At 40.2% G+C, this 60,948-nt stretch overlaps 1 non-coding gene across 1 annotated transcript; it reads left to right on the forward strand.

Annotated features, from left to right (window-relative positions):
* The first annotated feature begins 46,791 nt into the window (after positions 1 to 46,791).
* On the forward strand, positions 46,792 to 46,955 carry LOC142457439 (U1 spliceosomal RNA). Its single transcript, XR_012786185.1, has one exon. It is a non-coding gene; the product is annotated as a U1 spliceosomal RNA (small nuclear RNA).
* Positions 46,956 to 60,948: the final 13,993 nt, after the last annotated feature.

Here is a 60,948-nt window from a genome sequence, read left to right on the forward strand (position 1 = left end):
AATAGATGATAAAGCCAAAAAGGACCAGAAAGTATGTAAAAAAACTTTGCTCAGAAGGGTTATAATGACTAGACTCCTAATCCAGTAAATATATATCTACTAAAATTAAAAACACAGTCTTGTTTCGGTCGTGCTAATAGGACAGGTCTTTTTATGGTCAGTTCACCTTGCCAAATAAGATTCACTTTCCTTTCTAAGGTTAAGTTTCATCCTTAATACACTAATGTCATGGATATGTATACTACACATGTATACATGTGTACTAATGCCACATATGTACACATAGACATGTATGCATATAAATGGATTCTGCAATAAACTTTTTAAAGCCCTCATATATAAATAGATTGGCTTAGTCACATCTTCTTAAGTAATTAGTTTGACGAATAATATGACTTCGCTGTTGATTAACAAGAATGGTTTGGCCATTCATGATTAAACAATTAGCCCAAACCAAACCCCAAACTCACTGCTGTTGAGTCATTTCCAACTCACAGAAAGACTACTAACCTGAGCAAAACTACCTACAAGGTTTCTAAAACTGTAAGTTGTTCTGGAAGCACACTGTCATGTGGCTTTCCTGTTGAGAAGAGCAAGAAATAAGTACAAACTAGAGCCTTTGTTAGCAGGTGAATGCTCTAACCATGGCGCTACCAAGCTGCCTTAACTAGCCATCCTGATTGCTTCCCAGGAACTGTGATCACTCACTGGGGAATCTTTTATTCTTCATTCTAGTGAGCTGGTACAGAGAACTTCAGATGTGGCTATGAGTCGGCAGTTAAGAGTATCCTAAGAACTCATAACAATGTCTTTCACATGGCATCCGATGATCACTTTGACTTAATTTTACTCTTTCTTCTGACATCCTATTTCCAAAAAGGGAGGATACTCGGAGTTTCCTTTGCTTGCTCTGTAAGTCATCACAAGTACAGAAGGTTGGGAATGTTTGCAACCTGGGAGGCCAGGTCAGAAGGAGACAAATGGACACATGAAGAGTTAAGCCAACAAAGAACACGTCTAAAGAGGATGCGTGAGAAAGGTAAGGCAACTTTGGCTGTGAAATATGGCCAGGATATAAGTTTAATACCAATATCATTTAGTTGCATTGTTTTGTTCTACACATTAGAATCCATTTTAACTACCGAGATGAATTTGCTCCCCCTTAACTGTGGGCCTCCTCGTATTTGTGTGGAGTGGCCATCACGGGAAAGGGCGTGCCCAAACAGAGAGAGGTGTTGCAGACACTGAACACAAAAGTTTCTACCCAGTGTTTCAAACGCTGAAAAACGCCCAGAAATTGTTCTTATGGGGTCAATTCTCGTGCTTCTCCAAGGGACTGCAAATCCCCCACACTATTTCAAATGCTTCCATCTCTGGAGATTATGTGACAAACGAGGTTGGCGTGGATGAGAAGCAATTTAGCCACCTCTTCAGATTATTTTCTCTGGTGCATCCAAATTGTCTAAAATAATTTTTCTTAGGAAATAGATTTGGATTTATTTTATACAGAGAAGGAAATTCTGAGGGAAGAACAAAAAGCACTTGTCAAAAGATAAAATAGTGCAGCAGGAGGATTCATTGCCTAGGCAACTTTTTTTCTTCTCTCATTTTATTTTGTGATACGTTCTCAATGGACTGATTCATTTAAACTATGATTTTTATTCATATTTTTAAGCTGTTGGGCCTGATGTTGAAATCTCCCTTGTCACCAGTTAGACTTACTAGTTTTAATGATTTGGGTTTTAAATGAAGGTCATTATATAATATCCTGCATTGCATGCAGATTATAAAGTTCCTGCCGGCTTTGCCTTTTAATTAAATTATTCTTTCAAGTGGAAGACAGGAGTGGAAAACTCCATCTTCCTCTTAGATTGAAGAGACTCTATAGCCAAACTTTTCTGCTTTATTACTAGTGAGTATTTAAAATAATGTCCATGAATATACCTTGATTGGATCTAAAAAGAATTATTTGTTTAATACATCTTTATCCCCATGTAACTTAATAGCTCACATTCCTCAGATCATGCCATCCCAAACATGGCCACACATGTGCACACACACACACACACACACACACACACACGGACTTCAAAAAGTTTACAGCAAAAAATTATATATAAGGAGACCGAAAAGTTTTCCACATATTCTCTCTCTCTCTCTCTCTCTCTCTCTCTCTCTCTCTCTCTCTCTCTCTGAGTTTTATTGATATAAAATTCCTATGTCATACATTTCCATAGTTAAGTCCCTTTTTAAAATGAGTTGAATATACATTATCACAACCACTTGTAGTGCACCCTCACCACCTCCCTCATTCATTATTTGTTCCCCAACCATATACTCATTCACACACACACATATGTTTTTGCAGTTAAGCACCATCAACTTGGGTCTGAATCTTAGTGGACCCCATATTCAACAGTATGAAACAACAGCTGGCCCAGTGTGATAGGCAGGTTTAGTATGCTAACCTGGCCAATTGGAACATGTAGGATTAATAAGGCAGCAGTTTGATTGGAGGGCAAAGAGATAAATGGCTCATCAAGCCCCACCTCACCCTCTCTTGCTCTCTGGTGATTGGACCAGCTTGCAGCCACTAGTTCTCTGCCTCAACTTGTGAACTACACTACCAGTGGGACCGCCAACCCATGGATCATGTCGCTAGAGTTTCAGGTTCCTTCAAGACCTGCTTTGCCACCCTGCTGGTGTATATATTGCTTGGGCTTGGGACTGGTCCTGTCATCTTGCTGACTGTTGGTGGCCCACCCTGCTGTTTGTTGCTTGTGGCCCACTGCCTGCATTGCCCAGGGGAAGACTCAGATGTCTACTTCCTTGACTTTGGACCCAGTGGCCCTCATGAGTTGAAACACTTTCAGTATATTAACTGTTCCGTGGAAGTGAGTTGAAGTGAGCCCTCTGTACTGCTTTGTGGACTAATTCGTTGTTATATTCATGCCTTTGTGCTGTACACACCCCCCCCCACACACACACACGTCCTGGTTTTGTTTCTATAGAGAACCCTGTCTAACAAAATTGGTACTTGGAGTGGTTCTAGAGAAACAAGGTCATATATATCGGCTTCTCAAATTGGCTCCCCAGCACTGAGAGTGCAATCACTAAAGACATGGAGAAGTCCACCAATCTTTCTAGAGCGGGTGGTGGTAATCCATGGTGTGAAGTAGCAAAGTTAATATCCACAGTGTCACCACCAATAGATGAAGTGCTGGTGAGAGGAGAGGCTCTGGGTGATCATGTGTTTGATATTTTCCAGCAGTTTTGTCAGGATGAGAAGTATAGGGAAGCTGGCTGGCTGGTCTCTTTACAATAGAAAATGTGATCAAGGAAAAGGATAATCTCAGAACCTCAGAAGCATGTTTCACGTGCGAATAACAGATCTAAAAGCTTCCGCATGTGCTACAGAGGAGAGTCTCCTCCCCTCTAGGAATAGAGCTGACATTGCCGAAAACCAAATCCAGAGTTGCAGGTCTAGAACAGTGTCTGATATTAAAGTAAGGGCACTTATCAGAAAGAATTTGGACCCTGTAACATGAGATGGGAACATATGGGCTGATGATCCACAAGAGAAGGACATTGAGCCCCTAGAGTCAATTGAGCCCAGTCAATAGATCCACCCTCCCACCTGAGGGGCTTAACCAACTATGAGTAAAACAACCCACACCTGAGCAGATTAACCAAGCTATTCAAGGTGAAATATCAGGTGGGGCTGCATCTGTAGCATTGCCTTGGGGAGATGCCTTACAAGATATTGCTGAGAGCCCCCAGGACTCTCAGCCCCCTACCACTCATTATTTTCTCTAGACCTGTAATTAGAATTAAGTCTCAGAAAGTTCCTAAAGGTGAGGTTCAGATGAAGACTCAGGAAGAAGTGTGCTATACTCATAAAGATCTGCTTGCGTTTTCTAATACATACAAGCAGAAGCCAGGGGGATATCCCTGGGAATGGTTACTAAGGGTGGGGGACACTGGTGCAGGGAATGTAACATTAGGCCAGTCTGAATTTCTTGATAGAGGCTCCTAAGCACAGACTCTTCCTTCAATATCTCAGCAAGGTGCTTGCCAAGGGCAAAGATAATGCCAAATGGGTAGTAGAAGACGGTAGTTCTACCTATCACTTATAACCATGTGATCAATTGCAAAACCAAGGTTTGCGATTGCCAGTTTATCTTCTTTATATGTGCTAATTGAATATCTTCCCTTTGTTCATGTGTGATAGACCAGATACAATTATCAGTGTGTTTTCATTTATATGTATGATAGATGTTTGATGTTAGGTGTAAATGTGATTTCATTAATGTCTGGAAATGACATATGGCTAAAGAATTGTGTATAAGTGCCAACTTGGCGTAGGTAGGTTTATTGTGCCAACCTGGCCAGTGGGAACATGTGAGATTAATAAGGAAGCAGTTTGGTTGGAGGGCAAAGAGATAAATGGCTCAGCAAACCCCGCCTCTCTCTCTTGCTTTCTGGTGATTGGATCAGCTTGCAGTTGTTAGTTCTCTGCCTCATTTGTGATTTACACTACCTGTGGAACTTCCAACCCATGGATCATGTCACTCGAGCCTGAGGTTCCTTAGAGACCTGCTTCATCACGCTACTGGTGTGCACATCGCTTGGGCTTGGGACTGCCTGATCCTGTCACCTTGCTGACTGTTGGTGACCTGTGCTGCTGTTTGCTGCCTGGGGCCCACTGTCTGCATTCCCTAGGGAAGATTAGCAGTCTGCTTCCTTGACCTTGGATCCAGCAGCCCTCATCAGTTGAAGGACTTCCAGTATATAAGTGAGTTGAACTGAGCTCGCTGTACCATTTATTTGTTATATTCCTTCATGCTTTATATATCCATATATATATTCATAAGTGTCCTGGTTTCTTGTTTCTCTAGAGAACCCTAACACACCCAGTGTCAAAGTCATAATTGTTGTTCGCTTTCGGCCTATTGTTGCAGCCACTGACTACTCCATCTCCCCAAGGGTCTTCCTCCTTTTACACTGTACTGCTATTTCACCAAGTATGACGTCCCTTTGCAGGGACTGGTCTCTGCTGTGATGAAGTCTCCCCATCCTTGCCTCTAAGGAGCACTGTGGCTGTACTTTCTCCAAGACAGAGCTGTTGGTTCCTGCACTCCCTGGTGCCTTCCCCATTCTTCACCGCCACCCGAGTTCACGTTCTTCTTCAGTCCTTCTTCCATGCCTGACTTTGGCATGCTTACTAGGTGACTGAAAATAACACGAGTTGAGCCAGGCACACCGTAGTCCACAACGTGAGATCCGTGCTCTTCAACATTTTAAAGAGGTCTTGTGCAGAAGATTTACGCAATGCATTGTTTAAACTATTGCCTGCTGCTTCCAGGAACATTGATAGTGGATCCAAGCAAGTCCAAATCCTTGAAAACTTCCATCTTTTCTCCATTTATCATGCTGCTACTTATTGGTCCAATTGTGAGGATTTTAATTTTATTTATATTGAGTACTAATCCTACTGAAGACTGTAATCCTTGATCTTCATCAACACATACTTTCAGTACTCCTCATTTCCACCAAGCACGTTTTTGTTATGTTGCATATTTCAGGTTGTTATAATCGGCCTCCAATCCTGATGCAGAATTCTTCTTCATGTAGTCCACTTTCTCTGGTTATTTGCTCAGCCCACAGATAGAATAACGGTGATGAGAAAAAATTACCTTTATGCCACCTGATTTTAAACCAGGCGTGGTCCTTTGGTTATGCACAGATTCCACATAAGCACAAGGAGCCTTCTGGAATTCCTAGTCTTCTCGATGTTATTTATAATTTATTATAATACACACAGTCAAGTCAATGGCATAATCAGTAAAACACAAGTAGACATTTTTCTGGTACTCCCTGCGTTGAGCCAACATCAATCTGCTGTCAGCAATGGTATCTCTTGCTCCAAGTCCTCTGAACGCTGCTTGAATTCCTGGCAGTTCCCTATAAATTTATTGCTGCAACCATTGTTGATCAAGCACAACTTTACTTGCATGTAATAGTAATGGTATTGTTCTATAATTTTCACATTTAGAGGGTGTCACTTCTCTTTGGAATTTGAAATCTGATCCTGTTTTTATGTATATATGTTTGTGCATATAAACATATATGCATAAAATAATTTCATTGAATCTATATGAACTCGTGGTAACCCCATACACAAATATTCTCTCTCTCTCTCCCTTTATTTTACCCTGGATTGGTCAACATCTCTGACCCACCACTAAACAAGAAGAGAAATGAGAGAGAGAATTATAAACATTAAGGGGAAATATAAAAGACTCAGCAGTGGATTATTGATGAACCCTCCGGAGGAGGCAGCTAAGTAAAGTCTGAGTAAAACGCAAGGGGAAAGATGTACTGGAGCGAGCAGACTGACATGAGAAGCTCTGTGGGAAGGCATGCTCTTCTGGGCAGTTTGGTGGCTCCTTTCCATTCAGTTGTTCCTTCCTCTAGGTCAAGTATCCACTCTGCGTGGAGGCTGAGAGAAGACAGCGTCAGCATTAGAGCAGAATTGTCCAGTCCAGGCCAGGGGACCACCAAGTGGTGAGAGGCCACGTGACAGGGTGTGGAAAGGTTCTCAGCTGTGGCAGACGTGTTCTCAGCCCAGATGTGTTTCTAAATGTTGGGACCACTTTGGTTGACGGGGACATCAAGAAATCAAGTTTGGCCTCGAGGAGCATCGCAACTCTCGAGTTAGAACATGAGCACCAGGTGGGCCCGAAATAATTCACCAAGGACAGCATGTTTTAGGGCCAAGACAGGCCCTTCGCCTTGACGAAACTGCATTGCACTCGATGGAAAGCTGAAAACTGAACTAGGAAAAGTAAAGATTTGGCAGGAAAGTAGGTACAGCAGGAAAGACCAGCTTTTGTTCTTTTATGTCTATTGCCACCTTGAACTGTGTCATGAATCTTACCAGCAGATGATATGAATCTTCCATTTCTGAAGGTTAGTGTTCTTCCCCTCTCTGGACGGTCTCATCTATCTGGAATAATAAACACTCGTTGGGTGGCACCCATAAGTCCGCCGCCTGATGGTTGATCAAACACTATCAGCTGAACTGTATGCTTGCCCATCTGATCCACAGTCCAGGAGTTAGATAATTCTGCAACTCCTTGATGACTGACGAGGCAGGGCCCCTTGTTTATTTGCTTGCTCTGAAATCTGATGCTGTTTTTCGGCATCCCTCTCTGGGTCTGATAGTGAACTAATTGTTGGCAGATGTGGCCAGTGTTTGGAGCCAAGATATAGTATTTGTTTGAACAGTCTGGTTTTTCAGCCTTAATCAATATCAGGTCATGGCAGCTGGTTTTTATCAGGCTCTGTGCAGCATTGCCCATCCACCTGACAAAACAAGATTTGCTCATGTGATCCTTATTTGGAAACCTTAAATGTGGGAATTTCAGTGAAGTCATGGTGAAATTTTGTGAGGGATCTTTAATCAAATGAATGCATTTTAATTCAATTTTTGTTTATTTACTTGAAAATTGTTGTTTTGTAATAAAGACAAGGTTAAAAAAAATAAAATATGTGCTTCTCAAAATCCACGAAGACTTTCACACGCATCATGAAGTTTAAACTTTGTCTCAAAAATATAGTAAATCCTTATCTTTAAAATGGGGGCTTCTCATAGTACAAAGGCTACAAACTCCTGTTTTATCTTCAGTTAAAAATTAATAAATGAAGTGACCTCAAAGCCCAAATGACACCCCAAGGCATTAGTTAGAATCAGCAATTAACTTTGTATTAATATTCCTTTCTTTACTGACAAGCCCTCCGTTTTCCCCTCACATGCCAGACTCAGGATGGGGAATCATTTTCATGACTTTCCTCATTGTTTTAAATAAATAAAAGATTAGCTTTTCAGCCCCTCTGTTTACATGAAACTACAAATTCCATAAGCCACAGAAGTATTTGTGTTTTCAACTCTCACACATTTTTTTTTCCAAGGGTGCATGAGTTCATTGGACTGGTTTCATCTACCCAAAAAATTTTAAGAGGACCGCACTGTGGAGAAGTATTTATTTGAAATAGCTGTAGATGATTTGCTAAGACGGTGATGACACCCTGGTCTTTGCTAATGAAACAGAAAAGCTTTTATTCTGTAGTCTGCCTGACACTGTGAGAAATAAAATCTCAAAGAGACCGCTGCTATTATTAAAATGATTTTAGTTTGGGAGTATATATCTTCTCAGTTTGTAATGCATCTAACATAATATAATTCAAAAGGTCATTTTACCGGTTTCTGCGCCCTCTCTGCAGTTCCGAGATGCTTCACAGTCATGTAGGAGAAAGTTTATCTGGAAATCTTACTCAAGGAGAACTAAAAATAAAAATGCTATATGGAAAAAAAGCACAATTTTTAAATTCTCAATTTCAATTTTGAAAATATTGGGAAAAATATTTATCCAGTAAAGTTCTAAGTATCTTATATGACCAATTATATTTTTTATTAAATATGAAAAACCTGTTGCTGCCAGTCAGCTAACTCACGGCAATCGCATGGGTGTCACATAAGAACACACTCTGCAGGGCTGGACACGGGTCGGGTCACCAGAACTGTTTCAGAGGTACCTCTGCGGGGCTGGACGTGGGTCACCAGAACTGTTGCAGAGGTACCTCTGCGGGGCTGGACGTGGGTCACCAGAACTATTTCAGAGGTGCCTCTGCGGGGATGCCATTCACATTTACTATTTGTACCACCAACAGATTCAAGTAGCCACACAATAAGGCAAGTCCCTACTTTTTGGAAAGAGAAGACGCAATTACAGTTGTTAATTGTAGTCATTTCACTTAGGAGGCAGGTGAAGTAATCAAATATTTATTTATACCTATTATAATAATTACCACAGTGTCACATCCATAAAACTGCCTATTATATAAGAGAGTCATTTTGAATAGTGTATTTTTATTCTCTAGTTTCATGAAGTTTATCTAATACTTCATATCCATCTTTTTCTCTATTTGAATTTTTCTTACTGACTAACTGAATTCATCTAATAGAATAAAAGATCGTGAAGATATTTTCCATCAGAACCTTATCTATATCCGTTTGTGTAGTTCTTAGAATTCCTAGTGGAAAAGATCATTTATTTGAATTTTCACATGTGTTTTGACTTTTCTCAATCTTTTCGTTTTGAGAAAACAGAACTCCAGAGCAATTGTCAAGTCAATTGACCCCACATGCGCATGTGCAGAGTTGGCCTACTCACTGAGTCTTCAAGAGTTTGACCTGACAGAAGCAGAGGCTGGCCCCTTCCATGAGGCCCGTCTCAGTGGGTTTGAGCCCCAAGATTTTGGTTAGTTCGTGCCGCACAGAGATTCCTCATAATCAGTTGCTTAGTGCACGTAGTGATAGCTGATGTCATGTAATAGACACCTAACAAATATTTTTATTGTTTTGTGTTCTTTCAAAGAAAAACATAAATTGCACTCTCAATTGTCAATTTTCTCCTAATGTGTCCTCATGTGAATATCAGTTGTGCTCTCTTAAGCAATCAAGTCAGTATTTGCTGAATGAATGAATAAATTCAAGGCTATTGACCAGTTAGTTGCCTTTCATCTCATAGATAAGTTATTGATAAGAAGTATTTGCTCTAAGATAATGTTTTCTTAGTTTAAATTGTTTATGCTATGGAGAAAGTAAAAATAAAATGAGTAAGTATATTGTTTGTATATTGAACAAAAAACCAGTGCATTTATTTAATATTCACTCCTTCTCTAGTTAGTATACTATAGTTTAAAAATATGTATCCATTGAAATCACATCTTTTTCTTTAATAGCTGTTTAGTGCGAACATTTTAAGAAACACAGATTTGCACACAGAGAGCATAACTCCCATGCAAGCTCGCCCAGCTCTAGAAATCCAGCGTCTACTTGGTTGAGAGAGCCTCTAACCTTGTTCCTGACCTTTTTTTTTTTTTTACCATTGTATCAGGGGCTCATACAACTCCTATCACAATCCATACACAAATCAAGTGTGTCAAGCATATTTGTACATTCATTGCCCTCATCATTCTCAAAATATTTGCTCTCCACCTAAGCCCCTGGCATCAGCTCCTCATTTCCCCCCTCCATGCCTACTCCCCTCTCCCTCATGAGCCCTTGATAATTTATAGATTATTATTGTGTCATATCTTGCCTTGTCCGACGTCTCCCTTCACCTACCTTTCTGTTGTCTGTCCCCCAAGGAGGAGGTTATATGCAGCTCTTTGTAATCAATTCCCCCTTTCCAACCCACCCTCCCTCCACCCTCCTAGTATTGTCACTCACACCACTGGTCCTGAAGGGATCATCTGCCCTGATTCCCTGTATATCTAGTTCCTATCTGTACCAGTGTACATCCTCTGGTCAGGTTTGTAAGATAGAATTGGGATCATGATAGTGGGGGAGGAGGAAGCATTTAAGAACTAGAGGAAAGTTGTATGTTTCATCGTTGCTACATCTCACCCTGACTGGCTCATCTCCTCCCGGAGACCCTTCTGTAAGGGGATGTCCAGTGGTCTACAAATGGGCTTTGGGTCTCCACTCTGCACCTCCCCCCTTTTGTTCTGATAATGCCTGATACCTGATCCCTTCAACACCTCGTGATCACACAGGTTGGTGTGCTTCTTCCATGTGGGCTTTGTTGCTTCTGAGCTAGATGGTCGCTTGTTTACCTTCAAGCCTTTAAGACCCCAGACACTATATTTTTTGATAGCCTGGCACCATCAGCTTTCTTCACCACGTTTACTTATGCACCCATCTGTCTTCAGCGATGGATGGTATCAGGGAGGTGAGCACACAATTATATGATTTTTTTGGTTGTTTGTTCCTGATCTTTTAAGTAAATCCTAAATCAGAGTCCCTAAAAAGTATAATGGAATTTCCTTCTGGACATCATTTAGTTCTCACTGGCCTTGATTCAGGGGCCCTGGTGGTTTAGTGGTTACCCTTTGGGCTGCCGACCTCAATATCAGCCGTTAGAAACCAGCAGCCTCGCTAAGGGAGAAAGATGGGGCTTTCTTCTCCCATACAGAGTTACAATCTTGGAAATTCACAGGGAGCAGCAGGTCTACCCTGTCGTATGGGGTTACTATGAGTCAGTATGAACTCAATGGCAGTGGTTTGTTTTTAGGTTTTGTTTCTGATTGGGGCCTTGGTTCTGCCTGAGTTGTGGACTTACATTCAGAACTTTAACGTGGACTGTAAACTCTACCTTTTTCCCCATCTGGGGTCAAAAGTGGCTGATCCTCCTGACCTAGTCCTGGTTCTGACTCCATCCCAATTGTACCTAGAACTCTAGTCTATTCAGGGAACCTCGGGCCCTTGCCAGTTCCTTTAAGCTTTGGAATTCTTATCACACCCGTGGGTGTTCTTCCTTGCCACATGCCTTGTTCATTCTTCTAGAAACCACATCGCCATGCCTGGCCAACTGGTCTTAGGTCACTCTTTGATGCTAGCCCATATGGATTTGAATTGTTCTGCCTTAATTTTGACTTGTGGTTTTAACTGCCCCAACCTTTCTGTGTCCTTTGGATTTTCGCAATGTCTGGTTTTAAGAATTTTCTTGAGTGAGAGCATCCAGGAAGTCTAATGCCCATCGAAATATAAATAGCACAGACCCTGTGTAGTTTATTTCTACTCATGGCCCATGCACTCCCATGCTGATCAGATGTGGAATATTATCAACCCCAGAATTACTCACTGCACATTCATTTAAATTAATCTGCTGATTTTCATGATGGGATTAATTACCCCAAGTATTGGCTTGCTGTGAGGGTCCCAAGGAGCTCTTGGTGGATTGGGTTATACAATTGACTGCTAAATTCAGTCAGAAGTTCTAATCTATCAGCCACTCTGGGGAAGAAAGATATTTTTCTGCTCCCTTAAAGATGAACAGCCTCAAAAACCCAAGAGGGCAGTTCTATTCTGTCCTACAGCATTGCTGTGAGTCAGGATTATGTCATTGACAGTGAATTTAGTTTTTTGGGTTTTTTTTCTGGTGGGTTCCAATATGGAGCAAATTACCCACTTTCTGAAGCCCAAAGTTCAGTCCTAGGGAAGTTCCTGGTTTGCAAAGAAAGTAGAATAGTCTCTGGAAAATGGCTAATCACCCAAGTTTGGACCAAATGTTGGATCACTTTACTGGTTGTCCTGAATTCTGAGTAGACAAATTTGAGAGTTCAGTTGATGACTCCCAAAGGAATTCTTCAACCATCTTATTCCAGGTAACATTGGCAGAGAGCCTTTGGAAATGCTAGGCCTTGGAAATGCTTCTAGCCTTTGCTCTGATCCTTTATCTTTATCCTCCGGACTGGACAGTAGATAATAACAGCCAAGCCAGACCAACACCATCAACTCTACTATTCTTTGTTCTCACTCTAATTTTCTCTTTTATCGCTTCTAAAAGGTCTGCTCATTACTTCCTGACTAGCTTATACCTAGGCGTGCTTCCCTGGTGTTACAGTAGTGCAATGCTCACCTTTTAATTGAAAATTTGGTGGTTGAAACCAGTCAGTGGTTCCATGGGAGCTAAATATCATGGGGTAGTTCCATAAATATTAGCTCTTAAAATAGAACAGCCCATGGGACCATTCTACTGCGTGGTATGGGATCACTAGGAGTGAGAACTGACTCGACACACTTGACAAAAGCCCTGATAGAAACAAGTCACACCTAGGTAAATATGCAGTTTCTCCCTCTGGTTGTCTAGCGAAGCCCACTCTTCCCAATCGTGGAACTGCAACACCATCCGTCGGTGTTGCTCAGATCCCCGACATCACTCTCATTTGTCTAAAATGTTCTGGATCTCCAAGCTAGTACAAATGACAGCAGCTGCTGAAAGTGGATCCCAACTCCAAGGAGTCCTTCTTGCTCTTGGGTTCTCCCGACAGATTGCCAGCCCTTTCGTCAGAGGAGCTCCTGGGCGGGGTTGAGCTGCCCATTTCAGTTAGCTTCATTTCCCTTTATTTCTGAGCAATTAGCCATTAGCACTACCCAGGGATTCTGTTTAAAGGAGTAAGAATACTTTAAGAGTCTTGGAGGTCTATATTTTAAGGCAATTCAGCTTACTGAATATAATAAACATATTAGAGGAGAATAAAATTTTCCCTAAGAATGTTCATCTTTCAAAAGAACCAGACTTTTGCTCAGCGGTTTTCTCAGGTTAAGTTATTCCAAATGAAAACCAAAAAAGTTAGTCCAAATGAACAATGTTCAAACCCTTGTTAATATGGCAGAAGCCATAGCAGTTGTTTGGAGGTAGGAAGTGATATGAGACTCTCATTTTTTTCTGGAAATAAAAGTTAGATGATTTTTAAATACTTTCCATAAATATACAAAAAATACCAGGCTTAGATTATAAAAAATAAAATGTACAATTGTTTTCATAGCAATCGGTAAAAATGAAGAATTCCAACCCTTTTACTTTCATGCTTTGATGAAATTCTGCTAAATTTGAAGAGCAACTGAATAAGAAGATATTCTGAGCATCCAGGCTGCTGACCTACTAGATAATTTTTTCTTTTTGCTGTTTGGTCCAAAAGTCCATAAAAAATTGATGTTCTCCTCTCAGGTAACATGCGTATTTTTATCTACATGAAACTCATTGATCTTCTTCCAATTTGGTGTTAGCCTCTTCTTTCCACTATCATTCCCGAGGTAACAAATGATATTTTCATAGGCATGCTTCGTAATCAATATAGACAAGCTCTGCTCATTGATTTGAGAGAGACCTTTGATCTGGAAAATCACCAATTATGGCTATTTAAAGTGGATTCCATTGGATTCGGCAGAACAGAAAAAGAACTGGAATCCAGAGTATTCTCTAACACGTTTTTAAAATCCGGAGAGGCAAAAAGTTAAATATAAGCCCCCTTAAAGGATAAGGGTTAATTTTCTTTCTTTCAATTTTAAATGAAGATTCCCCTGCACATTCTCCTTTATTTCTGAATTTTTTATGGCTGTGTAATGTGATATTCTGATTCGAGACATCACAGGTACAAGGTAATTGACGATTTGCAGTGAGTTTCTGACAACCATGAAATCCTAATTAATAAAAATAGATTCAGCTTAAATATTGATATGCTAAGTATTAGTCTGAAAAAGGTGGACGTCTGGTCCCAGTAAATTAACTCTTTAAAATATGCTGGCTACCTTGTTGAGATTGATCGGTTGCATTTTCTAGTAGACTTTCCGGTGACTATATTTTCAGCCTATGACCAAATTTGAATTAGAAATGAGAATGTAGATTGTTTCTTGCCTACATGAGACTAATTATTCCCCAGAGTGCAATCTATATTACTTAATGTAGAATGTTCTATACTGCTTCTGAAAACCATGAATTATGAAATAGAGGGAAGGAAAAGTGTGGAGTCCAACTCTGTTTTCCCCTGAGCCCTTCTATCCATCCAGGGAGTACTGAATTCTGGTGGAAGAGCTGTAATACTACAAGCTGTTTAGTTTTTTATTAAACAGGTTTGGAGTGGATAGAGCTAGATTCAGATTTCAGTTTTTAACTTTACTGTGAGATTTGGAAGGTTTTGAATCGCCTTCTGTTCTTAATTTCTTCTATAAAGCAAGACTAGTGCCGGTCTCATAGATTGTGGGACAAAGAAAGTGATGTGTAATCACCGTGATAGTTCATTCCTATTCAATCAACACTACTATGGGATGGACATTCTGTGCATGTCCAGGGGTGAATACATTCAGTTGTTCACGCAGAGGCCTTCCACAAACACCCTCAAAAAGTCCTGCTCCTCTACTTCCATTAAAGCAGCGGTGAAAGCCTGCTCTGACACGTGCGGCCACCATGAGATAGAGTCTTTGCAGTTGAGGTTAGACTTAGCATGGTTCCTTCTAGAGCTCGGACAAGTGGCACTGTTGAGCAGCTTGCTAACACCTTTAGCTCGGTACACGATTTTCTATCCAATGGCCCCCTGAGCTACTTGGGCAAAACCCTGTGCCCTTCTTTTCATATGCCTCTGCTTTGACAGGAGCCCTGGTGGTGTAGTGACTTAAGCTTTGGACTGCTAACTGAAAGGTCAACCGTGTGAACTGCCCACTGCTGCCAAGACATTCTACTCCTGGAAAGGCTTCTAATCGAGCAAACCCCCCAGGGCAGCTCAAGGATGTTCTCTAGGGCTGCTACGACTCAGAATCAACTCCACCACAATGGGTCGTGGAGTTTTATTGGCTTGACAACATGATTTTGGTTTGGTTTTTGCCACTTCCTTTTGCATGAATTTACACATCTCCAAGCCAGCACTGATTGCTCCGGATACAGTTGGCGGTCATTTCCACAGTTCCACTACCCGATATCCCCTTCCAGGTGAACCCAGGGCGCTCAGAAACCAGGCAGGTGTGTCCTGCTAGGTAGGTTGTGCCCTCTTAGGTCCCAAGGGAGATAAACCAATCAGTTTTAATTGGGATTCCTCTAGTATTCTAATAATTTCATAGAATAGAATTCTTTTGGACCATTGCAACAAGGGGATGTGTTTTCTGGCGAGTTTTAAAGTGTTCCCATTTCTTCAAAACTGAGACTTCAGCAGGAAATTTGACTCTGGAAGTGTGTTTGTCTTTCAGTTACCGTTTTCCTTTAATTCTGTATTGTATGTATTGAAGGGGAAAATAGTTTTATAATCATACATATTATGCCTCGATGTATTAGATACTTTTAATAAAGCAATGTTAATGCTTTATAATAAGATAAAAACATAAAATAAGTAATTGGTTATGTAAATATTTGAGAATCCAGTAAGTTTGTGCAATCATAGTAGTATATATAAGAAAACGTATTTTACACTTAATGTGTTGCTATTCCCACCCATGTAACCAACCTAAGCCTAAGTAAATCATAGGTAAAAGTGCTAGAAGTTGAATGGTAATGGAGAGGTATTTTCTGAATTTCTTCAGTTCTTTGAGACGTTATTAGGCACTGTACCAAAAAGAAAGTTTCTAAGTCAAATATATTTGGAAAATGCTGGTTTAAACAAGGTTAAACAGATTTCCTTAGTCTAGGAGTTCTCAGGAATGGTATTATGCTGACATAGACTTTGAATTTCCAAGAGAGGTATCTAAGAAAGTGGGTGCTCACTCTTTGTTCTAAAGTCAGCATTTATGATGAAAATCATATATGTTTAAAACTACCTTCAAATTCCTTAGGCAAGCACTCCTAAGGAAAATGACACACTGCCTTTGTAAAGCTCCATAAGCCAAAACTTCCGCTGGGCCTGGACTGGGGGTGCTCTCATTGGTTTGGCGGTAGAAGAGGTAGTTGGCTGTCAGCTATGCACTCTGTGATATGAACGTACATTTCCTAAATCTGCTTACACTCCATGGGGCAAAATCACACTCTGACAACTACTGAAACTTAAAGCCCAACATAAATCAACTCAGATTGACTTACGTCTCTTCTCTTCTCAGTCTGGGTCACGTGCTCCTGGGATATGGCGGATGGGTGGAATCAGCTCTGTCATACAAAGTGTTTTTAGCTTTCATTCCCCCCTCACTGCCCTGCCGTCCCCCATTCCCGTTCTCTGTATTGAAGATGCCATTGCATGCCCGGGCTGTCATTATGGGGAGCCCAAGGGGAACAGCGTTCTGAGTGCCATTGGGATGGGAGGTCCTTGTGTCAGAGCCCATCTCAATGGAGAGACCAGTCCCTGGAGAGGGACGCCTGCTGGTAAAGTAGGAGGGCAGTGAGCAGGAGGAAGGCCCTCTAGGAGGTGGATGGACTCACGCATGGGGACAATCGTAAGGCTGGCACAGGGACAGGCAGCGTTTCATTCTTTTGGCCGGGAGGTAGCTATTCGCCAGCAATAAGTGATGGCGCCCAACAACAATGCGCAAGGAGAGAGCGAGGACCTGCTCTTCGTAGCAGACGGCTTTCCCTTTTATCTTCTCCATGAGACGTAAAGTAGGGGCGTGGAGGAGAGGAAAAATCTCTTGCTCTTATTTACACTGTAACTTTGTTTACAGGTGGATGATGAGTATCTATTTATGCTACTATTGGGATGTGAGACTTTGTATAATTAACACCATCGTGGGGGGGGGGGGGCAAAAGAGCCGTGGCGGCATAATTACTGAGCCCTCAGCTACTCTCCACAACATTGGCAGTTTGAAGCCACCAACCCTTCCCCAGGAGAAAATGCGAGAGTCTCTTTCCCAATGAGGACAGTCTGAGAAACCCTGTGGGGTAGCTCTTCTCTTTCCAAGAGGCTACCGTGAATGCAAACCTACTGGGCAGTAATGGTTTTATTTTGTTCTGTTTTTCTTTGCTGTGTCTAGGGGAGAGGATCCCTTAGGATGTGGGTGTCTGTGGTGAGCGTGGTGGAAACTGCGAGGAAGTGGAAGACTGGGCACTATTGATGTGCACGTTTGCTTATTGTATATTCGTACCTAGAGTCCCCAAGGGTTTGCTTCCACCAAGTGTGTGAGCAGCCTCATTTCCTCTGGTGTGGTATTCTTCAGTAATTTTCCTTGCTTTAATTCGGAACCAAAATGCTGCTTTTTGCTTAGGATCTATTTAGTACAAAAGCTATCAAATTTCTCAATTACTTTCCAAACAAACATGATAAATATCTACCAGGCCCATGGTATAGAAGTTACCAAGAGTAACCAGACAGAATTAATTCTTGCTTGAGAAGCTGTCTTTAGTCGTTAGAAAAAAATTTTTTTTAAGTGTTACTGACTTCCCCACCCAGATGGTCCCCACCCATGTTTACTTAAGCGATGGTGTCCTAGGCAGAAATCCCAGTATGGTTCTTCACACCGTGGAAGGGATGTTTATCATAACCTTCTTTCAAAGCGTTACCTAATGAAGACTAAATGCCCCTGGTGATAACACGCCTTTAATGAGTTCTTCCCTTTTATTCTGCTGTTGAGCCTCTGCTCTCCCTGACTTAACCTAGGGCTAAAATTGAGTATCAAAATCCCACTGTGGTTTCTGGTTCATCAGAAAACACACGGAAGTCTCCCCAAAGGCTTATTACTCTACTTCTGTAAGAAAAGTGCATGAATCCTAGGTAAGTATTGCTTTTTGGTTGCTTCTAATTATTGGTATGTAGAACCTCGGCTTGACAAGGAGATTAGATGGTTAATGTGACACTAGAGGTGAGAAAGACCAAGGACTCACGGCAGCCGTGAAAATGTCAACAGCGACAAAGTGCTGCACATTTGTAATCACACTGTTCCTTGCCCGAAATCTCACAATCCAAGCATCAGTTCTTCTGCTAAGTATACCCTTTCCTGCGAGCAAGACCAGTTGCTGTTGAGGTGGTTCGGATTCTGCGCAACCAGCGTGTGTGCGCGAGCCGGGCTGGGTCCCACAGGGTTTTCAGTGGCTTGTTTATTAGTAACAGAGCAGCAGGCCTTTCTTCCATGGTGCATTTGTATGGAGTCAGACCTCCGATGTTTTGGGTTAGTGGTTAAACATGGTCATCATTTGTACCACCCAGGACTCTCTGGGCATGGGAATCGTCTATACATCTCTATATTGTAATTGAGAACCCCAGTAGATAAGGGCCTTACAAGTCAGGTGTCCACCTTTACTGCACCCCCAGAGACTGTCTATTCCCATAAACAGTGACAGTCTCAGAAACTCGAAGGGGACATTTCTACCATGTCCTATCCCAATGGATCTCCATCTTCCTAATGTCGCAACCGGTTAATGCGCTTCTGCATGTTGTGGTGAGCCCCGAGCCATAAATCTATTTTAATTTTTTTCCATAAAACTATTTTAATTGCTACTTAATAACTGTAATTTTGATACTGTTATGAATTGGGCAACCCCTGTGAAAGGGTCTTTTGATGCCCAAAGGGCTCGTGACCCCCAGGTTGAAAACCGCTGGTCTATGTGGTCACTACCAGTCAACATCAGTTCGGTGGCAGGGACTGAGTGACTAGAGGCTTTGATCTGGATAAAAGAGCCAGGGAGTAAGTCACTTAATTTATTTGTTGCCTCCCTCAATGGACTGGACTCACTCTTGGTGTGTACTGTGAGTTGAATTGTATTGCACCAACAATATGAGTTGCAAATCCAATCCCCCTTGTGACTTACTGGTTAGGAGTTGGGCTGCTAGCTGCAGAGTCAGCAGTTCAAAACCACCAGCTGCATTATGGGAAAGACGGGGCTTGCTCTTCCAGCAGAGTGACAGTCTCAGACACCCACAGAGCCAGTCCTACCCTGTCCTATAGAGTTACTACGGGTCACGCATCAACGTTGTGGTCCTGAGTCTGGTGTTTTCATTAAACCTGTATTTAGGATGGCTGGTGGCCCTGTTGAATAAGCACTGAACTACTAACTAAAAGGTTGATGATTCAAATCCACAAGCCACTCAGGGAAAATGATAAGGCTACCAGTCAAAATTGACATGATGTCAGTGAGTTTGGTGTCTAGATCTTTTTATCTAAGAAATTCTCATAGTGGATTAGGCATGGAGCTGCTTACCATAGGGTTAACTGTTTGAACCCACTCGGTACTCCAGGGTGAAAAGATGAGGCTGTCTAATCCTGTAAAATTAAATCTCTCAGAAACCCAAAGGGGCTATTGTACTCTGTTGTACAGGGTTGCTGTAGGTCAAAATCGACCCTAGGGCAGGGATTTGTTCACTGGTAAAGATTTCCAGCACGGGAAACCTTATGGTCACTATGAACTGGAATCTTTTCAAATTTGGTTTTCTTTTATTCATACTTTTGGATGTCCTTTGTTACATTAAGGTGGTGTTTGTGTAGGGGGTGTCTTATATCAATCTCTTTTGAGATAAAGGTGAGATTAGAAAAGCAATAGGTTACAGGTGTGGGAAGAGAGATGTCAAGTCATGGGAAATCATCCAAGAGCAGAAGCTCAGAGAGACAAGGACTTTTCTTTCTCAATAATCAACTGCGACAGAAAATCATCCCCTGGAGGTGGTGCCTTGACTTTGGACTTCTAACCTCCTAAAGTGAAAGACAAATGATTTCTGTTGTAGCAGCACTCTATAGCTGAGGCATTGTGCAAAAGCTGTTTTCCAGAATAAGTTCTTCAAATTCAGGACTATCCATTTCCTCCATGGAGGAAGCTCCTTTAGAAATCTCTGGGAAACATATCTGTGAACGGAATGTGCCGGGATCTCTATTATGTCACTGTTCTAGGGGTTGCTGAAATCACAGAAGTGCTACTGAGAGTTGGAAATCAAGTTTCTCCATCTCAGAAAAACCTCATTCTTTTGCCACCGGTTGTGATAATTATTAATATAATAGTTGTTATTTTATTGACAAAGACAAGGTTAAGAATTTATCACTGTCACTGTTTTTCTAAGACAGCATCATCCACTACTCATTACCTAGATTGGGCAAATGGTACATACAATAATGTGCAATACAGAAAAGCTCTTGTGTTCTTTGAGAGTTATATTGATTTAAAATGCATCATCGACAATATCATCATCATTCAACCTACTGTACTTTATTCAAATGACAGGTATAATTTGCAAATGCTGACCCAATCAGAGGCAGCTCCTCCTCCTCCTTTTCTTTGTCTCTTTCAGTTTTACAAAACTCTTCTATTCCACTAAAACAAAGAATCAGAAAAAATTGTGGAAAACAGCCTGAGCCTCTTCCTTTGTTCTCTAACATACAGTCCTTCTGTTGAAGGTCTCAGATGGCATTTATTCATCTGTCACGTGTGTGGGTGTAGGCTGTCGCTGATTTGAAAAGTCCATAGACCTTTCATTCTTCTGCTCATATTTCTGAATGTTGTAACTAATGCATTGCTCGGGCTCTATTGGATGAGATCTGGTCAGAGTAGTCCCAATTCATTATGTTTAGCACTTTTCTCACCTTGGGACTGGTTTCGAGATGGGCCACAGTATTCCTTCTGCACCATTCATGTTGAAGTTTTTAAAAAGAAGAATGTTTGCCTTTTTTGTACTGTTTGTTTATGTAAATTAAACTAAAATGACATGGACAGAGATGACATCCTTAAAATAAAATACTTATGATGTCAGAACGGACTGTAGGAGTTGGAAGTCATCCAGTTGGTTCCAACTCACAGCAGACCATAGGTACGACAGAACAAACCACGTCAGCCCTGCATCACCTTCATAGTCATTTGGGCGTTGGAACCACTGTTTCAATCGGCATGTCTGTCTGTCTGTCTGCCTTGGCGAGGGTATTGTGATCTTTTTGCTTAGGCAGTATGTTGTCTCTCTCCATGAACTTGTGCCCCGGAAAACAGGTCCTAGTAAGTAAAACAAAGTCAAACCATCCTCTCTGCTCAGAAGTATTCTGACTCTACTCCTTAGAAAGTAAATATTATCGCTTTTATACTAATAAAACATTATAAAATATTCTTTCAGATCCTGGATAATTTATTTTATAAAAGATTAAACATCGCTGGCATTTTCTATGTACATTTACTCCTCCCTTTTTGACATGCACAGGCTCTAGACTTGAGCATTTGGCAAAAATTGGCACTATGCAAAAATGGAGGATAATCACATCAGATAACAAAATTGAAGCTGCCTAGATCATTGTACACCTGCAAAGAGAGCTGTCAAGTCACAGAACACTAAACCACTAGGAATTATGGGATTATAGCTAACATCAGCTTTGCCTCCCTACTCAGCAATCCTGACTGCCAGACATACATTGTTACACAGAAAAGAAGTCAAAGAGGTTTTATTAGTAAAAATGAGTGTTGGAAACACAAAATATCAAGTAACACGATAGTCTATAAGTGAGACCTATATGTATAAGCAACACATGCACAATGTAGATATGAGGGCTACGAATCACACACTTTTTGGTAAAAGAGTAAGAAACAAACTAATGTGCTCTTATTTAATCCTTTAATTAAAATACAGAATTATGAGTTACTTTTACATTCCAAAAAGCTTTCTCAAACAAGGATGAGCAAGCTAAGGCTCACAGGCTGGCTACATGCTTTTGTAAGTGGCATTCTACTGAAAGGCCACCCATTGCTTTCCGATTGATAGTTTGGGATCTGTTCATGCGACAACATCAGAGTTGAGAAGTTGTGACAAAGACCATGGACTCACTAATCCCAAAGCAGTCACTGAATCTTGGATATTTAACAGAACCCTTGATAGAGCACCTAGCTTTTGGCAAACAGTATTCCCCAGACTTAGAGGCTGAATGTAATAGCTCTCATATTTTCTAAGGGTAAACTATAAACAAATTTTATTTTATGATCTCTGGCACATGAAACTTAGCAATAATATTCAACGCATACAAAGAAAGGAAAAATACTTCATAATGCTTAGTGTCCGCCGTCTAAACGGGCATGACTTGGACTACATGGCAGGAAACTTTCTGCAACATTCTGAAGTTGCGTTTCACCCCTCTCCAGAAGGTACAAGTCCACACAGTAGAAAGTGATAACTGTCAGCTATTGCCCCAAGAACGTCGTTCTAATATGAAATGGCAGGACGAGCCTTGAACGCTGCTGGGAGGTTTCCAACCGGCTTTCATAAAGCCCTGTGTGTTCTGGAGACAGGTCCCAAGAACCGAGAGATGCAAAGGCATTTGACAGTGAGGATAGTGAGACTGCTTCTGGCCTTCAGAACTTGCTTTGACTCTGAGTTCATCCGCAATGTATATTGAATGGATTTATGTTTTATATTTATAAAATTATAATAATTACACAGATATACTAATATGTGATAGGATAGTTAATGTACTAAGCACTATACAGAGCACAGTGACAATGGTCGTTAAGGACTTAGCTCTCTTCTCCAAATGGCAACCTTCCCACCAAAATACAGATTGCCTTAATTATGGGCCTACATTTGCTTTTATTTAACTGGTTTGAAAATGAGCCACTGCCTACTGCCAACCAGTGTTTTTGACCTTGTTGTTTGGAGTTGCTCAGATACATTTTTATTCTAATAGTTACTGGTCTTCACATGGGGCTCCTTAATAGTTGTTGAAAACATAGTTGTTCTTTTGAGCAAGAACCCCTATTTCTGTTTAAGCATTTAGGTCTCTGATGAGAGCCTGAACGCTGTAAAATATGATATTGATATTTTCAATGTGTAACACTGTCTGCCTGTGTTAAAGATCTAATCTCTATGTTTCTTTGACCTCATAACCTTTTACCTCAACTTTGAGTCTGTGTTCCATTTAAAAATGTAAATATTATTAGTGCATATAGGAAAGATCATCTCTGTTTGAAAATTGCATATAAATAACTCCAGAGGACTGGAATGAGGCCTACGCTAGAATCATTGCATAAGGATTAGATCTGTATTATATTAGTTGCAGAAAGAGGGAATTTCATATATTAACATATAGAAAACTAGTGAAGAGGTTTGAGCTAAAATTTATAAACAACACAGATGTGAGTCAGTAAATGAAACTAGTGTTGAAAGATATTTTCTCCAGAGTGGTCTCTGAATAGTAAGTATCATACTAGTTATTAAATATAGATTCAGGAAAGTTTTGTTTTAAATGAAGGTGCTGCTTATGCTCTGAAATATTGAGAAAGCTGGAGACTTGAATCTAGAGGTCTAATTTCCATCCTGTTCCATATCCACTGAAATGACCAAAGGACTATAAAAATAGACACTAATCTGCATCAGTTAAAGAACCAGAGAGGAGTGATCATTTCCTTTGTTAGGAATAGCATCGCCTTTCTGCTAGATTTAGTGCAGAGACGAAGACACTGAAGGCTGGTTTAAAATGCTTCTACTGAGAAATTGGTTCAGGCTCTCAGAGAATAATCAGAAGCTGGTCTGGCAGACCCCAACCCCTTTGAATTGAGAGCAGGAAGATGGAGAGCCTTTGGGGCTCAGAGAGTTTAAATGCAGGGACCCTTCAGCTGTTGTTCATCATTTTCTAACCATTTTTTTGGGGGCGATCTCAGCATTTCTTTGTTTCCCCAGTGTATAGAATGACAATAAATAATATGTACATAGAACAAATTATGTGCCAGAAACTTTTCCAAATGTTCAGCGTGAATCCTTACATGTAAGGCCTCCATCAATCTTGGAAAATGGTTATGGTTATTAGACCCATTTTATTGGCAAAGGACCTGAGGCCCGGAATGATTGAGTAATTGAAGAATCCAAGACTTAAAAGGCAAGAAAGTAGGCTAACTCCCAAGGGATTTACAAATCTAAGCAGATACTCAAAAAACAATGGGCCTTGTGTAATGATGGAGAAGGACTACTGAAAACGACACGTCAATACTTAGTGAGGGTTTGGTTTTACTTTTTTCTTTTACCCCCTACAACATGGGATATGTTTTCCACCAGCAAAAGATACATATTCCTTTTCCTTTTGTATGTGAAACACACTGATACAGACACTATGGGGTGGTTGTGGGAATGAACTACTCACAGCGTGGGCATCTCATGTCGGTGCCTGCAGCTCAGTTGGTTTACTAACAGAGGATGCTGCACTGGTTCTTTGAGCGAAATCTTGAGGCTGCTACTTTTCAGTAGTTGGCTCTCCATGAACGAGACCAACAGAAAGAGAGAACTTTGTATGGATTGTGGGGATTGTTCTTGATTATTTGGGGGAAGTCAGGTTGCTGTTACCATGTGGGAGCTGAAGAGATTATAGCTAGAACCCAGGAAAGCCTCTGAGAGAGATCCAAATGGGGCCTTATTCAGCCATAAACTTGATCGAACAGCAGGAAAAATATCAAAAGTCTCAGCCTCTCGGGTATTAAGGTTTGGGTCGCTGCATAAACTTAAAATCCCAGCTCATTAATTTCCCAACGCTAAGGAGAATTGAGAAAGGCTACCAAGGCAAGACGTTTCTAAATAATGATCACAACTCCATGATCCATTGCATACATAATGACTAAAATCTCTGCTCAAAGTGTCTTCTTGTGTACTTCTATGCTTAACATTTTTTAAACAAATTTCTTCTACATTCTATAGTGACTTAAGAAATTTTAGGCTTCACTTTTGAAAAGAAGGTGACCGTGGTTTCATGTGTCGATGAAAGGACGTGCGATTGTAGAATACGGTTTCTTGTTCTATTGCTGTCTTCAGACAAGTTACGATGGGAACGGAAGACTTGTATGAATGCCAAATTTCTGCAGTGGTGGATTAGGATAGATATGGAGGTCAGGACTCATGATCCTCCTCCATCTCTCCCAAGATGGCTTCTGAGATTCCAGATGCTAGAAAATGAAAAGCCACGTTTTAGCCCCAGACACCACTACAGAGATGTTTTCTTGGATGTAAATTCGATTCTAACACTTGATGCGCTTCTCTAAGACATGGAAGACGGAGACTAAGCAAAGGGCTTTCCTGTTTCCCCTGCAATCATGACCCAAGAAACCCTTGGCTTATTTTCAGCAGTTACCTTAGCAGAGATTCCATTGCCTGGTCACTAGATGCATAGGTGTCAACGTAGAGTAGGTCTCAACCATCCCTCTGTACAGAGTGGATGGGAACTGATGTTATAAACAAGGCAATTTTGGGGTGCCATCCTGATTGGTCATGGTGGTTTGTGGGTTATGGAAGCGGAAGTATGGATCTGGGGCTAGTAGCAGTCATGTCCCCCCAGGGCACAGTCGTTTTTTGATCATAGAAAAAGCAGCATCTCTTTTGGCAAGCAGTGTTTCCATGAATATCATTCCTGAATCTCCATCTATAATTACTTTTGTAGTATGTTTGTCAGTTAGGTAAGCCATGTGTCCTATAAAAGCCAGACCAGGGGGACTAACATGAGATGGAAATAAATGCAAAAGAGGAAAAGGCATGCAGAGGAGTTACAAACCACAAGATTAATGATGAAATTCAAAACGTTCAATTTTCCTTCAGTGCAATAAATGTTGGAATAGGCCTTCCATACAAGTGAACTGGGATGCGGCAGACACACCGAAGACTCCCAGAAAACATGGCCTTGGTTTTGAGACCAAGCCACAAAAGCAATAAACACAATGCCGCAGACACAGAGGTGAAGAGATGGTAACTATGTGACTACCAGGTGTTCTGTGTCCTGCACCAATATATCAGAACTGATGAAAAACCATACGAACATAACAGAGGTAAGAGTAGAGGAACCAACTTAATCCAGAGGAAAAGAAATCTGGGTGGGCAGAATAAAACTTCTCTGTATTCAGGTTAAGTTTTCTGATGACAAGTATGAACCGAAAGACAATTTTTAAAAACTATAAAACTGCCCAGGCCTAAATTAAAGCAATCTTCCACAATCCCCCGAAGAACAAAAACACTAGCTTATATAAGAAGAAAGAAACATTGTTTTCTATCCAGTTACAGAGCTCTCTGAGTTCATGTACACAAAAGATGAAAAGGAAAAATGTCATGAGCTAAGAGTCTTCCAAAACACAAACGCAAACCTGTTGCCACCACGACTATTCCAACCCACAGGCCAGAGCAGAAGTACCCGATACAATTCCCTGGGCTGGGATCTATAGGGGCGGGCTGCCACATCTTCCAGGGAGCAGCTGGTGGGTTTGAACTACCAGTCTTTGGGTTAGTAGCCAAGTTCTTAATCACCATGCCAACAGCACTCTGATTGTGTAAAGAAAATGAAGACATGAAGGAGCACTTCATGTGCCTGGACTCAGAAAGTGTGTCACTCACCTAAACACCCTCTTTTTGAAACTATTCAATCACCTATGGCAGTCGACTACAATGAATCCAAATACATACATGAGGACCATGGTAGGCATAATATAAAGGTGGACTAAAAACCAATGAAACTATGATAACAAAATAGAAATAAAATCCATAAATGCTTCTTAAAAGCAAAGATAAATCATGTAAGCATAACAGCTTACCGTTGAGCAACTTGGTTTATATGTGTCCATGGAGTATTTGTTAAGTAGATCTTATATAGGACATAAAGTTGGGTTCAGTATAATCCCAAAGCACCCTTTGTTGTACCCCACTGCCATAAATTAACAGCTAGATACCAGGATGGAAAAAGGGGAGGGAGCCTAATAATTGCTTCCTCCGAGAGAAAAAGCAAACTTCAGTTAGAGAACTTTCAGGGGGAAATGAGAACCCTACAGACGAAAGCACTGTGGCCAAAAACATGAATGGAGGCAAATCTAGCACTTTTTAAAGCTTCAATTATTAAGCAAGAAAAAGAAAGCAAATGAACTAAGCATTTTTATTCACAACTTATGTGAAATAAAACTTAAGCTAAGGAAAACAGAAGAATTGATACAAATAAAAAACAAAACGTCGACTTGACAGGCACAGTTTAATCTCTAAAAAGATTACACACACTTCTAATAAAATATGTTTAGACATAATAGAAAATGAAGGAAAGTGGAAGTCACAGATCTAGAAGTTGGGTGGGGTGAAAACAGGTAAATTAATATAAAATAGAAGCAAACAAATGCATAAATTTCTGAATGAATGACTTTCAAGAAAATGAAATCCTAAAAAAAGACATAAAATGTATATAAATAACTTGAAAAAAACAAATAAAAACCTCTACAGAAATATGGACTTAAAATTGAGTGGCTGATTTGTCTCATCTGAGATTTTCTAGTGATTGAGAATAAACTAAATTTTCATAAATTATTCCTACAATACAATACAATTTGTGTATACTAATTCATTCTCCCAATATAGCATACTCTTGATAGCAAAATCCAAAAGAGTACCAATGACAAAGTATGAACTAATCTCATTTTTGAGTAGCAAAGATAAACAACAAACTCACTGTCATAGCGTAGATGTCACTTCATAGTGACCTTATGAGATAGGATAGGACGGCCTCTGTGGGTGTCCGACACTGTAACTATTCTTGTGAATAGAAAGCCTCATCTTTGTCCCTTGGAGTAGCTGGTAATTTTGAACTTCTGACCTTGAAGTTATCAGCCCAACTGGCACCTACTAACCAGTAGGCCACCAGGGCTCAGATTTCTGAAAAGGAATGTGTAAATTATAACAGACACAAGCAATATATTATCAAATATTGCACATCAGTTGCATCAATTATTTATCAAACAATATTGATTAGTAAATATTTTCCAGTTATTTACATATGGAATAGATGTTTGTAGAAATATATAAAGTCATCATTTTCCTACAAGAAAATGTAAGTAATTTATTAAATTGAACAAAATTTCTCACTAAAAATCCAATTAATATACTCAACACTAAAAAATAAAGTTAAGAAATTTGAAAACACAACCAAAACCTTTTTATTTTAGTATATTTTAAAATAGTTGACTAAAAGGAAAGACTAGATATATTCATCAGCTGTTTTCCATTATCCCTGTTATGAACCAGTACTCCCCCCCTTAGTATCTTACTTCACACCGCCTGGCTCTGCTATGTGCTGTTTATGTCTCAAAGCCCCCCTGAAGTTTAAGGGCATGGCTCACTTGCTTGTCAGTGTTGTTAAGTCCCAAATCTGAAGTAGAATTTCTAAGGCTGTGAGAAAATGTGGAAATGTTCCCCCCAGAGTGGTAAAGAACGCAAGGAAGTGTGTGCTTCTCATTCTTACTGGTAATCTGACAGTGGCTTGATGCTCACCTCTGCTATGAAACTAAAAATAGTTCAGCGTCCTATTTTAGGATGCTCACATATTTATAACACACAGATATGTCTATTAGATACTCAGACGGACATAAAAGTCCTTGAAAGTTAGATTCAGACCATTCTAAGTCTTTACCTCTTATGAATATAACATGGTTGGATAAGTATTTGTTATAAATATGTGGCTTTTAAAACGGTATGCAACTTGTATGTGAAAAACAGAGATTATTACACAAGTTAAAACATCACGACACAAATGTTTAAGAGGTTAATGCGAACCAGGCGTTCTCCAACACTGTGGGAACATCACATGTAATTTGGCACAATTAACGGCACATTTTTTAATGTTTTTGCATATCATCTGATGCATTCACATATAGAAATGAAAATTAGTGGCTAGCTAAATAGTTGCACACTGCTTCTATAACTAAACAATCATTTCAGGGTCACTTCCTGAACCAGGAAATGAAGACGCCTCGAGTGTTTGTAGGGGATGGTCAAGAGCTCTCCCTCATGCTGCCTCCAGGAGCTCCTCAGAGCTTTGAAACCCAGTTCCACCCCGTTCAATTATCCCAAGAGACGTGCCATCAGAACAGACCAGTATTTGTGAGTAATAGGAAATCGAGTAGAGAACCAGAATGGAGAAAATGTACACATCAAAGATTTACTAGAAATTTAATCTCCCTCTTGCAGACGAAGGCAATATCTATTTCCATAGCAACCAAATAATTTGCCCCCCAATCCTTAGCACAGTTGCAAGCCAGTGACCCACTCAAAAGGTCAGCGCCCTGCTCAAACATGGCCAGCATCTAATTGTGCCCGTTTACATGCACTTCCCTGGACCACAGGAGCGCCATGAACCCGTCCTCATGTACCAGGCTGCTGACACGCTCACCAGACTTCTTCGGGGTCTCCAAATCCGGGGCTTTGACCTATACTTTTTCCAATTCTGGGTCCTGTGCTTAATCTTCCAATTATAAAATTTCAAGTCTGTTCTGTTTTGCTTTGTTGTCCATGACATAATCAGTTAAATGGGTCAGTGGTTTCCCATAAAGCAGAGGTTCATTAACTTGGGGACTGCTTGTCACGGAATTGTGAAATATACCTATGACAGACTGCTAATGCAAGACACCACCCCTAATAGGAACATAAGTTACCATTATAAGGTGTACAATACAGTGCTTTGAAGTATATGCCCAGAGTTACGCAATTATTCCCGCAAAGATTTATGGCCTCAGAAAACTTATAGTTCATTTCAATTCTATAGGGGTTCCAAGAGTCATTCATATATATATTTATATATTATACATATATTTATTTATGTGTGTGAGTATGACTTAGCAGTAATGACCATCCAGGTACTTTTGCCATTTTTTAATTGAGTTCATATTTTAATATTTATTTTAACATTTCTTTCCATCTGTTTTTAAGATATATAAAGTTCAATTGTTTTCTCCCGTTCTTTGTCTTGTGTTACATTCTCTTGATGTTATCATTTGCTATATACTTTAAACTTTTTTTGGTAACTTCCAATATGTCCCCACTATCTAATTTTAGACTATTTAATTATTTTTAAACGTCATTTTTCCAACCCCTCCCATAGCTCTGGCCAAACACTCATCTATTCCTATTTATCAATTTGGCAATTCTTGACACTTCTTATGCAGTAAAACCTCTGAAAGCTGGAATCGGGTGGCGAAGGAAACTAAGACATTTTGCACTCGCGAAGCACAAGAAGGATTAGGACTGCACCCTGCTAGACGTGGAAACTTTCCAAACCTGGAAAAGAAGGGAGTCAAATGCTTGTGACTTTCCCAAATTTCGCTGTGTGAAATCATACATTATGTGACCTACTGTCTCTGGCTAATTTCAACATAATATGCTCAAAGTTGGTGCATAATGTACCATGTACCAGGATGAAATATTAGTATTTCATTCTTTTTGTCACTGAGTAATAGTCTATTCAATATTGGCATACTACCTCTAATTTAGTGTTTCATCTGCTGATGACTGTGTTGCTTCCACATTTGGGCTATGATAATGTTGCTATGAACATTCTTGCATGTGCTTTCGTGCAGGCATATGTTTTTATTTCTCTTGGGTACACTATCTATAAAGTAATTACTAGTTCATTTCGTAACTCTATGTAGAACATTTTGAGGAACGCCAAAGTGTCTTTTGAAAGTGGCTGCACCATTTTAAACTCACAGCAGAGACGTATAAAGTGACCGATCGATTTCTCTGCATCCTTGGCAACCTGTGTTATGCTCAGGTTTTTGTTTTCTTGTTCAACTGTCCTCTCAAAACGTCAAACTCGCTGCCTTGAATCTATTCGAAACATTGTTGCCCCAAAGGATAAAATAGAACTTCCCTGTGGGATTCTGAGGCTGGAACTCTATGGGAATAGAAGTCCTCGGCTTTTTCCCTGTAGTTTGGCTGATGGTTTTGAACTCTTGAGCTTATGGTTCACAGCCTAGTGTTTAACTAATGACACTACCAAGGTTCCTCGAAGGAAGGATGGTGACTTTGTAAAATTGTAGACATGGTGGAAGTTAAGCATTTTCTTTCCCTCAATGTGAATTTAGTGATAGGTGATAACGTTCACATTGCTCTCTCATTAGTGGCAAAGGAAGGTGTACACGCTCTGCTTCGGAACACAATATATTAATGACATTGAAGGCTGTGTGCCTTGCGCATGTTCCACAACATTGTGCAAGCTTAGCTGGAATCCCTGGGTGCTGACTGAAGGGAGAACGGAAGTAACGTCTTCTCCGGGTTTTAAAACCCCGAAGGGTTTTTCAGAAGTCGTTCATGAAATAAACTGCTTCTGAGAAGATGGCTATGATTGCAGCCCCAGCTTTTGTGAGAGAGGGACCTGCTGAAAACAGTCTGACACACACAAAAAATAAATCAGTTTTCACTTCAGTGATCAAGTGCCAAAGGTAGTATTCTCTGATAGTAAGGAGTGGGCACTCCTATGATCAAAGTGTATGAAAAAAAGAGCTGTAGTGTGTCACTATGGAAACCAAAGCCTCTCTCTCTCTGTATATATATATATATATATATATATATATATATATATATGCACATACACATACACATGCATATACATATACACACATATACATATATGATATTTGCTACATCTAATGTATATGTGTGTGTATATATATGTGTGTGTATGTATATATATATATATATATATGATCTAGCTGACAGTATCGTGGAAACCTGTGCTTACTTTACAAACAGATCAGTGACGAAGGACCACTGTTGGGGGAGCCCTGTGTCCTTCCACCTTAGTTTCCTTACTTTGTAGCTTTCCCTTGAAGTACTGAAGCATACGCTAAAATTTTCTTGATCAGTATTGAAATATGAACTGTTTTCGAGCCTCTTTCTAAACAAGTGTTTTGTGAAGACCTAGTGGCGGTATTATCAAATCGCGGGTCTGAAGAAATCAATGCCTATGGGTTAAATGGACAGACTCCACTATGGGCATTTAGTCAGAGATCTTGTCTCTTTCTCCTTTGGATTTTGTTTCCTGTAAGTGAGCTCCTATTGGAGGAGAATCAACGTTGAACCTGAATGCAGTGAGTTTTGTGCTGTTTGGTTTTTGTTTTCCCTGAAAAAAATTGCCAAACTATTCTGACGTTTCTAATAGAGGCTGAGATCACCTCTTACTAGAGTACGTGTGCCATTCCCTAGCCTCCATGCTAAAGAGTGGCAGTTCAAATTCACCCAGGAATCCCTCAGAAGTAATGTCTGGCAATCTGCTTTCCAAAATTAACACCTTTGAAGCGCCACTGTTGTTAGTTGTCTCATCTCCCTGCTTCTAAGGAGCTTCTGGCTGTACTTCTTCCAAGAAGAGATTTGTTTGTTCCTCTGGCATTCCAATATACTTTCAATTTTCTTCACCAGCAACATCATTCAAAAGGATCAATTCTTCTTTGATTTTCCTTATTCCATGTCCGACTTTCACACATAAGAAGAGATTGATAATACCATGCCTCTAGCAGGCGCACCTTAGTTCTCAACGGAACACCCTTGTTCTTCAATACTTTCAAGAGGTCGTGTGTGGCCAATTTTACTCCTACTTCTACTTTTAATAGCACATTGCTCCTAGAGTAGTCTCATTATCTTTGCTTAGAAAATAGGTGCTACACTAAGATTCACAGAAGTATTTTGACATCCAGAGTCTAGTTGAAAAATCTCGAGAAAAATGTTACAGCTGAAATATAAGATGAAATAATTGCAGCTATTAAAAACTCAGGAAATTAAAATGGTCATCACCCTTACCTCTTGAAAGAAGCCACAGTATCACTTGCTGTGTCATACCTTGTCATGTGTTTTCCCTTATGTTTCCAGAGAACTTTACAACATGACAAATGGACTCTCACGCAAACTCTGGGTGTTAGTTGATGATACTAATGATACGGTTCTGTTTCATTTTAGTCAAATGTGTAATGTTCTTAAAATTCTCTGCGAATGGGAGTGAGAGAGAAGAGGTAGGGCTAACTTGGATAAAGATAGAATGCATATGACCACTTAGAATCTGACATTGAAAAGCATAGCGCTTGAGATGGGAATCCTCGAAGACAAAGTTTCATTATTTCAAACTCTTTTTAGACACAAATTTCTCATAATGTCTCCTCAGAGAATTCATATAATCTCTTCTTAGTAATGGAATAACCTTGCATGTATTGGTTTTACTTTCAGTACCTCAGCACACATGGAGGGCACAGCAGCGGATTCTTTCTGATTTGTTGCCAGTTGTCAACAAATCATACTTTAGTACATCTCAGCAAAGTCCTGGAAGAGATTGGCTTGACCTCAGACCCAATGGACCAGGAGTATAAAAACAGAGATATAATATCACTAGTGAACAATTTTAATCAAAGCTTTTTAAAAAAATTATATATATCAACTATAAAATTGGTCACAGTTAGAGAATGCAAGACTCACCTCTTTTCCCTTGTCACTCAGTATTTTTTAGTATTCGTATCTTTGATACTAATCTATTGTTTTTCCTTTAATTGCCCCCATATATCTTCTTTTGATAAATGAGCATTTCCACACACTAAATGCAACTTGTAAATAATTTGGAGTTGGCAAGCCCTCGTATGCAATAAGAGATTGCATATTGTTCCCATTAGGCACACCAAACATGCTACTCAATGTGTAAACGTGTCTCAACTCACAATGACAGCTGATGCATGATTTACCATATTGGCTGCTCAAGGCATTTGTACTGATTCAATATTCATATTTATTTATGCCAAAATTTGTTGTAAGCAAAGCCATTTAGATGATGTATCAGAAGGCTACTGACAACGAGATTTTAAAGGCTGCTCACTTGTATTTCCAGCAACAAAAGAGAAATCCACATAAATATGCCAGAGTCCTATGGAAATAAAGTAGCTCCTTCAAGCCGGTGGCATCCCCCTCTGTGTCCCGTGCTGTGTCTGTTATCCCCCACCCAGCTGAAAGAGCTGCCAAGGAGATGGTTCAAACCATTTTTCACCAGCAAAAAGACGATTTCTCCATTAAGAAAAAGTCCTTTAGAGGGGAAAAAAAAAAGTTTAATTCCCTCAAGTCTGAGCTGAACTCCAAGTGCTTGCTGCGCTGGTATCCAGGACCAGCTGTGTGATCCCCCTGGTGAGCAGCGACGCCGGAAGAGCCGTGGCCCAGGCAAGTCCATGTGCTATTTTGCTTGCACGGCCAGCTGCAAATCACCCGTGGAGGGAAACACTTGTTAAAAGCTTAATGGCCAGGGGAAACCATGCAAATTTCCAAAAGGAAAACAGGACCCCGTTTCTGGAATTGTCTCATAAATTGCACTCACACCCTGACTGGCCACACAGGGAGAAAGTTCGGTTTATTGCTTAGCAGTAAACCGAATCTTCTCAGAGCAAGGAAAACACACAACGCTGATCCATATTTTCCTAGCATGTTTATCTCTGATCAGGGATTAGTGCAATGTGGAACATAATACTGGAAGGGGAAGGCAGACCGAAAACATTCTATTTCCATGGTGGACTAAATTTGCAAACACACACGTGTGTATTTATAAATAGAGAAGTACATGTATATTACGTTGATTTCGAATTGGTTTTCCCATTGACTTTAAGAAAGTCACCCAGCACGTTAAAGGAAAGATGGAGACTGAAGCAAATAGTTTTTTTTTTTAATATCTCATGAGTGAAGGAAGCAAAAAATAATTTTAAAAGGAAAAGATGGAGAGAGAAATAATGAAACGAGGGGGGAAAAATAAACAACTTTGGATGAAGTTTCAGATTTTCCTGTTTTCACTCCAACACATCTCGAAGGTCCTTTTGTTCCGCTGTAAAGTCAAGTCAGTCAGGCCCAAGGCGGCCCGAGGGCCACAGCAGGAAAGGTTTTCTGGTCGGGCGCCTTCTCCGGAGTTACTGCTTTGTGAGCGCATCGTTGCAGCCGCTGGACCACGGCCTCTCTCTGAGGCTCTCCCCCTTTGTCATTTGCTCCTTGCTCTCCCAGGCCTGGCGTCCTTTGCCAGAGTCCAGTCCCGTCTGATAAAATGTCCACAGCGAGAGGACGTCTCACCGGGCTGGTTTGTAAGCAGCGTCCTGGCTGTACTGATTCCAAGACAGATGTGCACGTTTTCTCGCACTCCGTGGCTTATCCAGTGTCTTTCGTCAACAGCATCGTTCAAACGCATGAAATCCTCTGTCTTCCTGGTTCATTGTCCAGCGTTCGCTGGGATATGAGGTGATTGGAAATATTATGGCTTAGATCAGGGAACATTGTCATCCTCACAGTGTTTTTTAGCATTAAATTTTTTTCTCTACTTTATTGTTTTCATCACCTACCTTTTTGAACTAGTTGGGATTTAAGGCATATATCATCGTATCATTCCATATTTCAATCACATCAAGTGGAATTGTACGGTCATCACCACAATCAGTTTCCCAATCTTTTTCTATGTGGACTCCTTGACATTGTCTCCCTTTTACACCCACCCCGCCACTGTAACACCTCCCCACCCACTTAGTCTACTTGCTGTTCCTATAGGTTCATCAATCCTGGATTTCATATACCAAAAAATGGAAAAGCATATTATGACAAAGCTCCAAGAGAGTGACCTCCATTGATAAAACAACTCTGAGGTACACTCTAATGTAAACAAACAAAAACGGAACCAAACAATACAACCCCCAAATAGAGAAAATTTTGGAAACCAGATCGGTCCATCCTGCTTCTTGGAGGTATCTACTGACAGAGTTTTAACATTTCAGGTCAGATTTATACCTTTGATCTTCTCGACTCCTCTCTCCCAAACACTCTGTTCAGTGACCACCTTCCTCCCATCCCTCAATTTTAGACAGGGGAGTTCTCTGGAAGCCTATTTCCTAGGTGGCTCCACCAAAGAAGCTTGGGCTCCCGCTGTCATCCATCGCCTTCTGCTACTGGTCAGTCCTTGGTCTTTGGCAGCAGTTTTGCCAAATGTAATACATTGCTTGACTTCTTGACTGCTGCTCCCATGGGTCCTGATTGCAGATCCAAGTAAAGTAAAATCCTTGCCAAGTCAATTCACTTCTCTATTGATCATGATATTGCTTATTGGTCTAGGGAGGTTACATGCTTTCTTTATGCTGAGGTCCAATTCAAGCTGGAGGCTGTGCAGTCTTTGATCTTCATCAATAAGTGCTCAAATCCTCTTCATTTTGAGTAAGCAACAATTCACCCCTAATGACTTAAGAAAATCGGGAACCAATCAGATGGCAAAGTTAATGTTTTCCTTTAGAATTCTGTTGTTACTGAGAAAATAAGCATGTAGTATTTTTAACCCAAAGCTTACTGGGGATACACACTTCATGGAGCTGTTAAACATATGAAAATGTCTCATATGTTTATTTCCATGATAGGTTTAACATTAGAATGTCAATAGTTAGTCTGAATAAAATCAACTTAATAAATACTCAGAAATATTCATAGTCAACCACCTCCTCACTTTTGGAGATGATGTCTCTAGAAATTATCTCACATGTGTGGAATATGCCTTACAAAGAAAAAGCTGGTTTTACAAGGAAAATATCAGCTTTTCCTCTTTATTTCTAATTTATCTCTTGGAAATTTTCAGCTGCTACATTTTAATGGCAATTAATTTCATTATCACTATTATTTCTTTTTAAAATGTTTGCCTTGAAATGTACAAGTTTGACCACTGTTTAATATCCAAAAGCAACTGTCTTGATAAACAAACAAATGAACAACACTTATTTACATACAACCCTTTTTCACAGCTATACTCTGATGACCTTGGGCACCATTCGGCATGCCTGATTGGAATAATTTATCTATTATCTTTTTAGAATATTCTGAATGAAGTAAAGAATAAGAACTCCCTGAAACTATAACTATTACTTTGTGAGTTAGGCACATAGAGGTGTAATGTCCGCTGATACATAGCAAGCTGTCCTGCATTTAATGCCTATTCTGAAAAACTACCTTTTCTTAAAGATAGCATTTATTTTACAGCCCGCTAGAATGATCCGATAATATTCCATGTAAATAGGTGTTTCCATAATCAAATAACAATAATAATTTCTGTCATCCTCCAAATCCAATGTCCAAAGAGTTGAGAAACTAACTAAACAGTACATGATGCTACCAGACTTGTCTTTGCTTGTTATTTTTTAATAATTTGGTTATCTTTGACTTGGCTGCCAAAATGTTCTAATCATTTAAAGATCCTACAGTTATCAATGAAGCTTTCTGAGCAGTCGTCTCAACTGGTAAGAGGCACGGATAGGGTGGTGTGAGGGGAGGGCAGGAAAGGGAGTCTCTAAGCCTTCATGAACTGAAATTCATTAAGTTGATTATTACCTCAGCCATCTTAACAACTCGGATGGATCACCAGGGTGTAATTTTATTGGGGCCCATCATTAACTCAAAGAGACTAAAATTTTATAATAAAAAATCTGTTCAATTTAGTCACTTGAGTGTAAAAATGTGCCAGTCAATCTATTTGGTCTGACTGATTTATTTTAGTCCAAAGAGCTGGCGCGGTTTTATGTGTGGCTTTACCCCCCATCATGAAATAGGTCTGATTGGGGGTAAATAATAATAATAATCCTATACTTCACTGCTGAATAATTACAGTTGCAAGAAGAGGTATTGGTGAGCTCTTCAGGTAGCCGAATACAATTTCCATCGTGTAAATAATGCAGTACCTATTTTCCGGTAGCCTCATGGTGTAGTTTCTGATTCTCACAACTGCTGTATGACAGGTCTGTGTTCTCCTGGCCAGGTTGTGCTACATTTCGCAGCTTGTCAAATGTCCTCGCGCCTTTTTTATCATATTGCATTGCTCGTGTTAGCCACTGCGCCTGCTCACGCAGACATACTCATTCTACCTTCAGTGTAACACTGAAATGGATTTGCTAGGCGTTTCTTTGCTTCACATTTCAGAGCTTCCCATTGAATTTCCCGTGTCAGGAGCTCAGCACTGTCTTTCTCCTTTCAGCCTCAGAAATCTGAATACTCTTCGGGCTTTTTGAATATTTAAATGGCCTTGTGACTGATGTCAATGCATTTCATTCTGTACGACTTTGTTCAATGCAAGTTTGTATTGTGCTCTGAGCGCAGTCTCTGCTTAGTTTCATGTTAGATTCTTCTGTTTTAAAATAATTGAAGCTCACTGGTTTTTGGCCCGAGTTGATGGGACAAGGAAACCTGTTGGCACAGTGTTGAAGTGCTCAGCTGCGAACTGAAAGCCCCTCAGTTTGAATTCAGGCATCAAGACCTGGTGATCCGCTCTTTGAAAACTTACAGCCTAGGAAACGCAATCGAACAATTCTACCCCGTCACGTCATGTTACTGTAAGTCAGCATCCACTCAACAGCAGGTCACACTAACTATTGGAAGAAGATGTTTTTTTAAGACAAAATTTCTAATTTTTATTTCCAGCAGGGGGAAATTATATATATATATATATATATATATATATATATATATATATATATATATATATATATATATATATATATATATATATATATATATATATATAAATTCAGGAGAAAGATGAGTGTGTCTTAGGTGAAGAGAAAGTTCTGCTCTGTCCTCAATCTATTCAATGGGAGTAAGATGAAATTATATATATTATATAAATATACATTTAAATGCTGACCAGCAGCCCCCGCAGATGGGTTGCCGAGAATATTAACTCTTTATGGGAGTATCAAACCCAGTCTTTCTCCCCTGGAGTTGCTGGTGGTTTCAACCTGCCTGCCAGGCGGTTCACAGACCCACAAATAACTAACCACTACTCCACCAGGGCCACTATTTTTACTTCTCAGATCTAATATTTAAATCTGCTATATGATGTGTTTTAAGTAAATTGTTTATTTTCTGTAGGGGGGCTACACCAGGACAAAGCGAGGCACTGATGGGCCTTCCACAAATGGGAACACAGCCTTTCTTTCCCGACCTGCAAACGTGAATGTGAGCTGGTTCAGGGGGCGTTGAAGTTAGATCCAGAGTTTACACATTCTGGAAGAATCAGAAGCTCAGCTGTTGAGTGACTACTGGTAAAGCACCTTCCCTGCAGTACATAGTTTGAACTGGTCACATTTTGGAGACTTTGGGAAGCGTAGGTGAAAGTTCAAACTTCTTTACTAAAGTGCAGTCATTGTTCACTAAAATAGCCACGAGGATTCATTCAGTCAACCTAATATCCACTCGTCAGGGAGGAGAGCAAGCTAAGGAGGTATTATATCTTCTTCTAGCAAAACATGTGAAGTGCAGCATTCCAATCTAAAAGGTAGAATTGTTCCTTGGAGTAAAATAATTAATGAGGTGGACAAAAAGAAAGCTGTGACGAGAGCGACCTCTAGTGGAAACGAATGCAAGTGTCTTGGAAAGAGGTTTTATTGTTTCGCTGGGTGAGAAGAAACAGAACTTGGCACGGCTGTTTGAGGCATCATCTTGCTCCAGACATGCCATTTGTCCAGGCAAATCGCCCTTTTCAGGGAGTCAGGGAAGTGCTGGCCGGGAACTTAATTTCCTAGACATTATCATTTGAAAATTAAGTTGCAGGTACCTACCAGACAGGAAGACTGGTGAAAGACGGAAACCAGAATTGGGAGTCATTGCATTTTCTAGAAATGACATCCTTTTGGTTTGCTTGTTAAGTGATACTTTATTTGATGGTAATTCATGGCATAAAATTATCAAAGCGTTTTAGTGTTGTGTGTATTAGAATTAGAGGACGTTTTTCAATTATTCTTACATCTTCATACTTAATAATAAAGCATATTAAAATATTAACTCATGTTATTTTTTAAAAACAATTTATTAGTGGCTCATACAACTCTTATCACAGTCCATACAACTCATGTTATTTTTAAGGAGAAATAAAAGCAGAGTAGAGCAAAGTAGAGCAAAACCTAGTACAGGTTATTAAAAAACAGTGAACACTGGATAACAGAATATTTCATTTTTCAACTATTTTTTGCTCCTGAGATTTTTTTCTCTATAATTGTTGAATTCACCTTCAGGCATATATATTAAATTTAACTCTGTTATGATTTTTCTACTCTAAACAGGGTGAATGGTAAATTCACTGGTGTCATTCTGGTTAGATAGATCTAACACATTGGTACAAAATCTCAAGCGATGCATTTGTGTTTATCAAGCAGGCAGTGAAAAGATTTCTCATTTCCATTCGGACATTTACTTTAGTAGAGAGAGATCTGACTTAAAGTCACCTAACTTAAGAGAGGGCTACAGGCATACGAAAGAGAGGAGAAGAGTCAATAATCCAAATATGCTGCGCTAATTCAGCCAGTGAAATGTGGTCACAAGTATTAATGAAAATATCAGAGCTGTGGGACCCCATCGCTTACAATATCAAGTTTTGAAATTCTGTTCTATAATAATATTGACAAATGTCACCTATCCACAGATATTTAAATTTTTTTCCACAATAGGGATTTGTTTGGGTTAGTATTCAGCTGTAGCACCAAATTTAAGAAAGGAGCATTTTTGTAAGGCAATGTAGTAGTTATATAATCGTTTGTCAATTTGAGGAGTAAGGGTGTGGGAGTGGAGTCTAGCCTGTCAATCAGATCATAGCCAATGAGGCTGCTGTGTGGGTGTGGCCTTCCCCTGAGGATTCTGGGAACCCCTGGATTTCTTCCTTAGAGGCAGGATACACTCTGACACTATCTATCTATCTATCTATCTATCTATATATATATATATATATTCCACAAGTCCGATTACATATATATATTATTGGCTCACTCCCTTAGAGACTCTCTACTGACTAGGCTCACTCCAGAAACCATATGAAGTTCCCCTGAGGCAGCCAGAATTTTGGAGCTGAAGAAACCACAAAGTGACCCCTGACAGTGCTGAGATGCTTACATGCCACTAGATCCACATAACTTCCAACCCACTGGCCCATGATCTTCTTGCATGTGTTTTGTGAGTCTGAAGAGGACTTTGTAGATTGGTATCAGACATACGGCTATTATCGAACTTGTGGACTTGATCTGGTCTACGCTAGGGTGTTTCCTCAATATTCAATTTCTCTTGTATAAAAACCTCTTTCTTACACACATATGAATCTCTCTGGATTTGTTTCTCTAGTCTACCCAGACTAACACAGGCAGTTCTTATTTTCAATATCTTACTCATTTATAGAAATTCTCCTTATCACCTTAAAAAAAAACTCTTTTCAATTTCTCCCAGGACCATGAAATTTTAGAGCCTGTTTGTAGGACAGGTTATTCAACTCCTTTAAAATCCTTATATTAATATATCCCAGTCAATGCTAAAGCAGTTCTATCTTCCCATTGTCAAAAGTCTGGGCATCCATAAAACAAGTCATTCATAATTCTGTCCATGAATCTCTTCCAATTTGGACTGGTGGCTGGCAGTCACTTAAATGAGAATTGGTCGTGGACTTGTGTGTGTGTGTGTGTGTGTGTGTGTAAGGGACTGGCACACACATTTCATTTCCCTGGCTTTGTTTCTAATTGCATAGAGTGGACTGCCTTCAGAGAAAGAAATGTAGCTTCAAAGTTTGGAGGTTGCATGTGAATTTACAAATTTATCTTCAAAACTAATATTGTAATCATTCTCCTGTTCTATACTCCAAGAAATCTCCCCAAGAGAGAAAAATCATATTCACTGGTCTTGTTCTTTCTTTTTAACTGACAGCTCATCACGTTCCAGAATTATGATATAGTCCTAAAATATAGCTCTGTATACCAAATAATGCGATTATTTTGCCAGCTATATGAACAGTGCCTGCCAGCATGTGCGCCTGTTGAGTGTTTCCCTTCGTCACTCCCACCCACTCGTGTTCCGTTGACAAAATTGTGTTTTGTGAGCTCCAGGAGATGGAAAGGAACGAAGGTGGAGACGGTTTTAAGTTTGCCTTAATTTTACGTGGGAAGAGAAGAATCAGATTGGGCCTGACCCAGGCATTACAATGTGCACAGATGATAGCAAAAGGAATAAGTTTGCAGTGTAATTTCATTCTTTTTATGTATGCAGAGACTGCTGCAATAATTCTGTAACTATGACTATTTATTCGCCTACTACTGACATTTTTGCTTCTTCTTGTGCATAAATGATGAGTGTAAAGAAAGGGAGGAGAGGAAGGGAAAAGAGGAGAATAATGACAAAAGAAATAGAGGAAGAGAGGAGGGAGAGGTGAGGAAGGAGGAGACGGGGAAGGGGAGGGAGAGAAAGTAGAGGTGAAGGTGGGGGAGGAGGAAGAAGAAGAGGTGGCGGAGAAGAAGACCAAGGAGAAACTCCAAAGCCGAACCTCGTGTTATACAGCCCATTTTGAGCTTGGGTGACCCTGAAGGATGGGACCGGCCAAGCCCAGAAGGTTTCAAAGGCTGTACGTGTTGAGAAAGCAAACGGTGACACTTTCCTCCTGCAGAGAGGCTCCTGGGCTTAAACCATTGGTCGGCAGGGACCTTAGCACCGTTCCACGAGGGCTAGTCCGCACTAAATGTGTGTATTCCTTTTACGTTTGCATTGTAGTTAGGGATTGTTTTCATAGGTGTTTCTGACAGCCCGCAAGAAGATGGCTCAGCATTTATCACGTCCCCCACCGTTCAGTTTCATACTCCTTCTTAGCCTCTTGTGACAGAAAGCACCGTGTAGGACTAAGATGTGCTATATAAAAATGCACTCGAGCAAAACCAATAAACAAGAAAGTAATAGTACTCAACCGGCCTGAGTTCTCCTCTCTTTGACTCTGGCTTGTAATCTGCTCTGTCAGTCCTCTCATCCTTGGAGGTAGCTGCCTATGGCTTCCGGGTGGGGCTGCTCTGTCTACAAAGGGAAATACCCTCATTAGCCCTACACACACCATGAAGAAAAGGAAAAATGCTCCGAAGAAATATAAAGACAAAGGTGTACCTGATGGTAAAAATGTTCACTGTGGAAAACGATCTATAGGCTTCCTCTAGCTAAAAGATGGGCCCATAGACTGCATGTCTCCCTACTTTAGATCCTGCGCGCTGGCTTTGGTGCCTAAGTCCAGTCACAGTAAATTTTATTTCACATAGGAGAGCCTGACTCTGAATTGCAGACAGGCCCAAGCAGAGCCTTGAATGGATGTGTGCATTTTCTTCCCTATGCCAGTAAAGCGTCTGTGGCCAATTAGTGTTCAACACCACCTTCTAACAGATCAGTGGTTTTATGCCCCAGGTGCAGCTGCCCGGAGGAGGGATCGGGTTTCTCACTACCCCGTTTTAGGCTTTTCATCCTCAGAGAATTCCAGAGCTAAGAAGGAGCTATGCGGTCATCTGATTCATTTATAGAAGGAATTATTTAAGCACCTACTATATAAGTAGAGCTTCCTCTGGTTCATCAACAAGACTGTTTCTGGTAGGAAACATCATGGAAATATAAGTTATTAGAACAGACATCTTAATTGAATCAAGATTTTTTCACTACAGTTGAACCTTAGGCTAACTTTCTCTTGTTTGAGAAATATCAAAGGTCAGTCTGGATTCTATAGAGAGCCATTGTTCCTATACCAAATGCAGGAAGATGGGAAAGGGGTTGTTCCATAGATCTTTACAGAGCATCTGTACACTCCAGACAGACTTTCCTCACTGTTATCTAAGAGATCTAGCTCAACTCTAAAATCTTGACTTTAATCTTCCTTATCTTGAAGATCATGGAAATTTAACAATAGCATATGTGACGATGAACTTGAATAGGTGTTTGCATGTTGTTCTTCTAAAAACAGTTGGATTGGCATAGACATCACATATCTTGTGATTTAATCTTTCAGTTGTATTAAGAAGACTGGTGTGCTCATCACCATAGCCAATATCAGAACATTTTTGTCTCACACACTTGTTGTTAGCAACCCATCCACCCTCATCCTCCTCTGCCGAGCCCCTCACCAGTTACCATTTGTCCTGATGGACCTTTCCCAGATTTCACATACAGAAAATCATATGTGCATATTTTCTTACCAACAAGAGAATGATAGAGAAAATTTCAGAGAGATGGTTTATATAAGACTGTTGAGGGCATAAAAGAACAATTGCATATTGCTTTTTGTGTATTGTCCATATACCCATCTCCTCCTTATTTTCTGAGAGCCACTCACTTTAATCTTTACCCCAGACCCAAGCCTATACCCCAAACCCAAGCCATCAAGTCAAACTCAGTTCATACTGACCCTCCATGGGTTTTGAGGCTTTAATTCTTTATGAAAGCAAATGACCTCATCCTTCTTCTTGGAAAATCTGCTGGGTTTGAGCCACTGGATAGTAGTCCAACATTTACCCAGCAGCACCTGCTGTTCCAAGTGTATTTACTCATGTTACATTAATTGAGCACCTGTGTATTTTCAGCATAATGTGAAGTGTTCACAATCATGAATTCAGCAGGGTTTTAGACCCAAAAGAATTTATAGTCTACTGGAAATAATAATAATAAAATCATCATGCAATTTTAAGAACTATAAAGTTTGCAAGTCATATTTGCTTCCATAATCTTGAAACATTAGAAACTGAGTTAGTTTATTGTGCCAACCTGACCGATGAATACATGTGGGGTTATTTGAAGGGCAGAGAGATAAATGGCTCAGTGAGCCTCTCCTTTCTAGTTCTCGGGTCTCTTGCTTTCTCATGGTCGGGCCAGGGTGCAGCTGCCTTAGCCAGTTCCCTGCTTCAGCTGGCAAGGCTCACTTCCTGCAAGACATTCCCGAGGAGCCCTGGGTGCTGAAGCAGCCATGTGGAGACCCTTGCCAGTGCTGAAATGCTCACACCTTCACTGACTCAGCTTTCCTCCTGCAGCCAGCATCTTTACAGGTGTTTAGTGAGATGGAAGAGGACTTTGTGGATTGTTGTCTGACATATGGGTTAATGTTGGATTTGTGGGTTGGGCAGCACTGAGTTGGGATGTTTTCTTGATGTGCTCTTACCTTTTATAAAAAACTCTCTTATACATGAGTTTCTGTGGACTTGTTTCTCTAAAGCACCCAGACTAACACAGAAACCATGTCAGTTGGATATTATGATCCCCATTGTACTGATGAGGAAAGTGAGCTTCACAGATGTTAATTATATTATTTTAGGTTACTGAACTAATCAAGACAGGGCATAGATTCAAGGCTTCTTACACTAAATCCTATAGGAATGCTTACTAAATACAACCATTGATCCAGCAATAAAAGCATGTATTGTTGGATTATTAGTACTATTAGATTATTGGATGTATTACTTCTCCTTCAGATAAAATGAAAATATGTTTAAAGTATCTTCCTAGACATCTGTCTCAAATTCATTCCATAAGTAAACTGCATGGAAACAAAACTAAAACTCCTGGTCTAACCAGATGAATTGTGAACATAAAATCTTTCAAACTAAATCAAAATATCTACCTACCCTGAAAAATTTTGTACCACAAATCGGATTCAGTCCATTTCAACAGCCAAAAAAGCCCTGCCTTTCTACATAGGGCATCACATGCAATAGAAGGATACGTTAGTACTTGCCCTCGTGGTTCCGGTTCAAAACGTTACTGTGCCAGAAGTTGTTTCCTCCGTTACGGGTCCAGGAAAATCTGATTCTCGTTAGTTTCACTTCCTATACACTGGGAAGGTAAGGGATGCAGCTTTGATTCATCCCAGGCTACACACTGTGCTCTGCCTGCCACGTTGGATTTGTATTAAAAAGAGAAGGAAAAAATAAGAATATGGTACCCAGGAGCTTCTGTGTCACGGAGTCGTGTATCCAATCAGACTGTGTGATGGGCCCGCTAACCTAAATAAACAATAGACCAAACCAGATGAAAATTGCATGAGGAAGTATGAAGAGAGGGAATCATTTTAACTAAGTGTTAAACAGCCTAACGTTTAACTAAGTGTTAAACAGATCTTGTTGGACAGCTGATGCAGAGAGCTTTGTGGGTCTTGCCTCCACATTGGGTATGTCTTCATCACAAGCATTGATTGATGCACCATAACTTGGATTATCTCTTGCCCATCTTGGAATCATAAAAAGCAGATCATTTAACATTTTGAATGCATTTTATTTCTTCCTATTCATTGACTCCCCCACCCCAATAAAACATCATTTATCCCATTTCTTCCCCTTTCCCTATTTCCATTCCTACCTTCCTTCCTCATTCTTCCCAACCCAGTCCTTGGGTAAGTGCTGCCTTTCTGTTTGATCTTAAATGGTTAATTATTCTAAAGTGTGTGTGTGTGTGTGTGCGTGTGTCTTTTCTGACCTAGTGCTGTTGTTTCTCTTATATGCCTGTGTATTGTTTGGCAAAAAATAAGCCATAGAGTTCTATTCAATTCCATACCCAAAGGGTTACTAAAATCCATAGTCTTGGGGGTTACAGTTGTCTGTATTCAGCCAGTAAGCTTGGTCTCTTTTGTGATCTTGAGTTTTGTTCTACAATTTTCTCCCTCTCTATCCAGCACCTTCTAATGTATACCCTTTCAAAGTAGTTCATAGTCATAGCTCAGGGTTGTGAAGACTGATGTTCATTGTGATCCATTCGTCCAGTGAACTACGTGTTTCCACACATTTTTAATTTTCCTCCCTCTTCTTTTCTCTGGACAGAGAGATGCCAATCATTGCACCTTCAATGGCTGCTAATGAGTATTTAAGATACTAATTTGTTGTCATCAAATGAATGTAGCACATTGTCTTTATGGGCCATGTTGTACTAACTGACCTTGGTGCCACCCACGATTAGGATATTGATCTTCCAGGCCCAATAACTCAGTCCCTGAAGGTGTTTGATGGTGTCTAAGAACTTTGCACAATACTTACCTGGCAGGGGAGATACCATGATCACGAAGGTGGTTTTCCCAGGGCGAGGCTCACCCATTGCACTCCGGGTGTGCTGACCCCTGCGATTTCCCCAAATGTGGGAAACTCGACTGCATAATTTGTGGTAGTGGGGGACTGTGTTCGCGCTATCCCCTGAAAAAAAAAAAGAACTTTGCACAAATGTCCCCTCTATGTTTCACTCAGTCCATGGATATGTATGCAGTCACCACCCTCGATCAAACTTCTCTGTATTTATGGGTCCACACCTACTTCCACATCCATCCTACTTGGGCATTGATCCATGCATCCACTTGTGGATCATCATTGTCGTAGGGTTGTATCTGTAACAGTGTTTCCCTCTGTTACTTTTAATTCTGGCACTCCTTCCATCATTTTATGCCAGCCTCCCTTTTGGAAACACTGTGCCAGGGGGTATTCAAATATCCCAGATTGAAGACCAATAAGTTAGAGATCAGAACTTAGGTGTAACTGATTGTTACATACCCTGTTTATTCAGTCACTTGTTAATTTATTTATTCCACAATATTTTATTGACTTTTCCATAGAATTTGGAGATGATGATGGAACCCATGAGTTAATAATGCCCAAAAGATACATGCAATTACCTATTGAAATAAAAACACCATATCAATTAACATTGAAGATGAGAGTCAAAATATAGAAAAAGGATTCACAAGAATAAAATGCACTAGAAGGAGGCATTTCGTGGCTCAGGGTTATCCCCAGTGTATCTGGGAGAAATAGGCACCATGATGGCATAGTGAGTTAAGAATTGGTATCCACCATCCCCTCACTGTGGGAGAAAGATGAAGCAGTTGGCTTCCGTAAAGATTGACAACCTCAGAAAACTCTACGGAGCAGCCCTGCTCTATTCTGCTGTGATGTTATAAGTTGGAATGGACTCTTTGACCATACATCTGGTGTGGTCCCTAGTGAAGTGGCTGGTACGTGGAAGATAATACTGGTTTGATTAAGAATGAATGAATGAGTAAGTGAAATGAACTTTGAAAAACTCAAAAAATCCAGGAAGAGTCCATTTTGTGGGCCCCAATGAATGAATAAATGTTAGGCAACTATGAATGAGATAAAGGCTTGGCATTCTAGAAAAGCTCAGTGGTCTCAGTAGAGTTGTCCCATGAGACATGGCTTTCCTCAGGCAAATTCCTAATCATTTCATAAGACGAACTGAGTTGGAAAGGGAAACCAGTTGACGATGGGACACGTATGGCACACCTCAGTTTTGACCAGAGCCTGGCTCACACAATCCAGTCCTCTTAGTCTCAGTGTAAAGTTTGGTTCTATTGGACTCTAGTGCACTCTGGGATTTCTACTTACATACTGAAATCATCATCTATAGCAGTGTCCCTCATAAGACAACCCACTGTCATACTGTAAACACAATAGTGCATTTACGGTGCTGAAAAAATAAGCAGGAAGGAAATATACTTCCTCCTTGCTTTAGTAGTCAAACATATTTTATCGTTAACTAAACTTAGCACACATGCGGTTTCCAGAAATGTTTGTAAAGGAAATTTCTACTCTAAGTCAATTGGCTCTAATGAATGCAACCATTCACAGAAAGAACCTGGAGACTCTTTGAAAAATGTATTATTTCCTGCTTCAAGGATGTACTAAAACTTTCTACCAAAAAAATACTTTAATAGAATTCTAGTTCTAGGTCACTAAAATTATATGCTGATGGCTCCCTTTCAAGCTGTCAGAATGCAGATAAATTACTTAAATCTGAAAACTTAGGTTCAAGCTTTCTGTGATTTTAAATTTCAAACCTAACAGACTCAGACCCATGGAGTCAGCCTGATTTTTATTGAACAACCACCAGAAAGAGAAGAAACGAGAAGAAAATGGAAGGAATCAAATCTATGTAGAAGACGTGGTGGAGAAAAAGGCTCGGACACCAAACAAAAACAAAACATGGGAAACAGAGCAGCCTGGAGCTTCCTGTTTGGCAGGAGGTCGTTTTGACCCTCACAGGCTTACCAGAAGGCCAGCTCTGACTGGCCTCTATTTGAGGAGATTATTATGTATGCTACAAACCTGTAACATTTAATCATATTCTAAGTAGAGTCCTAAGAAGCTCAGATTTCAACATTCTAGTTCTTTCCTCAAATCATTATCTGCCTTTTAATTTCCCAGAAAACACACAGCTCAAAACATGGTTCATGTTAAGACAAACAATAGTTGATTTGTAGTTAAGGGAAAGCAGTATAGAATTAAATTTAACTAGTCCATTATTACTTAAATACTTCTTTTGAAAAATCAGCTTTATTTATTTACCACCCCGAACCCCACCCCCCGACACACACACCCCACACACAGTCCAACAGCTGTCTTGAGAAATCAAGCATAACTTATCTACAGTCTGTCCTCCAGGTGATCCAAAGAGCAAAATTCCATTTCAATATCTCCACGAAGTGATCAGCTACTTTTCATTGTACTCTTTCCCTCCAATGTTCGCTAAGGATATTTAAAATAACCCTGAGCTACTTCGGCAGCTATGTATCGATGCATTGGATGCCTTTTGTTAGCTGTAATTTTCAGTCATTTCAGTATATGGAGCCCGATCTTCAAGTCTGTCAGTCCCATTTGGCATTACAAATCATTCGCAGTTTTATAACTGTCATTTCCAAGGACATGTGGAAAAGATGGATTTATGAACGGTTACCATGCACTCTAAGCGGGGCCGAGAGTTAGCATGACTTTGTAAAGGTTCTTACAAATTGAGCAGGAGCCATCTCGGGCAATAAGGTGTTTGGTGCTCTTGTCAAGTATGTTTATTTAAATATTAAGGGACGGATAGGACCTTTGGCCTTAAAGATCTTGTTACATGGCAATGGCCCAGTCTATTAGCTGTCAGTGGAGTACTGTGGCCTGCCTCTCTCAAGACCCCTATTTGTGGACAGTGTTATAATAACCCTTCCATTAGGCATCCTCAAGGCAAATAACCTTTGCTTTAGCAGGGTCCGTTTAAAATTCCTCAGAGTAACATTAAGACTATCTGGTTTGTGTCAGGCCAAGATCAACTACTCTATGCATTAGTTCAATTCTGTAAATTTTAAGTAGCCACAGCTATTTAAGAATTATTTTATATCTGCCTGGAGGTTAGTATTAGATGCGTAGAATGTACAAATAGCTCCATCTTCCTCTTTGATTTCTTAATCCGGCTCTTTAAAGATCAATCCAATGGGCCTGAGAATCTTTTTTTTTTTTTCAGCATAACTCTTTTTCAACTGTATCTATATCTTTTGTTAATAGAAACTTCCCAGGGTTGCTGCAGTTACATGGCATAGACCGAATTGGGAGATAGCAAATCCTCACACAGTACACAGTGAACAATCGGACAAGATGACATTGAGTCAGAAGCAGGCATGCCTCTCTATGTGTGTCCCGGGGGTCAAGTTTACAAGGCCAGAGGCATTTCTTTCTCTCTACATTTCACTCTGATTTTGTCAGCATTGTACATTATTTTTTCCACCAAGTTAGTAATTCTGTTGATGCTAAGATGAAACATGAGTGTTTTAGCCACAAAAGATTAAGGCAGCTATTTTCTCTAACAACTATCTTGAATAGTCTTGGACTTGGTAGGAGTCGAGGTGGAGGTGGGGACTCTCAGGTTAATAACACTTTGACTCAGAGAAAAATTAAGGTCAAGATCCATCAGAAGCCTTTGTAAAATTACAGTTAGGATCCCGAGTCATAAAATCAATCACTAATGATCACATTCATATTTTATAGATTTTGATCATGAACTAAGTTGAGCCTTTGCTCGGAATCTAACTTTTATATTTGGGAGGTAATGGCTTCTCTTCTAAAATGTAACAATTCAAATGAGGAAGAAAAGCCATTCTTGCCATTAATAAGTGCAACTATTATTGTTTCACTTTCTTAACTAGCAATGGGTGGATTAGTTTAATTGAGAAATGTTATTTTTTAAACTTATGAAAAAGTCATCATATGTATAGAGCATCTACCATGTGTTCATGGCATTGACATAAATAAGTATCTATTCATCTGTAGAATTCCAGTGAATTTTAAAATTTAAAAAGAAAACAATTTTAAGAAAATAAAAGCTCCGTTTAAAGCCTAGCTTTAGTTTACGAAGCACCCAAACTCCAAAACGTCGACAATTATCGACTGAGTTACGCTCTGCCCCACATCAGGTTACATGCTATAAGAGAGAACAAAAGTGAAATGACATCATGTGCTAAAACTCTCATACTCATGAACAACACTTAGCTTCTGATTTACAGTGAAATCCCGTCTCCTTTGCTCATTCCCTCTGTCTCTGACATTGCATGTGAGACCATAGGGCAATACACGCCCTTCGACAGAATATAGGATGTAATTTAGAGGGTTCTATTGATGCCATAAATCACAAGTAGTTCTGCTGAAGCAATTTATGAACAGCAGTAAAACACTGAGACTGGATTGTATCGTTAGAATTATGTATCACATGCAGGTATTGTTATTTGTAATAGAATATAAAGTATTATCAAACACTTACGGAGGTGCCATTTTTCTTGATATTTAGCAATGTCATTTACTCCCAAGCAAGAAGGTATGCTTTGGGATAAAAAATAAGTATGGGATTATGAAACATCTGTCATTCTGAAGAAGGGACTTGTGTGCTCTGAAGACAGACCATAATAGTTAGACCATATTCTGACAGGTCATACATAGCCTAAGTTCTGAATGCACTCCAGACCATCTACATGGAGCTATGAGTCAGGTGGACAATGTTTATTAGCATACAATTAAAGAGACGTGACATCACAAGGACTGTGACAATACAATGCTCTAAAAGCCAGTTGAAAAGTATAGAACAACAATCAACCTCTTGGTGCCATCTGCAAGAAAATATGCAACTGTAATGGACTTATTTTTGCATTGAACTGACTAGTTTTTATGGACATCCATTCTGAAGCTCTAAAACAATCTCGATTTACAAGCTTCTGTGTGTGAGGAAAGACAAAATGACAAGGACAATCCTGCAAGTATGCTGGGCACATCTGTGGTGACAAAGAGGAATTCCAGTCTTCTGCCCCTTTTAGCTGCATCCTTCTGTTATCAGGCGCACATTGGTCCATGGAACTCAGCCAGATGGCTTGGCTTGTTGCCACCACCATCCTCCCATCTGCTATCTTTGATATTTTGTATCCTCAAAAGAAACTAAATAACATAGAGTGAGATATCACAAATAAATTCAAAACATCCTAGGTGGGCTTTGGGGATATTCAGATTAGTATCCCCTAAAGAGGTCAATTGCAAGGCAAATTCTAAAACTGATCTTTGAGTACTGCCTGCCCTTTTCTCCTAGACATTGGGCAGCAATGGCCGCCTACCCAGGCAGGCATCTAGTTTCCCTGGCACCCAGCAGGGCGCTCACTCCAGAGTCATCCATTTGGATGATCACCTGTCACAATGGCTTCCCATAACTTCAGGCATGCTGCTGCCACAGTTTTCTTCCTACAAACCCATATCGATTCCAGCCTCCTTCCTTCAAGACTAGGGCAGTAATGCATAGCCCACTAAGCTGTGCTCATAGGCAAAGAGAGAGAATATAATGTGTAGCTTCTTTTACGGTGGCTTTCTGAAAATAGGTCTAAATTGAAGCTATAATTCAAAATTTTAAACTATGGAATCAAGTAGACGTGGAAGTGAATCTGAGTCAAACAAGTAATAGCATTTGGTTTTGATTCAGTTGGCCTTGAAGTCCACTTATGCAAAAAGGATATAAATGAATATTGATAAATAGAAATGTCTATATAACTAATTTATCTCAAAATTTTCATTTGACAAAGATAACAGGATCGCCACTTATTTTCCAGAGGCATGCAGCCTTTCAGAAGAGTCACGAGAACACTTGTAACAATGTACCACGGTGAAGCAAAGCTTCGGCAGATAGGTTCCCTGGGTACCACTGCTTATTAAGTCTATGACAATTACCGACCTACTGAATTGCTTTATGTTGAAATTTTTTCATCTCTATGAAATTGCAATGTGTTAAATAATATAAATGATTGTGAAGACCGCAGTTGCTGACAGATGTCATAGGGTTAGCTCGGACTCATAGCTATCTGATGTGCAACAGAGTGCAGCGCTGACCCGCCGGCACCTTCCTACAGAAGTTCTTATCCTTAGCTCATGTGGCAGACCCTGCGTCAATCCATTTTGTTGGGGCCTGCCTCTTTTTTTCCGGCCCTCTGTTTTATCAAGCGTCCTGGTCTTCTCCAGAGACTTGTCTCTCCTGGAAATCTGTGCAACGTGCATGAGCTGGAGAATAGCCACCGTTCCTCTAAGGAGCATTCTGCCTGCAGTCACCCCATGCACTGTGCAGAGAGACCCCTTAACTGCTCTTTACATGAGCACGGATTGTGGGTCCAACCTGTTCCCTATTAATCATGCTCTTACCTATGGGCCCAGTGGTGAAGATTAGCAAAATAAAAACATATGTGTTTGCCATTTAAATAATTTAATCTCTGTGAAAAAGGCAGTTCATTAATTTTTCCCAATACATGTGAATATTTAGCCAATATTTTTGAAGTGCATACATGTTTTTTGTATTAATCGTGGGTTTTGTATTGTTGAATTGTTAGTTATATGTGCTCTACATTTACTCATCAATATATTCATTTAGCAGGTATTTTAAGACTTATAATACTATGAACTTAGCTAGATGGTGTGAAATATACAAAAAAGGTTTCTCAGTTAATCTAAAGCTTATTACCTATGGAATGATAACATAAGGTAGATAAGATAAAATGCGTGTGCTATGACAATCTACTTGCGATAAAGATAGCTATGAGACAAAGTTTCTATAAAAACCGTCTTGGAGAAGGCAACATTTTATCTGAATCAAGAAAACTAATTAAAATGCAAGACACAAAAAGGATTGTGATTTTAGATGCTCAGAGGCAAAGTACAAAGACAAGAAATTGAGAACTTTGGGGTGGATAAACGGGAAGACACATCTTCTTCCACTATGAGAATGTTGTTGTGTGATATGACGTCAGTTCCAATGGCAATTAATACTCTTTTATATGAAAATTATTTCAAAATTACACAATTAATATTAATGCAATGTACCAATACCAATTACTATTATAGATAGCAATTAATACTTGTGAAAATGGCACAGGAGCAGGCAGTGTTTCATTCTGCTGTGCACGGATTGCTATGAACAAGTTAAAGTATCCCACGGGATTCCATGGTTTTTCTATTTCTGAGTTCTGATCTCCAGTGGTACACCACTGGGTTTGAACTACTGACCTTTCAGTTACACAGAGCTTTCTCTGCATGATCCCAGGTGCAGTCGTTCAAACAGAAGGAGGAAACACTGAATAGTTTCAAATCAAGAAATGTGTATGCCGCGTTGTGTCCTTTCACGGTATTTATCCAATCTGTATACCGAGCAAATCAGCTGAGAAGGTGAACTCTAAAGAAGAACGCATCAGGATTGGAGGAAGCTTATTAACAACCTATGATATTCAGAGGACACAGTCCTGCTTGCTGAAATTGAGGAAGACTGGAAACACTTGCTGCTGAAAAGGAAAAGCTATAACCTTCGGTGTGGGTTGAAAATCAATGTTAAGAAAACTCAGATCCTCACAACTGGACCAATAGACGACATCGTGATAAACAGAGACAAGATTGAAGTTGTTGATGATTTCCTGCTGCTTGGACTCACAATCATTAATGCTCACGGCAGCAGTGATCACAAATCAAGCCACAGATTTCATTGGGAAAATCTGCTGCACAAGACCTCTTAAAAGTGTTTAACAGCAACGAGACTCCTTGGAGAAGGAAGGTGCACCTGATCCAAGCCGTTGTGGGCATTGAATAAGGACCACAGTAGAATTGCTGTGTGTGAATTAAGGTGCTGGCGAAGAATACGGAAGGTGCCATAAAAGAACAAACAGACGGATCTTGAGAGAAGTACATGCAGAATGCTCCTTCATGGTTTTATGATTGCCCATCCATTTTTCGATCTTTTTAATCATGTGTCTTATAAATTATTTTATGTTTGTTGTTTGGATTAATTTTTAAAATCAAATTTGTTAAATGATTAAAAACTCGAATAACTCACTGCTATCAAGGCAGTGCCACCTAACAGTGATGCTGGAGGGCAGAGTGTAACCGTGCCTGTGAATTTCTGAGACTGTAGCTCTTTAGAGACATAGGATGCCCTGTCTTTCTCCAGCAGAGGCAGGTGGTTGTGAACTGCTGATCTTGTGGTTAACAGCCTGACTTGTAGCCACTATGTCATCACGGCTCCTTGAATATATTTAACTTGGCTATTTAAAAGTTCACATCTACTGATTCCATCACATCAATGATGGGCTTTTTAAAAAGAATTTTTTCTTTATTATTCACTATGTACTCTTGTTTCATTATATGTCTAGTGATTTTTTATTGGATGGTGGGCATTATGTATATTATATTGTTGAATTTTTCTTTTCCTTAAAATAGGAATCTGTTATTTTTGCCTCCTTTTCTGCTAAATCTGGTGTCTGGATTCTCTTTCTCCCCCAGTTGAGCCTTAAGAGGATGGCAGGCTGTGAGTGACTCAGACTCACAAGCCCAGTTAAGGTATTGCTGGATTCCTAGCCCACAGAATGGGTATATGATGATCATGCTTCAAGCAAATATTATACTTAACAGTGAGAGGCCTAATGGCTCCCCTAAGATTGCACAACTTTCACTCAGTCTGGCCAATTAGCCACCAACCACGAAAATTAATGAAAGGCATCTGCAGTGAAAAGAAAGAAGTCCCACTGTCTCACTCAGAGACAGCACAGTCCTCCGTGTGCAAAAGCTGATGGAATCTGTTAGTGCAAAAACACCCTATTAAAACTAATGTGGATTATTCAGGATTACAATATATGCAATAAATATACAAAAATGAATTTGATCTCTATAAATTGAAAACCCCAAATCAGAAATTAAAACAAAAGTGCCACATTCATAGTAACAAAAATTTGACACTTAGAAATAAGTCTGACTAAAGTTGTGAAGGAACTGTAAACTTAGAAATTGAAAGAATTAAAGCAGAGCACTGCTGGTGCTCAAGCATGGTGAAGTTCTCAGGGCTAAACAGAAGGTCATAGGTCATAGGTTCAAACCCACTGGCTTTCCTATTGCAGAAAAAAACTGGTTATCTGCTTTTGAAGAGATTATGATCCAAGAAACCCTATAGGACAGTTGTGCTAGATTTCTCAGGTGAGAAATACCTCAGTCCTTTGCTTCGCACGAGACAGAATTCACTCCAAAGCTGGTCTGCGATCCAAGTTTTATCATGGATAGAAGTTTCAGATTTTACAGTCACGATCACGGGTAACCGTGTAGAACTATACACTCACATGGTGGCCTGAGGCGAGAGAGAGAGAGAGAGAGAGAGAGAGAGAGAGAGAGAGAGAGAGAGAGAGAGAGAGAGAGAGAGACAAGGGAGAGAGAGACAAGGCCCGGCAGTGAGGGACCATGGAGGAGAAAAGAAAGCCGTGGTCTAGAAGTCCCAGCCTTTTATGGCCTTCCACTGGGAGGCGTGGTCAATGGTACTGGTGGACCCCAGTGGCTGACTTAAGCCCACCTGGCCTAGATTGGGGCCCACCCAGGTATAAAATTGACGCATGCCCTCCAGCCTTTATTGGCTTCCAACTTCCTGTAGGGGGCCCCTAGGCATGGAAAGGACCAACCCCCTATCCAGCAACCTAACAGTTCTTTGTTAAGTAGGGTGACCTTGAATTGGAATTGACTTGATGGCATACAACCACTACTATGAACATGAGTTTAAAAACTCAGTATTATTAAGATGCCAATTACCTGCAAATTAATATGTGCAGTCAAAGCAGTCCCAAGTAAAAATCCAGTTCACATCAAAAAGCAAAACAGATCCCACTGCCCCATAGGGTTTCTTTCTCAGAACCACTGGTGGCTTTGAACTGCTGGCCCTTTGATTAGCAGCCACCTGCTTTAACCACTGCACCACCAGAAACCTTCCCAGTTGACAAGCCAACCCTAAAATTCATCTAGAAATCTAAGAGAAGTTGAAAAAGAACAAAAAAAGTTATTGGATGTAGCCTACTTACTTTCAAGATGAGTTCACTAGTCAAGACACTGTGGGGGAACATAATTGCAGTCTGGGGGCAAGCAACTGTAAGATATCAAGAAATACATCCACTAACATATGTACGACTGATTTTCAACAAGTTGTGTAGACAATTCAGTGGGGTAGTCATACCCTTTCAAAGAAATGGTCCTGAAAAACTGGATACCTATGTGCTTAAAAAAGCAGAGGAGGACAGAGAAGGAAGTGATTCCACCAAAGATTCATACAATCAACCTTTACACCCAAATCTTAATAGATTGACCTTTCTTAGTGCAGTTGAAGATATATCTACTAAAAACTTAAAGCCAATGATTTATCTACTGATAATGAAGTGTAAACATTCCTATTGCTGAAGTATAATTCTAAAAGTTAAAATACAACTGTAATCATAAAATGAATTCTAGAACTTTTGTATCAAGGTCAATTGTTTATTTAGCTGACATAATTTATTTGCAAAGTTAGGTGCAAGAATTCTTCACTTTGACACCTGTTCTATTCATGTTACTATTAATGTTCTGCAAAATTGCATCTAAAATCAAATTTATGAGTACTGAATAAATGCCCAATGTTCTCTTTTGTATATTGCAATTTGAATACTTTAAAATTTCCTTGCACAAACAACATGACTAAGCATTTCTCTCTGGTGACTTTCAATATGGAGTTTCTTTTGCTCAAGTCACCTGCCCACAGGCAGATTTCTCCCGTGGCCTTTGGCAATTGACCTCAGATCTCAATTTGGCTTCACTGCGTGTTACAAAACTCTTAGCTCCACTGTCAAAGGGCCTCTGTCAGAAAACCCCCAGCTCTCTGACACTGTAAGCCATTGAGCTGAGTCTGCAACTGCTGATCCCAGGCTGGTGCTGCCCTCTGCTGGTGTCAGCTTTTGTTACTATAATTCTCTGTGTCCTGAGATCGCCGGATTGTTAGGGCAGGGACCCTTTGTGGGTCCAAAGGCTGTGCTCCATTCCTGGCTCTTCTTTTTTTTAAAAGAACAAAAAACAAAACCAAATAAACAAACAAACCTTTTCATTGTGATTTTGGTATAGATTTCAAGAGTAGCTTGTCATTTTTACAGTTAACAATTTGTACGTGTTTTGTTTCGGCTCATCCTGTTCAAGCCCCTCACTATACAATTGCTTATGGCCCGTCCTCCCAGTGTTTCCCCATTTCCATTCCTTCTTTCCTAAGCCTCCATCCTTGGGGAAATATTGTCTTCTTATGTTAAATTGTGGCTTATTTTAACACTGATGAGTTCAGTTTCAGAACTGCAAAGGGATTAAGAGTCATAAATTTAGGATTTCACTAACCTTTATCTGACAAATAATCCCAGTCTCTTTTATAATTTTGAATTTTGTTCCACATTTTTCTTCCCCTCTATCCAGAACCCTCTAATAAGATCCTTTACAGGGCAGTTGACTGTGATAACTGGACAATATATAATTATGATACCAGGATTGTGGAAACTGATATGTTTATGACTTTTTACTCTATTGAACTAATTGTGTCTCTGTGTCTTTGGATTTTCATCACTTCATTTATCTGTACAGGGAGAAGCCAATAGTTCCCCCCTGATGGCTGCTCACCAGCTTCTCAGTCCCCAGTCATAACATTCCAAAGTTGTAGTGTCTTTGTGAACTACGTTAGCCAATTAACCTGGGGGCCCCTAGATGTTATGCTCCAGAGCCCACAGGTCCACTGACTCATTCCCTGAAGGTGTTTTGTTCTGGCTAAGAAGTTTTCTTAACTTTGTCCCCTATATAAATATACTTCATGACATTCATGGTTTTATTTGCAACAAAGTTAAATATACATTTATCGATAGCTTCCATTATGAGATACTTGAAGTTTATTCTGCCAACCTGGTCGATAAACAAATATGGGATCCATTGAAGGGCAGAGAGATAAATCACTTGGTGAGCCTTGCCTTTCTTGGGTCTCTTGCTTTCTGGTAGTCGGACCAGGGTGCAGCTGCCTTAGCAGTTCCCTGCTTCAGCTGGCAAGGCTCACTTCCTGCAAGACATCCCTGAGGAGAAGCCACGTGGACCTACCCTGGTGCAGCCCTGGGTGCTGGAGCAGCTGTGTGGAGACCCCTGCCAGCACTGAGATGCTTACACGCTCACTGATTCAGTTTTCCTCCTGCAGTCAGTGTCATTGTGTGTGTGTTTTGAGATTGAGGAGGACTTTGTAGATTGGTGTCAGACATATGGGCTAATGTTGGACTTGTGGACTTGGGCAGCACTGGGTTGGGATGCTTTCTTAATGTATACTTACCCTTTATATAAAACTCTCTCTCTTACACATATGAGTTTCTGTGGATTTGTTTCTCTAATGTACCCAGGCTAACACACATTAATGTCACTGGTTCTTGTACATATGCTACCTTGCTACCTCGAAAACCATTGAACATCCATCTATTCTTTTTGGTACAGTGACTCTGTGACTTCCTTCCATCTTTTTTAAGATAAAAAATCATTTTACTGGGGACTCTTACAGCTTTTGTAATAATCCATACATTAATTGTATCAAGCATAGTTGTACACATGTTGCCATCATTATTTTCTAAACATTTACTTTCTATTGAGCCCTTGGTATCAGATCCTCTCTTTTTCCCTCCCCCTACCTCCATAACCCCTTGCTAAATTATAAATCATTATTATTATCATATCTTACACCAAGTGTGGTCTCCCTTCCCCCACAGTTTCTGTTATTCATCCCCTTGGGGGGTTGGGGGGGGTTAATGTGCCAATCACTGTGATCAGTTACCACTTCCTTCTCTTCTCTCCTCACCTCACCTGCCCCCACCCTTACTGGTATCACTACTCCCATTCCTGTTCCTGGGTTCCGTGTGTCGGGAACTCTAACTCTTATCTGTACCTGTGCGCATGCTCCGGGTCTAGCCCGCAGTGAAAGGTGGATTAGAGTCCTGATAGTGGAGGGTGAGGAAGCCTGAAGGAACCAGAGGAATATTGTGTTTCATCAATGCTATACTGCGCCCTGGTTGACTCCTCGCACACTTCTGACCCTTCTGTGAGGGGATGTCCCATTGTCCACAGATGGGTTTGGGGGTCTCTGCTCCAACCCCCTTGTTCTCAACAATGTGGTTTTGCTTGTTTGTTTGTTTGGGGTCTTCTGATGCCTGTTACTGGATCCTATCACCACCTCATGATCGCACAGGCTGGTGTGCTTCTTCCATGTGGGATTGTTGCTTCTCTACTAGATGGCCACTTGTTTAATTTCAACCCTTTAAGACCCCAGACACTATATCTTTTGCTAGTCGGGTACCGTCTTCTTTCTTCACAACATTTGCTTATGCACCATTTTGTCTTCAGCGATTGTGCCAGGAGGGTGTGCATCACAGAATGCCAGGTTGTTAGAACAAAGTGTTCTTGCATTGAGGGAAGTCATGAGCAGGGGCCTGAAATCTGTCTACTACCTCAGTGTATTGCTATATAAATATATGCACATAGGCCAATACCTCTATTTTTATGAATTAATATATTTACATATATACAAACCTAGGCTTATACCTCTATCCATAGCTTTTCTTCCCTGATCTTTCCTGTTTCCTTTTAAACTTCTTCCTGCCCCACCATCACATTTGCCCTTCTGCCTCTTAGTAATTCCTCTCAGCTAGATTACTATTGGTCCAAAATGCCCAGGATCTCTCTATCCTCCTCGTTGTTGGTTTTAATTCGCTAGTTGTTCCCCTGCCTATGGCATCGTTTGCTCACTGCTTCCTTCCCCCACCTCGTTCTCTCCCTAAGTCCCTCCTGAACCATTAGTCCCATTGCTTTCTCCTCAAGTTTGCTTCCCAACCTGAATATACCCTAGTTCATCTGCTGCTTCCAGCATCAGTCAATATTTTGCCCATAGAACATAGAATCCTTAAACTCAAGAAATGCTCAGCTTTGGGGCTTCTAACTCTGGGTCTCTGTACATTTCATTATAATACAGTACTTTGTCATCTCAGCTTGTCCTTTAAGATGAATGATTCTGATTGGTTTT

The sequence above is a fragment of the Tenrec ecaudatus genome, chromosome 9 (genome assembly GCF_050624435.1).
Source record: "Tenrec ecaudatus isolate mTenEca1 chromosome 9, mTenEca1.hap1, whole genome shotgun sequence".
Taxonomy (NCBI): domain Eukaryota; kingdom Metazoa; phylum Chordata; class Mammalia; order Afrosoricida; family Tenrecidae; genus Tenrec; species Tenrec ecaudatus.